General features: G+C 50.1%; 1 long non-coding RNA gene across 1 annotated transcript; it reads right to left on the bottom strand.

Annotated features, from left to right (window-relative positions):
• Positions 1-46,317: 46,317 nt before the first annotated feature.
• Positions 46,318-62,385, bottom strand: LOC144298830 (uncharacterized). Its single transcript, XR_013365704.1, has 4 exons — positions 62,300-62,385; positions 48,442-48,632; positions 48,198-48,311; positions 46,318-47,939 (listed from the first exon to the last, which is right to left on the bottom strand). It is a non-coding gene; the product is annotated as an uncharacterized LOC144298830 (long non-coding RNA).
• Positions 62,386-72,089: the final 9,704 nt, after the last annotated feature.

Here is a 72,089-nt window from a genome sequence, read left to right as displayed (position 1 = left end):
AGCCAACCTAAAAGCAGCTACATACATATGGTGTGATTCCAGCTCCACAACATTCAGATTTTTATTTTTTAATCTTTCATTTCTCTGAATTCCATAATTTTACATAATGATCATATACAACTTGTGCAATTCTAAAAAACTAAAATAAGTCCATTTTGTGCACTTTATTGGGTGATGGGCAAGTAGAAAACTCCATCATCACCTTCACCTACCTCAAGGCTTCCTATATTATCTGAATCAGATCAGAAAATATTGTGCAGATTCTTCTCCACATGCAAGAGTCCACTCTCTTTCCCTTGGCCAATACTCACCACATCACTCTCCAGAAATGTTTCTGAGACTTGGTCACCATTCTTGTACATCCACACCCTTCTTGTACCAAAGGTTCCAAATGTTACTTTTTTACATCAAAAGCAGATCCTGTTTACTGACTGAAGATAAACCTTGCAAACCCGGAGCCTGTTTTGTCATTTGTGAAATAAGGGTAAGTCTTTACCTCATAGACTAAAAGACAAAACAGGTGGAGGGTGTCAGTGTATATTAAGTGGATCAGGCGGGATTAGCTCGGTAACAACCCCAAAATCTCTGAGTCCGAACAACAAAGTTTTAGTTCTTATTGCACAACACATCTATCACAAGTCAGCTGGACCTCTGCTCCCTATGATTGTCAGCCTGAGGGACGTTCCATCTCCAGAACCTCACTTTGCCAAAGCCAATGAAAGAAAACATGGCGCCTGATAGACTAGCTTCTAAGCCTCCCACCCAGGAAGGGCTCCAGCCACTTGGATCTCACTTCATTGGCCAACACAAGTCACATGGCCACACCTGAATTCAAAGAGGATCAGGACATAAAAGCCTACCATCTTTCCAGGAGGCTGAAAACCAGAAATATTGGTGAGTCACAAAAATGACACCTACAGTAGACATTCATAAATGTTTTTTGACTAAGAAGCACTTATTTCAACCTAGCTCTGTGGCAGTGAAGCCTATTATGTCAGGCATTGTGCTAGGTAAAATTTACATGGGCAATCAATTTAGGTAATTTTTACCAAAGCTACACAGCTAGTAAGGGCTAGACCAGGATTTGACTCCATGGATTATACCCTATCCATTATGTCTGTGCCTGTTTATGCCACTCCATGGTTACTTAACTTCTGCAAACCTGTTTCTTCATCTTCAGAAGCAAATACTACTGACTGCTTGGGGTTCTTTCTACAGGAGGGATTAAATGTCCCTGCAATGGTAGATATGAGGGCTCTGCGAGATCTGTCAACAAGTAGTGTTCAACATCGGTCAAAACTGGTGTCTGGAGGAGCCCTGGAGCTTTTCTTGTGCCCACAAGCTAGGAAAGAGGGACAGTGGGAGAGGATATCCAGTGCATTATGCAGGACACACCTGGCCCCTGAGCCATCACCTATTAGAGGATGTATGTCCCCTCACCCAGTTATTGTAGGGTATGTGTCATTATCTAAGAGTAGCAAACAAGTCCTGACACATTGATCTGGCTCTCGTCACCATCATATGTGCGCATGCGCACACACACACACACACACACACAGAGTCACCTCTGGACAGGTCACACCCACTTGCTCTCATAGCACTAATACTGTATGTGCAACATGAACTCACTATGTCTACATATGCACAACCCCCTAACCTGATTCATAGCCATCCACACATACCTGCGTTCTGTTGAACCCCACAAAACTGCCATTCTGTTGGCCACTTCCTTTGGCTCACACGGATGCACACAGGACCACATAAAGTCACAGCTATCTCACCAGGGGCACACAACCACACATGCGCATACACACGGCACATGCCTGACTTGCTCGTGGTCCCCCCATCACTGCCTGACCCAGGCTGCGGACGCTGTGGCAGTGAGCTCAATCACTGTCACCACCAAGGCTGCTATTAGAGCTCTGCTTTAACCATCCGGGAAATCAGTCACAGGGCTTGGCCTCCACGGCCCTGGTTTCACCCCAACAGCTGTCCTCCACACTTGCCCCCCACCCCGCCCCACTCCATGAGCCCAACTCATCCTTAATCCCAAATACCCACCTTCCTACTGCCTGAGTCCTGCTGCTCACTGCTGAGGGGCTGCCTGCAAGCCAGGCATGGAGCCCTACCCTCTACCTTAGATGTTCCTGTCCTTCATAAATCTTTGCACAAAAAAGGGATGGCCGCTGGGGGTTGGGGACCAGCATCAACGACAGAGAAGTCACTGCAGCCTCCTCTGGGGCTCAGAGAAGCCAGAGAGGTCCGTGGAAATCTAAAACTGTGCCAGGCCCCATGCTAGGCACTAAGGAGAAAGCGATGAACAAAAACAGATGCCGTACCTGCTTGTCAGAGTCTCACATCGGGAGCAACAAACACTCTCTTGGAAAAGTACAAATAAACCCCAAATCCAGCTCTGTGAAGTGGTATGAAGCAGAGGTACCTGGGGATGTAACATGTGCCTCAGGCTGCTCATCTGTAAAACAGATAAGAACACCAACCTCACAGGGTTGATGCAAGGAGGGAATGAAATAATATGTATAAAGGACTTTTAACAGGTCTCAGCACAAAGTAAGTGTTGCATGTTGTTCACTCTTTTATTAAAGTTGGTTCTTCCATATAGAAGGAGTTAAGATGATCTGGGAGTAATAAGGGCTTCCACATGAAAGTGGCAGCTGAGGTGATACCTGAAGATGAGGAGGAATAAAGGAGATGAAGGGCAAAGGGCAATGGGAATATCATGCACAAAGGCACTGTGGCAAGAGAAAGCATGGGCCATTCCAGCAAGTGGGAGACACTCAGGTGGTTTCAGTGCAAACAGTTGGGAAGGAGGTGGTTGTTCAGCCTGGGATTGGACGTGCTGACAGGTACCAGACATGCAGAGCCCTGAAAGCCACGGTAAGCTGGCATTTCTAGAATTTAAGCTAAGTGCAATGGAAGGCCAGTACAGAGTTATAAGCAGACAGTAATAGAGTCTTGTTTACATTTTGAAAACCTACCCTCACTGAAAGTAAGAGAACAGATAGAAAGGAGACAATATCCACCTTCAGTAGGACACCTGGAGGAGACAGCCCAACCTGTGTGATGCTGGTGTTGGCCATCGTTAGAAATGCATTGTCATAGTCTAGGGAAAGGACCCAAAATATGAACAAACAGGCTGAGGATAGGATTATCCCATTGGGAGTGGGGTGGCGGAGGGGGGCTTCCCCAGTGCACAGAGAAGCACAGGAGGCCTGTGTCCATAACCATCTGGGGAATGGAGGTCCTGGGTAGGAGCATGAGGACGGAGGGGACTTTAGGTCCATCAGGTAGGCAGCAGAGTCAAAATCCTAAGACTCTGGTTAATTTGGAGTAGGATCCAGGCAGCAGATGGGCAGGAGAGGCCTGGGTTGTGGTTCTCACAGAAAGAAAGAGTTGCTGGAAGGAAGAGAGCTGACAATGCTAAGCAGGTGTCAGGCCTCCAGCCACAGGGTCAGGAAAGGTGCAAACCCAAGTTATCCAACATTCCTTTGAGGATAACAACTGCCTCTTCATCTAATTTCATCTAATTTCATCTGATTTCATCTGATTCGCTGCCTGGAATTTTGTGTTGAGAAGGATTCAGAAGCCAAATTAGGCTGGATAAGAAGGAGTGTTGGATTTATTAACATGCCTATCATGGCCATAGGATATAGGAACAGGTGGCATACGTACCATGAATTTATCACCTGTGGACTATGAGTGTATTCATCTAAACTTTCGTGGTTGTGAGTGACAAAAAACCCAATTCAAAATAGCTTAAGGGAGGAAAAAAAGGAACATATTGGTTCTTACAACTGAGACATCTAACATACAGGATTTGTCTGAAACACAGCAAACTTCAAGGGATGCTGTGGCCAGAACCCTGTCTTTCTCTCTCAGTCTCTTGATTTTGGCCACTTCTTGACTGTGTCCATGGGTGGGTTGCTCCCTCCTAAGGTTGAGCAAAGTGGTCTGTGGCAGCTGTAGCCCTATCCTATCCTTAAGGCTCATATTCTAAAGAAGTCAGTGTTACCTTTCCTGATGGGCTGGTTATCTATCTGATGCATAATAACCCACCTCAAAACCTGGTAGTTTAAAATAACAATGGACTATCCCCATGTTTGTGTCGGTTGACTGGCAGTTCTCACTGGGGGTTTCTCATGGCATTGCAGTTATATGGTGCTGGTGGTGTCATCTGAAGGCTCAACTGGGCTGGACCTTCTTCACTCACATATTTCCCACCTCAACTGGGGTGGCTGGAAGGGATGGGGGCTGTCTGGGCATCTCTCTCGGCATGACCTCCCCAGGTGGATAGCTTGGGCTTCCCTACAGCACGGCAGTCTCTGGGGAAGTGGGCTCCTTACTGAGCAACTGGTTTCCCCCAGTGCAAGTGTTCCAAGAAAAAATAAGTAGAAGGGGGAAGTTATTTTAAAGGCTAGCTAGGCCTGGAACTGGCACAGCATCCCTTCTTCTATATTCTACTGGTTGAAGCAGTCATGAGGCTAGTCATTCCACCTCTCAGTGGGGGAGTAACAAATAATCTGCACACATCATTATCTGCCACTGTCTCCCAGGCAATAGTGCAAACTCTATAAGTGACAAAAAGGAGGGAGAACAATTTTAGAGTTTTAATTATAATTTTCATTATTATTGTCACCACCATCATCATCACTTACTCTGTACTGGGCTTACTCTGCTTGGCCTTTGAAAAAGAGAGGGAGGAAGAGAGAGTGGTTCCCATGGAATTCTCACAACCATATTCTCCTTTTATAGAATATGAAACTGGGGTTCAGAGAGGTTAAATGATTTTCCCAAGATTACACACAGTAGGTAACAGAAATAGGGCTCTAACCCAAGTCTACATGACTGCAGAGCTCACAGCCTTGACCACTGACTTTTCTACTGACCCAGCACCTCTGATCCATCTCAGCAATTCCTCACCCTCATATGGTGCTTGGTCCACACCTCACCCATCACCAGAAGACTCACTTTGCCTACCTGGGTTTCCAACATGAAGCAACTCTGCTCTAGCTCCTCCTTGGATTTTCTTTCCCCTCAAAATCATGCCCTGTTCATCAGCCATGAGTTGGGAATGACCTGGTAGCTCAAAAACTGCAAGTCATATATCTGCAGGGAGCCCAAGAGGGGCTGCCAAAGTACCTCTCAACCCAGCCAGGGTGAGTAGGTAATTAGATTGAATCCACTCTTTGGCTCAGTTTCCTTCCCAACCAGACCGGCTATTGAGCAATCCATTCTCCAGGCACTAATACATCACCTGGGAGCGCCAGGCCATGATGGATGAGCTCGACCGTCAGCAGGGCCCACGATGGATGGGTGTCATTCATCACTGCAGGGAGCCAATGGGGCCATGAGTTACTCAGGCCGTGGCACCTTCCACCCCCATTGGGGCCAGAGCCAGGAGGACAGAGGCTGGGGGAGGGAGGTGCAGAGCTAAAAGGACTTCTCTGGGAGATGTGCCAGCAGCCATGGGCTCACTCTGTCTGAGGCACTTCAAAGCAGGGAGATGTTTAATGGAGTTTACAGCCAGGACAAGGAGAATATAAAGGAAGGAGAATAGAGTAGATAAGATCACAGGTTTTGGAAATCACACTTGCCTGCTATATCTCTTTGCTCTGCCTTTTCTTGTTACATAAACTTCAACGAGAGATTCAGCTCCCTGAAGCTCAGTGTTCTCACCCTATCCTAGGTCATTCTAGAACTGCTTCTTTACAGTTCTCAGGCTCACATAGTTAGGCGCAGGGCCATGGGACAAGTTCCAGTTAATGAAATATAGCAAATAGCTATGTGCAAGTAGCAAGAGTCACATGAGTGAAGCAATGAGAGGCCCCCATGAGCTTCCCAGCCTCTTTCTTCGGCCATGACAACCAAGCAGCCTCATGCTAGGATATTAGAGCTGCAGGATGAGAATAGCCTGATCACCTGGAGGACAGATGCCACAGAGGATGGCACAGACCCACAGCAGACAGTAAGTCAGCAGGAGGCAAACCCTTGTTAAGCTAAGCCATTGAGGTTGCGAGCTGCTTGTCCCTGAGGCAAAACCTAGCCCATCCTAACAAATACTCTATATCAGAGTTAGGCAAAGAGCCAAAGAGTGAATATTCAACGCCTTGTGGGACAGATGGCCTCTTATGTTCTTGTTTTGTTTTGTTTACAACTCTTGAAAAATGTCAAAACCATTGTTAGCTTGTGGGCCTTCACAATAAGCCACAGGCTGGATGTAGTGTATGGGCTGTCATTTGCCAACTCCTTGCCATAAAGCATAAGGTTGCTGTGAGAATTATGTGAGATGTGAATATAAATATGTTTTAAATGTTAAATGATACTATTTTTAATAGTGGAAAGAATTATCTATAAATAGTGGATAGTTATGCCAGGCACTGTACTAGGCATTGGTGATTCGTAATGAAGGGAATGTTATGGAGCTTCCTTCAGGGCAGGTTACGGTTCCTGTTTGTCATTGTTATGGTGGTGACAGTGCTGGTGATGACAGTAACAGTGGGGGAAGGTGTGTAAAAATGTGAATCCAATCCATGGGGCCTAAGTCCTGCCTCCTGTATGATATGGGACACTTGTCAGGGCAGGAACCTGAATGATGCATCCTCTTGTCCAAATCCCATGGTTTCCAGGGACACAATCATCTGGCCCTTCCACATGGCCCTGTACCACTGATCACATGGGAATCACCCCAGTTCTCCCTCTGCCTCGCCCAATGTCAACTCCCTCCCCACCACACACAATCCAAACCAGTGCTCCTAAAAGCCCCTTTAGTTGTGGGAAGCTCAAATCTGCCTCACTCACTCTGGAATGGACAGGTGTAGCTGGATGATGTGCATGCCAGGGTTTGCTGGGGTCAGGATAAAACTCCCCCTCTGGGTTATGGCTCCAGATGTGGCTTCAGGTTTTCTACAGCAATTTGCAACCTACTTTCTTCGAGGGCCTCTTATATCCCAGAAACAACCCCAAGTAATCCTCATGATTCTGCGAGCCAGGGGTTGTGTTATTTCCATTTTTCAGATGAAGAAACAGAGACCCAGAGAGGTGGTAGAAAACTGCCCAAGGCTACAGAGTAAACAAGTAGTGACCAGAGCATGTGCATGCCAGCCAGCATTTGCTGACTCCAGAGTCCCTGTGTTCTTCCTCTATGGAAAAAACATTTGTTGACTTGTGTATCAGGGAAACCTGTCCCAAGGAGGTGCTGATTCTGAGAGCCAGGTCCACTTCATGGGGAGTGTGGATGCTTACCCTGGAGCATTAGGTAGGCAGGCACAGTGATACCATTTCTCCCATCCTGTGCCCGAGGCAGACATTGCAGATGGAGTATGACACTCTCTCCCATAAAGGCCAGACCCAAGCTTCTTCTCCACACAGAGCATTAGCCATTACTAATGAATCAATGTTCGGTCACAAAACTGAGTTAGACTGTGAGCTTCTTGAAAGCAGGGATGTTTGGTTCATTTCTGAAACCACACCACCTATGCAAAGCCCGGGAATGATAGAGGCTCACCCGGCACGGGACCTGCCTGGCAGGCTCCAGGTGCTTAAAGACTGCAAAATAAAGGCACATCTATTTCTTCTGGGGACTCTGGTAATGGGGAGATAACTCCTCACTCACTTCTAAGACCATCATGGGCTAGCATGTTCCTCCTGTAAATGGTACCACAACCCATGCAGATGCTCACACTGGCAACTAGAATCATCTCTGCTTCCTCCCCAATCTCATCACCTCATCCAATCCACTAGCAAGTCCTACTGAAGCAGGTTCCCAAACACACCTGACACCCAGCCACTTCTTTCCAGCTCCTCTGCCCCACCTCCCAGCCCACACCACTGTCCTTTCTTCCAGAACACCTGCAGCAACCTCCCCTCCCATCTGCCTGCTTTCCCTCTTACCCTCAGAAGTCTGTCTTCCACATTGTAGCCATGGAGAGCTTTGCAAAATGAAAATAGCACCATGATTTTCCCCCAAAATGCCTCTCACTGCTCTTAGAAGAAACCCTGATGCCCTCTCATCTGCTACAAGGCCCCATATGGTGGAAGCCCTCCTGCCCCACCCATCTCATGGGGCACCACCCTCCCCCTTTCCCATTCAACACACTGGTATCTCAATTGCTGTAACACACAGAGCCCTTTCCACCACAGGGCTTCTGCTGGAGCCTGGAATGACCTTCCTTATCTTCCATAGTCAGCTTCTTGGAGGTCCTTGGAGAAGCCTTCGCTGACTCGCCCTATCTAAAGAATTTTTTGGGTCACCTCGGTGGCTCAGTCGGTTAAGCATCTGACTCTTGATCTCAGTTCAGGTGTCAGTCTCAGGGTCATGAGTTCAAGCCCTGTATTGGGTGCTACACTGAGTGTGGAGCCTACTTAAAAAAAAAAATAGAAGAGACCTAGCCCTGCACACCTGGCTCAGGTTCTCTCAAAGATAGCATTAAAAATAAGTAAGTAAATAATAAATTAAAAATATCACATAAAGAATTCTTCTCTCCTCACCTAGAATCTCAAGCACCACATTTATTTCCTTCTTAGCATTCATCACAAGCAAACTATGCTTTTAATTTATTTGCTTACTTGTTTGTTTATTATTTCCACTAGGCTGAGCACTCCATAAAGGCAAGATCTGCATTTGTCTGCATCATGATAGCATCCCCAGTGCTCAGCAAAGCATCCACCACATAGTAGGAGCTTGGTAAATGTTTGCTAAGTACGAGATCCATGGCAAGAAAACATCCCCCCCTCCCTGGAGTCTACAAGCCTCCATGCACACATTGACATAGCCTGTCCTGCCACACTCACTGCCCCCCGCTCACAGCCATCACCGTGGGCCACTGTCACATTAGCTGCAGGTCTCTCCCCACACCTTGACTTCTGAGAAAGCTCCAGAAGCAGAGAAAGTATCCTCTGTGCCTTTGTGTCCTCAGAGGTCCAGGATAGTGCAGTGCCCTGCACCGGGCAGGTGCATCACCAACAGGGCGGGGCCGGCCGCGTCTCACTGGCACCATCTCAGGGTCACATGAAGGGCCTCTGAGAAGCCAAGAAGAATGTGAGAGAGGCTGGAAAATGAATACCGTTTTGATTTTCCAAGAAAAGGAAACAGTTGGATTCAAGCCCAAGAAAAATGCGAGGTCTCCTTAACTGGTCAGCTGGCAACTAGTTCCCAAAGAATGAGGTGATTACCAAGATCTAGCGCCCGTCCCCAGAGAACATCAGATGAAGTTGCTTCAATCTCCTTGTTGACAAGCTGCCCACACGTGGGACCCAGAACACCTGTACTTCGGTGCGCATCAGTCTACAAATATTTATTCGGAGAGGCCAATGCAGGCAGGGGCCGTGCTTGTGCCGTGGATGCCAGGGGGATGAGACAGGCGGAGGCCGTGTCCTGGGGGGCCAGGGGGCTGCACGGGGTGAGAGCCAGTGCACAGCTGGGCAACGCGGACGGTGCGGTCAACGGCCATGAGCTCGAGGAGAAAACACCCAAGGCCAGCTAAGGACACAGACTGGCAAGACAGATCGCCAGGTGGGGTGCTTGGAGAAGGAGATGTCAGGGTGAAGACCGAAGGAGGGGGCAGGGAAGCCACACAGACGGCTGGGGAGAGCACCCCAGGCTGAAGATACACGCCGTGTGCTGAGGCCCCAGGTGGCTGTGCCAGGCTGTGGGGGAGCAGCAGCCCCATGAGGCTGAAGCAGAGGCGGTGAGGGGGATGGGGGGGCGATGGGGAGAGGGGATGCACAGAGGGAGGGTTTGGCTCCAGCCGAGGTTACACAAGCCATACAGCCGTGTCCTATCTTCACACAGGAACTGGAAGGCAAGGAAGACAGGAGAACTTGCCCTTTAAATATTTCTTGGAAGCACTAACGGAATAGATAAGGGGATAGGAGAACATGATGAAGAAAAACAGGTTTTCTTTTTTTAAGCAGGCTCCACACCCAGCGTGGGCCCCAACATGGGGCTTGAACTCACGACCCTGAGACCGAGGCCTGAGCTGAAATGCAGGCTGTTGGATTCAGGACAGTAGGAGGCTTCGTTTTGGGTCTGGGTGACAGTCACACAAGAAAGTTCAGTTTGTGAAAATGCATCAAGCCGTTCACGTATGATCTATGGACTTTGTGTGCTCCCTTTCCAAGAGTTACTAATAAAAACAAGTGGTTTAGCATAGACAAAACCAATAAACTAGAGATGCCTGGGCGGCTCAGCGATTGAGTGTCTGCCTTTGGCTCAGTGCGTGATCCTGGGGTCCAGGATTGAGTCCCACGTCAGGCTCCCTGCATGGAGCCTGCTTCTCCCTCTGCCTGTCTCTCTCCTCTCTCTCTCTCTCTCTCTCTCTCTCTCTCTCTCTCTTTCTCTCTTTCTCATGAATAAATAAACAAAATCTTTGGGCAGCCCAGGTGGCTCAGCAGTTTAGCGCGGCCTTCAGCCCAGGGCCTGATCCTGGAGACCCAGGATTGAGTCCCACGTTGGGCTCCCTGCATGGAGCCTGCTTCTCCCTCTGCCTCTCTCTCTGTGTCTCTCATGAATAAATAAATAAAATCTTAAAAAAAAAAAAAAAACTTAAAAAAAAAAAACAATAAACTAGCATGGCTGATTAAAAAAAAAAAAAAAAGCCTGGGTTGATTCACGTTCTAGTACTTATCAACAGAGGAATGGAGGCCCTAAATAAAATCTACTGAGTCCATCACAGGGATATCATGACAGCCAGATAAAAACTGCACATAAAAGTCCTTCAGAAAATAATTTTCCTGGCACTGCTATTAATTAATTGTTACTAACAGAACCTCACCTGGAGAGTGCTTGGGGATGGCAGGGGTGTCTGGAGGGGGGCCACAGGCTCAGGTCTTGGCCATGTTCTCTGTAACTTTATCAATCACTTGGATGAAGACTTAGAAGGTAACAAGTTCCCTTCCAAAGGTTGAAAAGTAACAAAGTTGACAGAAGTAAAATGATCCCAACAGGGGCTCAGTCCCTTTGGCTCAGTCCATTCTGTGTCTGCCTTCAGCTCAGGTCATGATTCCAGGGTCCTGGGATTGAGCCCCGAATCAGGCTCCCTGCTCAGCAGAGAGCCTACTTCTCCCTCTCCCTCTCCCTCTGCCTCTTCCCCAACTTTGTGCCTCTCTCTCCCTCTCCCTCTCTCTCTCTCAAATAAATAAATCTTTAAAAAAAAAAAAGTGATCCCAACAAACTGGAAGGTTAAGAGGAAACCAACAGAATGATTTCCATAAGGCTCATACTAGTGCCACACATTGAGGCTCAAAGTATACCCTTCATGAGCATGGGCTCCAGCTCAGGGAAAAAGCATGCGGAATCCTGTGGACCCTCCTGTAAAATATAGGATTGTTTTGGAACACCTGGGTGGCTCAGGCAGTTAGATGGCTGCCATTGGCTTAGGTCATGATCCCAGGGTCCTATGATCGAGTCCCTCATTGGGTTCCCTGCTATATGGGCAAGCTGCTTCCCTCTCTTCAATGCTTGTGCTCTCCTCCTCTCTTCCTCTCTCTCACTCTCAAATAAATAAATAAAATCTTAAATATATATAGGGAGACATAGATTATATACATAATATTTTATGATTATATATATAATCTTAAATATATATATATATAATCTTAAATATATATATATATATGATTGTGTGGACAGAAATAGGAACGTGGATGGTGAGAAGGGATCCCTCTTCGGTTCCTCCACTCTGTGCAGAGCATCCCTGGAGCCCTGTGTCTGGCTCAGCAGCCTGCCCTTCTCTGTCCCAGCCTGAACCAATGGTGACAAGAACTGTGTTTGACAGAATGTTATAGGAAGGTGCTAGCAAATGAATGTGGATGTGGCTTACATTACCCTCCACCCCAAATCCAGACTCCTGAAGGTGGTGATGAGGGCATCAGGCTTCTTCACCTCCCCTCGGTGTGAAAGCCCAGAAATCCATCACCAATGACTCTGTTTTCCTTCAGCAAGATGGGGCTGCGTGAGCCCCAGGGCAGACTGGGAAGGGGATTGACTTTATTGTTGGCCTCCAGTTCCAGTCCCTAAGAAAAGTTCAGAGACTCAAGGCCAATTGGGGGGTGAGGCGGGAAACACTGGTGGCGGATACCGGGAACAACCAGTCACGAAGCTCCCCTCCTCCCTTGGAGCACATATAGGGGAGCACATTCTCACTCACAGCCACATTGCTAAGGCAAGGTGAGACCCAAGTCTGCCTCTGAGACACATCTGCTGGAGGTTAACCCAGATCCAGGTACCCACACAAGTCATAACTTGGGCGGGTTCAGGCTTGCAGCTCACAGAAAGTCAGCAGGACGCAGATGGGGAAGAAGAGGAAGCTGGCACTGGGCAGGCTGGGGGGCTGCCGACCCTAGCTGTGACCCTAGCCCCCAGGTGGGGAAGTCAGCAGCCCAGACTCCAGTGTCCAAAGAGATAGAGCAAATTTAGCTCCACTCAGCCTAGATCAACATCCAGTGGATCCAATCCAGAATGGGACACAAGACAGTGGCTGATGATGGAGAGACAGGGTCCAGTGGAATGGGGATGTGTTAAGAGAGGGCCTGGAGTCAGAGCCTCAGCCAGACAAATGAGGTTAGAGCTGGACTCCAACACCTGAGACTCTAAGTGGCCAGTTGGTCACTCTGTCACCTGTAAGTTGAGAGAGCTGCCATGTGACCAGAGCCAGAGGAATTGTGCTCAGCGGGTAGCCGAGGAAGGCTAGGACTTGGTGGACATGAGAACACCCCAGCACTGAGGGCAGCGGGCTTAAGGCCAGGGAGTAGAGGCAGGGGCTCTGAACACATGGCGCCAGGGCCTTGACGGGACCTGCTGGGTATGGCCGGGCTCCTGGACAAGGCAGTGACCCAGTTCAGGCCGGAGATCCAGTCCTCCCTGCAAACCCTGTCACTGGCCAGACATGCCACCCTCCACCTGGTTACTGAAACCCTTCTTCCAGGAAGCTGATCATTGCAGAGGAAAGCCAAGTAGAGTGTGTTTCCCAGAGGGAGGAATTCCCACAGTAGGTTCTCGGAGGCCTTTCCACGACCCTGCAGAGAACCCCCTCACCCCCCGGGCTCCCAGCAGCTGACCCCAGTGCTCTGGCGCCTCAGCAAATAGTCACCTTTGCAGATGAGCCCACTGGAAATTCTCACACTGCTTGTTCTCAAAAACCCACTCGTATTTTTCCTATCTCAACTCTAGGGCGTTTCTAAAACTCAGAAAGACTTTTCCACATCGGTTGCCTTTGACCAAGTTTTCCAGTCACTCATTCCAAAGGGAAAGCCCAAGACCAGCGGTTTCCCCTGGACAGGAGGATTTGGGTTCCAGCCTGCTCCCTGTGGCAACGGATGTGGCTGTTGTGTTACTTTTGTGCACGTGAAAATTTAAAAAATCATAACAAAGGTTGGCTTCTGTAGTGGCGCATGCCGAGGCCTCACAATGCTTGCTGTCATAGAGGGGCTGATTACCCAACTCCATTTATCAAAGTGTCACTTCTCTGACAGGCCCTAATAAATATCCTGCCAGAGACCCCGCACCTGGCAGCCGTGCCACTCGGCAACACGCCGCTAACCTAATTTGCTAATTGCTGCTTTCCCCCATTAATTTTAGTCCTGTCTTGTTTGGTGTTGACATGGAGGAAAAAGAAATAGGGTGGAAAAAACAGGCAAGAAAGAAAATATCTCGGGGTCCCCCAGCATGCACCCGCCCTCCCACTCCTTCACACAACCCCTCGCTCACATTCACACCTAAATACCAACGTCCTTCCCTCTCTTTTTCTCCCCATGAGCGAAGGAGATTAAACATTTAAAGGTACAGGCGCCAGATTGCCCCCATCAAAATCTAGGCACGTCCCTGAACCTGGCGTAGAAGGTCTGACCACGGGGCACTGGTATATACACACGGGACCCATGGTTACTGTATCTAAAGTCATTCTGACCAAATAGGGCATCAAGGGGTTAACAAGCCCAGCCCATCAGCCCTCCCCTAGAGCCACATCCCACAGTCCTCTGGGCCAGGCCCACCATTCCAGACCCTCTCGGTGTAACACGGAAATTCTGTATCCCTTTTGGTCTCACTCTCAGTATTGCTGTCCAAGATAATGGCACAGGAGAATGCTGGGGGACAGACCTTCCCAGCCACGACTGTCTCTCCCTATCACCTGGGCTGGCCACACCCCTATTCCAACTCCCCACCAAAAGCCCCAATGATAGAGAGGTTGCCTTGTTTGATTGTTTGATCATTACGGGGGAGCCCAATGGGTTCCAAGGCCCATCAGAGAGGCCAAGGCCAAGAATGGAGATGACTTTAGCCACAAGCAAAGGGGAAGGAAGGCACACTCTTCTCTGAGATGAACCAGATTTCCCATCTACAATAAGAGGTGGCTGTCTTACCCAGGAGACTGCAAATAACCTTTCCCATCCTGGTGCACGTGGGTCTTGGGCAGTCGGCCGACGCCCCACACTGGGCAGAGTGACTATGTCCACAGATACCGTTTATCTCATGTGCTTCGTAGATCTCACTGCAGGCAAACCAGCAACAGCAAACAAGACAGTGCTAGGGCAGAGCAACTCTTTTATTTTTAAGTTGACAGAGATAATGCATGCTTGTTGTAGACAAATTTACACCTTCAGAAACATCCAAAGAAGAAACCAAAGATCCCTCTGTGTCTCAGAGACAACCACCACCAACATTCAGCCGTTTTGTTATTTACCGACCCCCATACAAGTGGGTATTGTTTTACACACGGATCATGCTAGTACACCACCTGCCTCGTTTTCTTATTCCCATATCCAGGAGCTCTTTCTATGCCCCTGAAAGCATATCTCCATCACTCTTTTTAGCCATTTTATCAGAATGTATTTAACTATCCCCATAGAGATAGACATTTTAGTTATTTTCTCTTTTTTTTTTCCTATCCACAGTGCTATGATGCATAGCCTTGTACCTACCTCTTTGTGAATTTGTCCACTTATTACCTTAGGATAAATGTCTAGATGTAGAAGCCAGCTTCAATGGTGGATACATTTAAAATTTAGATAAACTTTCTCACATTGTGTCTCCAGAAAAGGTACATGAATTTACATTGACTTCCCACAGTGCATGAGAGCTTCGCTTCCCTACAATCTTGAAGAAATCAGTTATTTTTAATGTTTAATCATTGCTAATCTTCCAGCTAACAAGTCCTCTGTTTCTTGCATTTCTCGGACTATTTGTGAGTTCAGTGTGTTTTTATGTTTGTAAGACATTCGGATGTATTTTGTGAATGACCTGTTCTTAGTGTTTGCATAATTTTTAATTAGAGCATTTGTCTTTTTCTTATTAGCTTGCAGGAGCTTTTTATTTATTAGGAATATTGGTCCTTTGCCACATTCAAATTTTGATGTCTCCCTTACCATGTTAATTTTATTATTTCCATTTTTTAATGGTGTTTATTAAAGGATGGTGGAAAATAGCCAGAACTTTTGCCCATGATGAAATCTACAATAAGGAAGTACTCTAGGTAGACAGAACCTGTGGATGTAGTCACGCTGTCCAAAGTGGGACACCAACCAACTACCCAAGACTCACACATACCAGGATGGAGAAGGAGGTCATCTTCAGACCTGTGGAGGACTCACTCCTAAAATCTATCATCTCCCTGTCTCCAGTCTCATGTCCATTTGCTTCTTTCCTAAGTGGATGATAAGCTTTCTGGTGGCCTGACTTCCAGGAAGCAGCTGCTAGAGCCAATGGCAGAAATTGTGCTTAGATGCAGGGCTATGTGACAGGTGAACAACCAGCCTCCTGGGTTCTGGCCTTGACAAGAGTAACCTTATGCCTGACTCCAACCTGGACACAGCACTCAATTCTTTGCCCCCAAATCACAGCACAGACCATGTATCCTCACCAAGAAGGGCAGTTAGGCTAGGACAGGGGATGGAGCAGGAGAAAGTAAAAGCTGGGGAAGGAAGGCCTGCCACATTCGTATGTCATCCAGTCCATTATTCCTGGGCTCCAGGGCCAGGTTATTGTTGATAGTAGAGAATAAAGTGCAGGTGGCCACATACACTGGAGGAAGAAGACCAAGGACAAGACCCAACTGTACAGGGTTGTATACGTGAATGTGCATAACACTCCAGCCTCCCAGCATCCACCGGTGTGTGCACAAAGCTGTGCACCAAACACATGTAGGATTGAGTGAGGCTGACATGAGCCAGTTACAGATCACCTTGTCCCCACATGTCTGAGTAATTATCTGTCTACATAAGGACCAGTGTGCCTTGATAGACATTGGAGACATGAGTCTTTGTGTATATGTGCAGGGTTATAATGTTGGACATTACACCTAGGGGAATAACTTTTATGTGTGTTTTCCAGATTCCTACATTGGGTCCCAGAGGAAGTGAGACCACATCAGAACTGAGACCATGTGTTTAGAACACCCCTCCTTCATATGCCTAGAAAACTTCTATTCTTCTTCAAGGCCCAACTCATTTATCCCCCTTTACCTTAAAGTCTCCACAGAAGTGTTTATCATAGGACCAATGTTCTATAACATTTTTCATAGCATGTTCCAATTATCTGTATGCACATATTTCCATCTTACTCATCCACGACTTCCTTCAGGTCTGAGCCTGCAGGCCTACGTCTTGTTTCTATCTGTACCGCAGCACCTGGCTCCTGACACTCAGTGGGTAAAATAAACATTTGCAGAATAAGCTCTTGAATCCTGGTTCTCAGACCCAGGATTGGGTACTGGGGCCCCTGCTCTTGAATCAGATGTCAGTGACAAGGAGAAACAAAGACATTTGGATGCTCCTAATTCCACTAAGTCGGTGGCAGCAAGAAAAGATGTAGACATGTCTGGGCTTGCTTGATCAAAGCAGTCACGAAAGCCCAGGGGCCCTCTGGAGACATGAAGCAGGTAAGCATTAGAAGCCATTTTTTCTTTCACCACAGTCAGTGAAGGGGGGAGTGATAGGACAGGGCTAGCAAACTATTTCCTGAAAGACCAGATAGTAAATAAGATTGGCTTTGAGGGCTCTATAATCTCTGTGGCTCCTACACACTTCTGCTATTTGGAAGCAGTCACAGACAATGCATGAACAGACGGACTGCAGTCCGATAAAGCTCCATAATCAGTCAATCTCTCATCTAGAATTCGGAAGTGAAGGGAAGAGATGCTCAGATCCACCAGTGACAGCAGAGGCCCCTGGTTATCAAGAGGGCCTAGCCCATGAGCGTGCCTTCTGAGAACCACAAGCTACCCCAACATTCAACATCATGCCGAGGCGGAAACCTGCTGGAGGCTGAGGACAGTTGTGTCTTGTTGCCCAGGATGTGCAATGCACAAATCCAGGAAGGTGCTATTCACATAGACTGTGATATGAGTGGTGCCCTCCTTGAGTTGGACATTATGTCATCCCTGCCTGAAGATCACCAAGGAACCCGATATCTGTGAGAAAAAAATCACTGTCTGGTGGAGGGCCACATGGACTATAGGCTGCCCTTTAACTAGTTCAAACACTTGAAAGATAGGGGTGCCTCCTCCAAGATAAGGGTTGTGAGCTACTTACTGATCTTTGGAAACAGTTGGATGAGGACTTGCACACTGCATAGAGAGTGTGAGGATGACGGGGGCTGGGGCCAGAAGGTCCCTGGAAGTAGTAGTTCACTCCCTGTGGAGGACTATGGGGACTAGAGAAGAGCTGCTCCTGTTGAAGGTTAAAGGGCACATGACTTGGGGACAGAAGACTGCCTGGGCCCCTGCTGGGAGCCTCCTGCTCTCTGCCCCCAGTTGCACCAGGACCGTGGGGTCAGCAGGGGCCTCTGGAAGTATGCAGCCCTTCACCCCACCTAAGGAGCGTGGAGTGGCCCTGGGGAGGAGGTGCGATCCGCCCAATCCTCAGCGGCTACAGGGCCCTGCCCTCCCCAGAGCTGGAACAGAAAGCACCCCCGGACTCACAGCACCCCCGCAGGCCCCACCCAGAGCTGGCTGCAGCTGGCCCCAGGTCACTCCCAGGGTAAGCCTGCTATCCAGGTCTCAGCCATTAAACTTCACTGAGCTTCTTTCCAACAGCTACAGATGAACAAAATATTGCCCTGTTCCCAGTTACGTTAAAAGGGCCTAGTAAAGAATAATGGCAAAGATGCTCGCAGCCAAAAGCTGCTCTTGATGGCCCTTTAAGCAAGATTTATAGCAGGCATTTAGCAGTGTCCCTGGAACGTTTGCTGGCACCGATCGGTGGGAAGTACGTGCGTGGCGCCTCCCCGGGCCAGCAGGCACGGCCATCCTTCATCCCGGGCAGCTCAGCCTGCCCCCTGCACAGTACCGGCTCCCCCACGGGCCCTGCCCGAGTCCATTAGGCCCCTGCCTGGGCCGCCTACTAATAATCCCAGCTGTCAGGTGCCTCAGGACCAGGCCAGCTAAAAGCCTGTCCTAACAGAGGGGCTGGGAGGCCATGAGATGTGCAGGGATCTAAGAAACTGAGGCAGAGACAGGGGTGGAGGCATAGAACACAGAGGTGGTGGGGATCTCCAGAAAATAAAGGGCCATGTTAACTTGTTCATTCAACATGCATTTATTGAGTCCGTACTGTATGCTAGGCAAACTGGGTAGGAGCTCCCAGCCCTTATGAAACACATGACTTAGAGAGGAGGAGAAATAATAAACTACCAACAACTTTAGAGAACTACCAATTCTTTTGATAAGGAGAGCCCGACATGGGAGTAAATATGTCCAGGCTCAGAGCCATGCCTGAGAACAGGGGATTTTCCTAAGACATAAACCTATGCTCTTCCATATGGTGGCCACTTGCCACACGTGGCTCTTGAGAGCTTGCAGTGTGGCTCGTGCAAATTGAAATGAGCTGTGAGCATAAAATGTACACCAAATTTCAAAGACAAAAGAAAGTTGCAAAATGTCTCATTAGACATTTTTATACTGATTATATTTCGAAATGATAAGATGAGCGATATACTGGGTTAAGTGAAGCATATTTCCAAAATTAACTTCACCTGCTTCTTTTTACTGTTTTTAATACGACAATAGAATATGGAAAAGTATGTAACTAACTCACATTTGTGGCTAGCATCGTATGATCTAAAGGGTGCACAGGGGTTAGCTCATCAGGGGGATTACATGGAGGTCAGCCCCTGAAGGGTTGGCAGTAGATTCCACCCTACAAAGAGAAAGTCAAAAGTCTGGATCCAAAAGATAAGCTGGGCTCCAGGCAGGGAAACTGAGGCAGAAGCCCCTCTGCCAGCTCGTGCAAGCACATTACCTGTCTGGAGCAGGCTGTAAACTCAGCAGGTAAGTCGGTACCTGAAGCCCACATTGGGGTGGTGGGGTGTCTGGTTACACAGCCCACTCCAGATCCCAGTGACAAGTGCTGACTCAGTTTCCCCAACTCTCAGCTCCAGCATTCTGACCTTCGTCTATGAGCCTGGCACCGTACTTTGTGTCGCACCTGAATCCAGATTTAAACATCACAAAGACCCCATCACATAGGTGCCCGGGGGCTGAGCACATGAGAGAAACACTTCCTTGCCCATTAAGTTATTTGGCTTTCATCAGAAAGGATGAATACTTGCCATTTACAACGACGTGGATGGAACCGCAGAGTATTATGCTGAGCGAAGTAAGTCAAACAGAGAAAGACAGTTATCATATGGTTTCATTCCTATGTCGAATATAAGAAATGACACAGAGGATCCTAGGATCCTAGGGGAAGGGAGGGAAAACTGAATGCAAAGTCATCATAGAGGAAGAAAAACCTCTCTTAACTCTAGGAAACAAACTGAGGGTTGCTGGAGGAGAGGGGAGGTGGGTAGGGGGATGTGGTAACTGGATGATGAGCATTAGGAGGGTACAGGATGATGAGCCCTGGGTGTTATAGGCAAGTGATAAATTATCAAACAATTCATTTGAAACTAAAAACAAAAACAAATGTATTTGGCTTTCTACTTCCATCCCTCATTTCTCAAATAATGAAGAACACCTAGGACAAAAGTGTCGAATTTTACTTCATATACCTCCTCTTCATATACCTCTGGTAGCTACTGCCTCAAGCACTGTGTTGAGAAAGATTCAGAGGTGCAACAGAAGAGTGACCATGAGTGATTAATAACGTCTGCCATGGAAGTGCGCTTTGCTTGGTGTTTGCCATTCTTGATCTGGGCTGAGATCATAATCACCAGTGAGACAACATCCGAAGCAGACCCATATCCTGGAATTAAATTTATAGACTCAGCAGCTCACAGGAGTGTGGAGGGATTTCACTTGACAGCAAGGAGACATCATGACGTATCCCCCCAAATATACCAGGATCTCGGGCTGTATTCAGAGAGATTACAGAGGGAGAGTCCTGCTGCTTCATGCCAATGAGACCACACCTAGAGGTAGACTTTATTTTATTAAAGATTTTATTTATTTATTCATGAGAGACAGAGAGAGAGAGAGAGAGAGAGAGAGAAGCAGAGACATAGGCAGAAGGAGAAGCAGGCTCCATGCAAGGACTCAATCCTGGGATCCCAGGATCATGGGCCGGTGCCAAACCACTGAGGCACCCAGGCGTCCCTAGACGCCATAACTATGGTGAGTGCACTCAGAAGAAACATAACCAGCTTGGAGAGAGGTCGCAGGACTGCCTCATGTGAAGGTCCACAGCATGGCCTGGGAGCTTAACCAGGCAGCAGGACCACTCTCTTCAATGCAGAGTCAGATTCAATCAGTTCAACAATAAGCAATAAGCATCTACTATGTGCCAGGCGCTGTGCCAGGCTCCAGGCATACAACAGTAAAAGTGGGCTGTCTTCTACAGGCCCCTCCGGGCTCTCTTGCTCCCTTCTGCACTCCACCCCACATCCCAACAGGATGACCTTAGTGAAAGGCGTCCCCAGGCTCCCTTCCCCTCTGGCTTCCAGTCAGGTTCAGCCAATCAGAGCCCAGAAGGTAGGAGGATCGTGAGGTCACCCAAGTGCTTGGAGAGATTTTCCTGAAGGCCTCAGGTCCTGCTAGGTGGCCCCCTCCCCACTGCTCCCTCTAGATTCCAGTACCACTCGCTTCTTCTGCCTGTCAGCCACTGGATTAGTAACAGCTTCTTTTTTATTATTGATTTACGTATTCATTCTTTTTAAGTTGACTCTACACCCAATGTGAAGCTCGAACTCATGACCCTGAGATCAATAGTCACCTGCTCTACTGGCTGAGCCAGGCAGGTGCCCCAGTAACAGCTTCTTGATGCTGCTAGCCCTGGGTCCTGCACCACCCTACACTGAGTCCCTCAAACCTGCCCACACTCTTGTAGATAGTCCTTTTATTAAACTCAAGCCACGGGATGCACATGGGACATCAATTTCTTGCCAGGGGAAAAAAAAACGGGTTTGGTTGCTGCCCTCGTGGAACTTATCAACAGGGAAAGAAGAAAACATAATGACCAAGTGTAGTAAGTTCATAGTGATAACAATTCTGCACTCTGAGCAGCTGGGGGAGGTGGTGGCACCAAATGTCACGGGGTGGTCAGGGTGGTGGTTAAGCAGACTGCTAAAGGAAGAGAATTACCTGAGTGCAGAGCTGTGCTATTCTGATGTGAGCAAGGCGGTCGAGATGAATTTGGCTCCCCAAATTTCTCCAATCTGGAAGAAGCAGCCTAAGGAGATGGCAAGCTTCCCCTCAGAGAGATTTATCAGAGAGGCTGCAGGGCTCCTCCAGGGGCAGCGACACCAGAACAAGGTTTCATCTTGTCGGATGAAGGGGTGGGACAGGTGGTGCGCTGGAGCCGGCCAGTTCTGGCAGGTGTCCCCATCTCTCTCGTGCCCAGCCTGCATCTTGGTACAGTACCACAACCTGCCAGCCACGTGGGGTGGAAGGACTGACACACAAGAGTAGTAAATTGTGTGTAAATTGTGTGTGTCAGGAGACGGGTCCAAATACCACCGTTTTACCCCAGTTCCATGGAGGTGCGAGGAAGGAATGCCAAGCCCATGGTGGGGAGGGGGGAGGGTTTTAGGTGCAAGGAAGGAATACCAAGCCCATGGGGGGGAAGGGTTTTAACACACAGTCACTCTGTCCACTGCATATGAGAGGCAGTCAGGTATCTAGAATCTGCCCCAATCCCTAAGGCAGAAGAGGGAAGATAAAGGAGAATTCTGCTTGAAATAAACAGAGGACCGAGCAAGGACTCCCTTCTTCCTCTGAAGCTGGAATCACAGGGATCCATCCAGGAGTTCTCAACCCTGGACACCCATTCAAGTCACCTGAAAGACTTTTCAGAAGTAACAATGCCAGAGACTCACCCTTAAAACTCCTGGCATGATCAATGGGGGATCTAGTGTGTGATCCAGATCGAGAGCCACAGCGACAAAGAGTTGAAGAGGCTAAAGCAAGCAAAGAGAAAGAACATCCCAAGGGACCATTGGAATGGAGTCTCATTTTAGGAACATTCTCTATGTTCCTAGCAAACTTTATTTTTTTTTAAAGATTTTATTTGTTTATTTATGAGAGACACAGAGAGAGAGAGAGAGAGAGAGAGGCAGAGACACAGGCAGAGGGAGAAGCAGGCTCCATGCAGGGAGCCCGACGTGGGACTCGATCCCAGGACTCCAGGATCACGCCCTGGGCTGAAGGTGGCGCTAAACCGTTGAGCCACCCGGGCTGCCCCCTGGCAAAAACTTTAGACTGAATCAGAATCACTTGGGTGCTTGAAAGTCACAGATTCACAATATCTACTCCAAAAGAGCCTAGGAATCTGCACATCTAATAAATTCTCAAATGGATGAAGGAAAATAAATGGAATGAGGGAAACACTGTTTTGGGAAAAGTGCTAGATTCCCAGATTACTACCAGGGATCCCCCCAACACTTGAACTCCCACTTAAGAGTTCGGGGGAAGTCAGTCTCTGGGCAGAGGGAACAGTGGGACAGGCCATCCTGGAATCTTCAGTCTGGGAAAAATAAGACCATGTGAATAGAGGGTCATGCTTACAAGGAGACACTTGAAAACAAGGACTCCTGGTGGGCAGGGAAGGGTGAAGGGGGCATTAGAGGTTCAGGAGGTGGAGTGTGAGGACTTGCCCAGTGAGGAAGTGAGGCCAAGAAGGAGGATGTGAACATTCCCACACCCACTCCCATTGCAGCAGCACATGGCAAGGGAGGGAGAAAAGGTGACATCGGCCCTTGTAATTCACAAGCAACTCTGAGCACTTATGTTTTCTGGGGCAGTTTAAATGCATTTAATTATGTAATCACCGGGACAACGTGCAAGAAAATTAGTGTTATTCCCATATGGCATAAAGGACTGCTGAGAGGCTCAGAGAGAGGAGCTAGTTCCCCCAACTCCAGGGCAGGGAAGTACTCAGAAGATGTGAGCCCAAAGGTGCCTGACTGCAAGACCAGTTCTCACACATCACACTAGACACTCCCCCTCCCCCAAAAACGGAGGGGATTTGTCACCATGTCTATAGGGAAGGAAACAAGGAAACTGAACTTCATAAAAAGAACTCCTCAGGAGAAGAAAAGACCCAGAGAAGGATGGGGCAGGAAAAGTCAAGGCAATTGTAACTAGGAAAAATGAACAGACTTTTCCTTCCACACTCATCTGAGTGCTTAATATACACCAGACTCTCCCCTTAGCTCCGAGGCCACAAAAGGGAACAAGAAAGACATTGTCCTTGACTTCACATAGCTTACATCTAGACCAGGATGGCAAAACAATGACATTTGTGCCATCACTTGCCCTTCCTGCACCCCTGACAGACATCACTAATCAAGCCCTGCATCCTTTCTACTGACTCCCAATTTGGCCCCAATTTCCTTTTCAGATGGCTGCAGGCAGGCAAGTGGGATGAATCTCTGCCATCCCTGATGTGGACATTAGGGTTTAGACAAGGATTTTCTTTTCTTTTCTTTTTTAAAGATTTTATTTATCCATTCATGAGTGACACAGAGAGAGAGGCAGAGACATAGGCAGAGGAAGAAGCAGGTTCCTCGCAGGGAACCTGATGTGGGACTCAATCCCGGGACCCTGGGATCACGCCCTGAGCCAAAGGCAGATGCTCAACCACCTGGGTAGCTCTACCCAGGCGTCCCATAGACAAGGATTTTCTGAGCACCTGCTACTTGTCAAACATATTGGGAATTTGTAGCATGTGATCCCCATGTTAGAGATGAGGAGACTGCCACCTACCTGGCAGGACGTGGTAACCGCCCAGCTGAACTGTATGGGAGCCCCAACATCCGTGCTTGGAGTACAGGAGCAGGGGTGTGGAGGGAGACTGAGGAGGGGCCAGCTTTATTGAGGCATAATTGACAAATAAGATCATAAGGTATTTAAAGTCTAATCGTGGTGATTTGATACACGGATCCACGGTGAGATTCCTGCCATGTAGTTAATTAGCACATCCATCCCCTCAATGTATTTCTTTTTTGATAAGAACACTTAAGTTCTACTTTCCTAGCAAATTTCACTGCTACGCTACAGTGTTAGCAGCTATGGCCACCATGTTTTATTCTAGATCCTCAGCCCTTACTCATCTTCTAGCTGAAAGTTGGTGTTCTTTTGCCAACTGCTCCCTATTTGCCCACAGCCTGCAAAGGAGGAGTCTTCAGAGCATGTCAGAGATCCCTTGGGCGAATCTCCACTGCGGCTCAGCCACGGCCACCTGTGCCAGCCTCTACCTCCTCCCCTCTCCAGCCTCTGTCCTGAGGTCCCGCTTCTCTGGTAGGACACTCTGCTGAGCACAATTAGAAGGCATGGAGGGAGAAGGAAACTGCAGGTCCCATTCCTGCTACGTGCACCCAACATGGAGAAGGCACCTTGATCTGCCTGGGCCTTGGCCATCCCAGCCAGGTTGGTGGCCAAGCTTCAGATGCCTTCTACCAAGCAGTGGTCCTCAATGTGCTCCCACTGCCAGGCCCCATCCCAGACCAGTTACGTCAGAATCTCAGAGGACCCTGCCTCAGTGTTTTCAAAGCTCCTTGAGTGATTCCAGGATGCACACAAGTTTGGAGACGGCTGTCCTAGACTGTCCTGCTCCGGGCACCTCCCCTCCTTGCGCCCTGGGAAGACAGAGATGCCAGCTACTTGCTCGGAGTCGAGTCAGCTCTGCGAGGTGATGTCCAAGGTGGAGACAGGCGGCCGGCCTGCCAGCTGCTCGTCCTCCAAACCCAACCCCTGCTGGGCTCAGCGCCGAGCCATGCCAGGCCTGCTCCCCAAGGCGCCGGGTCCTCCAAATAAAAACAGGCGGCCAGAGTTCAGGGCCCGCTGGCGTTCTCCCGGTAAGCACCTTGTGTTCCAGGCTCAGAGCTGTTAATTAAAGAGCCGTGATTAATGAGGAAGCGCTCCTGGTCCCCATCTAGGATGAGAGGTCCTGGAGATGCTGACTTTGCTAGAGGAATCTGCAGTCAGATTCCAACTGGAGCTATTTATAGTCTGGGCTCTGCTAGGGTTGGGAGGAAGCTGCACCTCCTCCTCCTCGCATCCTCCCCCTCCTCCCCTCACTCCCCACCACCACCCCATGCTGGAACATAGAGGTAGAAATATGTATTGAGGAAGAATTTTTTTTAAAGTAAATCTTAGGGATCCCTGGGTGGCGCAGCGGTTTGGCGCCTGCCTTTGGCCCAGGGCTGATCCTGGAGATCTGGGATCGAATCCCACGTCGGGCTCCCGGCATGGAGCCTGCTTCTCCCTCTGCCTGTGTCTCTGCCTCTCTCTCTCTCTGTGTGTGACTATCATAAATAAAAAAAATAAAAATTTATAAATAAATAAATAAATGAATAAATAAAGTAAATCTTAGCATATCCACATTCATATTAATTCATCCAAGCATTCATCTCCCTGACACAGATTTATTGAATACCTACTAAGTGCTGGGCTCCAGGCCAGTTGGGGTGACCACACTCTGACAACAAGCAGCATGGCCCTGTTCTGGAGTTTTCATCCCATTGGAGGAGTCATTACCAAGGGAGCCTACCAGTACATGGACAATTGTAAATAGTGGCAAGTCTCCAAAGGAGAAGACCATGGCTCCGGTGAGTGTTGAAAGGATTCAGCAGACCCTCACCACAGATCGGGCCAGCAGATCACTGCCTTTCTCACTTTGAGTGAGAAAACAGGCTCCAACATGTTCAAGGAATCGAGGGTCCCTATTCGAAACCAAGTGTGGCTTCCCAAACTCGTGTCCTCTTCCCCAACACACAGCCGGCGTCCCTTGGGGTCACACATAGCCATGCTGCTGGGTCTCAGTCCACAGAATGAGAGGAGTGAGGTACAGTGCTCCCTGGAGGGGCCTCTGCCAAACTCCCCATGTGCTGTCCTCCAGGCTCCAGCTGATGAAATCCAGGGTGACCTTGGAAACCATATGTTGAAGGAGCAGGAGCAGGATCTCCATCAACCTGGATCCCCAAATGGCTTTGTGGAGCAGACCCTCCCTCCACACTTCCCCCAACCAAGTGAACTTCATGCATGCAAGAAGTAAGATTCAGGGCGTCGGGGTGGCTCAGTCGGTTAAGCGTCTGCCTTCCACTCAAATCATGATCTTGGGGTCCTGGGATCGAACCCCGCATCAGGCTCCCTGCTCAATGAGGAGCCTACTTCTCTGCTAATATAGCAGATCTATCTGCCTGCTCCAAACACTACGTCTACTGCCCTTTAGAAAGAGTCATTGACTTCCTAGAATATTTTGTGAATAGGCACCCCAGGGCATGAAGGCAAGGATGCTCAACATCCTTTGCCGACACCGTCTCAGTGGGGCCTTGCTCGGAGTCACTGTGAACCAGCCCTGAGATCCCCTCCCCATCCCACACTCCTACTCCCTCTCCCCTCAGCAACTGGAACCAAGTTGGTCCATCTGGCACTGGCCAGGGACAGAGGGGACAGAAGGAAAGAGGGCAGAAGAAGTGCTTTCCTGGAACCAGCTCAGAACCATGAGTTTTCCCACAGAGGCCACACCTAGCACTGTGGGTGGGCAGCCCATCCACAAAGAGCTCTGGAAATGGAGGAAGAAGACCTGCCCCACATGCTGGGGACATTGTGGGGGAGCTACTCGGGGCCCCAACTCTCTCCCTTATAAATGTGCATGTGATTGATAGGGCCTTGTCCCAATGTCTGATCCATGAATGACCAAAAGCTCCAAACCTACCTATGGACAGCAAGTAGTCCCAAGTGGAAAGGATGTGAGAAGAAGCTGCTCTGGGAGGAGGCGTTGGGCTGCCACATTGCCTAGTCCCAGAACCACTTGGTATCCGGACTTCTCCATACACAAGGACAAATGGGTCCCGTCCTTTAAGTCTATTCTAATTGGGTTGCTCCTTTTAGCAAAAAGCATTCAGACTCATTTCTAAAACAACACACCATATCCGTGATTCTGTTTCCCCAGCTGCAAAATGGGAACATGGCTCTTGTTTGCCCCACTGAAGAAGTCTGCTAATGGGACATTCATAGTCATCATACCCACCTTGTCAGCTTTTTGTGGGGACTACACGAGCCTACGTTGTAAAGCGCTAGTCACGTTCAAGAGCAGTTTCAAAGCTCCTTCTCTCCCAACAAGGCTGCCAGCGTCCAGAGAGTTTATTTTACTTGTCTTCTGTGGACACCAAACTCCTTGATTATGTGAAATGATAGTCACAGCCCCAGTGTGCCACATGGGTGGGACAGGATAACAGTTCTGCTAATTCTAAGCCCAGCACGCTTCTAAGGAGGCTGGCACAAGAGACAGTCTTGTTCAGCTTTGCTCTGCTCAGCGCTGGGGTGGGCTCTGCGAGTCCGGGAGAGCTGAGCTGCTCTCTCTATTCCAAGACTGGCGTAGACAGGAACTGAGCCCAGACAAGTAGAGAAGGGCCTGTGCTCAGTCAAAAGCTGTGCGTGGTGGGGTGACCCTGTCGCTCCCTGGCTGTGACGATGAATTCTATGTGTCAGTGTCACCGGGCTCAGGGATGCCCAGGAAGCTGGTACAACATGATTTCTGGGTGTGTCTAGAAGGGTGTTTCGGGAGGAAATTAGTGTTCACATTTGTAGACTGAGTAAAGATCACCCTCACCAATGCAGGTGGACCCAAATACGACTAAAGGGTGGAGGAAGAAGGGTGATTTGCTCTCTGCTTGAGCTGGGATGTCTAGCTTCTCCTGTCCTCAGACACCAGAGCTCCTGGTTCCCAAGCCTTCAGACTCAGACTGGAACTAACCCATTGGCTGCCCTACCCCAGTTCTCGGGTCTTCCGGCTTGAACTGGAACCCCACCACCGGCTTTCCTGGGCCTCCAGCTCGCAGACAGCAGATCGTGGCACTTTTCAGCCTCCGCAATCCTGCAAGCCAGTCCCCCAGAATGAATCTCTTTCTATATACCTATGTCTAGACCCTTGGCACTACTTCTCTGGTGAACCCTAACACACTAGCACCCCCAAAACTTCAGTAAAATGAACCCACCTCCTCAATTCTTGGTATGAGTGACAAAGAAGGGGATGACCGTCCGACACCCACAGCAAGGCCATGTTTAAGAGCAGAGACAGAACTCAAAGGGGCCAGGGTCTCAGAGGCAGGGAAGGCCCAAAGAGGAAGTATAATTTCCCTAAGGTCACACAGCACTTAGGGGAAGGCCTGGGACTCGAATGCAGGTGTGCTTGTTCCCAATGCAACGCCTTTCAGGCAGCACACCTGCCGTGTCCTCAGTCACCCCAACATTCCCGCCACTCGTTCAGTTTCCCTCCCTGCCTCCAAGGCTTGTCCCCAGAGAGGCATCTTATCCTCATGTTTGGGAACTGAGAGTCCATAGAGCCATGAGACAGGGTGAGGCCGACCCCTGTTTGGTGCTAGGAAAGTGTGTGCGGTGTATACACGGTACCTATGCATGCACACACATGCTTGCACACGTGTGTGCGTGCACACACACACATACACACACACCCTCCTCCTTGGCTGCTCTTCCCTGACCCCCTTGAAACTGCTCAGCTACTGGCCGTGGCCTGGGAACTTCAGTTAAAGCAAAAGGCTCGAAGCTCCACCGTGCTGCTCCAGGTACAGAGATTTTCAGTGACCACTCCCTTTTTTCTTAGGGCCATTCCTCTTATTTTCTGGCAGGTCAGGCTGGGACATGGGCTTGAGAGAGACAGTCTTAGAACCCTTATTTTCAGCCAGGGCCTCCCAGAAGCAGACCCCAAGACTAGGATCTGAGAACGAGTGGTTTATCTGGGAAGTGGTCCCAGGAAAGGCACCAGATGTGGGAGAGGAAGACAGCCAGTATGGGGTCCACTCCTGAGCCAGTGACCCCTGGGGGCAATTGGGCTTCAATACACTGGGAACCTCAAGGATATGGGGTGGGACAAGGGTCCAAGTCGTCCCAGCAGAAGGCCAAGGTTGCTGGGGAGCTGGGGTATTTATCCACCAACTCGCATCCTCACTGGCTGAAGGCTGCCGCCCACTCCCCAGGGCATGAACCTCCAGGTCTTCCGGCCCACCCTGCACACCATCTGAGAGAAAGACAGACAGACTGAGAGTCAGACCCCATGCGCAGAAACAAGATATGGAAGACAGACAGGGCACCAACGACCTCTCTGCCGAGCTCCCCTTCTCCCACACCTGCCGTCCTGGGCCTCCCTGAGACCATCCATCCCATCCTCTTAAGCCACCTGAGTCTCTGCTTTAACTTGGTGGCTCCTTCCAGGGCAAACAAGAAGTTACTTCATGGGGTGCCTGGGTGGCTCAGTCGGTTAAGCTCTTGGTTTCAGCTCAGGCGTGATCTCGAGTTCCTGCAATCAAGCCCCATGTCAGGCTCTGGACATGGGCAGGCTCTGTCAAGCAGGGAGTCTGCTTAAGATTTTCTCTCTCTCCATCTCCCTCCAGCTCATACACTTTCTCTCTCAAATAAATAAATAAATACATAAATACATAAATAAATAAGATCTTAAAAAAGAAAGAAAGAAATGACTTTGGTCAAGGACCCTCTGGTCCTCTACATGGCTGGAATCAGAGCAGATCCACCTGCTTCTGAGCCCTCAAGAAGCAGAGGGGACAGGTGTCTGGAAGAGCTTGGGTCTGTGAGCTGTGTGACATCCACAACTCCCCACACACCAGTTGGATAGTCAAAGAAAAAGGTTATTTAATGAGCTGCCAAGGAAATGTTTTACCCAGGACTTCAGGGGACATATCTATTCTTTGCTGACCCTGTGTCCTTGGTCCCTAGCAGGGGCTGGAGGGCGTCCTCCAGACTCCCTGGGACACGATCTGTTGAGTGGAAGAGAGAGAAAGGAGGACACAAGATTGAATGGATCAACACTTCCACTGTGCCAACTTCTTCCCAACTCCAGTCTGCCATGCAGAAGCTCCGTCTATACCCAGGCACCCCATAGGAGAACCCAGCCCAGCCCCAGCACTCAGTCCCTCACCACCCTTGGTCACAAATGGCTCAGTTCCTTTCCCATACCCTTGGGGCTCCTCTCCACCCCTCCAATCTCTTTATGTCCACCTGAGCCTCCCCAAACTCCTGTGCTCCTCATTCCAAGGTTCAAACAGACCACACTACCTCTGCAAACATCACAAATTTCCTTTTGGCCAGTCTGAGGCCCCAAGCTCTTCTGGAATCTGAAACTTATAAACGTTGTTTTGCAGTTGAGAGAGAGCTTTTCAGTTTCCTTGCCCCAACCCCCAAAAGTCTTCATAAAATCACCTCCCTGAAATCCTATCGTGGGAGCTTCCCTGGTGCTATGCATCCCTCCCCATCCAGCACCCAGCCCCAGTTCTGCATCACCCAGGGAATCAGAGTGGAAAGTGGGAAGCACAGTGCTCACCCTGGGGGGACCCATGCTGTCCCCTTGGGAGCCACACACACTCCCCTGTCCTAAGTCAAATCTTCCTTCCTAGCAGGCTGACTAGAATAGCCTCCCTCCTCAGCTCAGCACAACTAAATAAGGCATCCGAGCAGGGCTGAGCCCCCCACAAGCCAGCTGCCCCACAGACCCGCCCCCCTGCACCCACACTGTGAGCTCTCCACATTTCCCCTCCCTTGAGCAGAGCCGCCGAGAGCCCGGTTAAGTACAGATGCTGGAGCCTGTTTCTATATACACGTTCACACACCCTGCACACACACACAGTTGCACGGTGACCAGAAACACACATACAACTCCCAAGACAATCACCAACATTCTAGTAATCAGTGAAGGAAAAGAATCATACAAATTTGCACACGTACACCCCACTGACACACCCATGTGTATCCACCCCCTCACCCATGTACATATACAGGACCGCGACAATACACACACACACACGTTCCCAGAAATCCACCCCCACAAAAGAGACGCACAAAGAAAAAAATGCAAGACACTTGTGGTAACACCCATACCCTGGCACACGCACACCCACGGCAGCACACCCAGACGCTCAGTGCACACACAGCAAGCACACTCGGGCACACATCGTGGGCACACCATACCCACCCACCCTCGAGCGCTGCTCTGAAATCCCAGATTAAGAGAGCTCTGCTGCAGACCGGCCGGGAGGCTGGGGGGTTCCAGTGGAGAGCCACAGTAATGAGCTCTTTAATTAAAGTCCTCTTGCCACTCGCTGGCCACGAGGACCTGCACGCCAACACCTGGCTTGGATCCTGGGCATCTCAGAGGCTGCAGATGGGACAGGCCGCCGCCACCGCCACCCAGAGACTCGGGCTGGGTGGTAATTAGGGACGGGGACCCAGCTGAAGGACTCACAGCCAACCAGCCGGTCCAGGTTTCTCTTCCAGCAGAGAAGGTCCCGCCAGCTCCGCGGCTCTTCCTCTCCATGTCCTAATTATGCCTCTGGCTCTGGCCCCGCTCCGTGCCCTGCCACACCCCACGTCCCCCACACATGCACACGCACACGGACAAGCGCGCGTCCGTGGAAGGCTGGGGGTGAGGGCCCCAGGCTGGCACAGGCCGGCAGCTTCCAGCCCCGCTTGCACACAGCCAGGGTGGGAGCCAGCCTCAGTGCTTGGGCCCCACCCTCAGCCTCTCCCCCCAAGACCCAGCCCCAGTCCACTCCCCAGACTGAGCCCCTGCACCACCCTGCCCTCTGTGAAGTCCCTGGGCCGGTCTGTCCCTTTGCCTCTGCCTGTTTGTACGGGTTTCCTAGGACTGACATAACGAAGTCTCACACACTGAGTGACTTAAGCAGCAGGAAGTTGTTGGCTCACAGTCCTGGAGGCTAAAAGCCCAAGATCAAGGGCTGGTTCCTTCTGAGGGCTGTGGGGGGAGAGCTCGTCCCAGGCCTCCCCCCTCGCTGCTGGTGGCTTCCAGCACTGGGTGATGCTCCTGGGCTTCCATGTAGATGAATCACCCCGATCTTTACCTGGATCTCTACATGCCGTCCATTCTTCTGCATGCATGCTTTCTCCAAATTTCCCCCTTTTTGTGAGGATGCCACCAGTCAGAGTGGATTAGGACCCAGCCTAATGACTTGGTTTTAATTTGATGGCTTCTGTAAAGACCCTGTATTTCCAAATAAGGTTACTTGCTGAACTACTGGCAGCTGGGCCTTCAACGTATGGGGGTACTGGGGGACACAGTTCAGCTCATAATACTGTACTATTGGCAGCCATACGTGTTCATGCCTTGTGACCCCATTGCACACTCTTGCTCTGATCCCTGTGCAAGAGGCTCTGGCCGGTGATGGGTTGACGCATTATACACTCGTTCACTCCCTCACTCATTCAGTCAGTGGGTTTTTATTGAATATTTTCTATGTGCCAGGGACGATCCTGGTGGCCAAGATAAGCAAGGACAATGAACAAGTGAACACATAGGGAGAGAAATCTAGCATAGGTCAAACACCATGAAGGACATGAACAGGATGGAGGATAGAGAAAAATGAGGGTGAGGAGGGTGATTTAGGGCCAGGTCATGAGAGAAGGTTTTTCCATGGAGGAGGTGTTTCACCCTGAAGGCTGGAAGGGAGATCACTGTGCAAACATGTTCAAGGAGGAATACTTCAGCCAACAGGGTAGCAAGCTGGAAGACGAGGATTCCAGAGACAGCTCATCGTGTCCAGGGAAGAGAAAGGAGGCCGCATGGCTGCCCTGTCCTGAGCACCCAAAGGAGCCCCATTCTGATGCAGGAAAGGTGTGAGAAAGCTTGGAGGTTCTCAGAGCCCATGGATGTGATAAGGTGGGGGGCCTGGCAAGGACTAGATCACAGAGGGCCGCTCAGGTCATCGTGAGGAGTTTGAATCTTACCCTGAGGTCAGACTGGGGCAAAAGATCCCATGTGTCCTGGCTGTCCCATGAGACTGCATTGGAAGGAGCCAGGGCGAAAGTGGGAAGACATAATCATTGGGAAGGGCCCCAGCTGTTTGATCCAATTGAGCCCTCCTGAGCAGGGGTGTATGCCATGGCGAGGCCACACTCCACGTTGCCCGGGGCATTTTAACCAGAATCTGCCATGGACAACATTCCAATTCCATGGATTCTGGTGCTCCTATGACAATATTCCAATTCCATTACTTTGAATGCTGATCAACTTTCAGCTCTGCACTTGTAAGAAATGGACTGAACGTGGCATTGAGGCAAATTTCCAGACCTAAGCTTGGACCCTCGTGGGCCCTGAGACTCTGGGTTCCACAGGAATTTCTGGGAGTTCCATGGTGCAGAGGTGGAGCATGACAATCAGTCAGCAAAGTCCAGCCCCCAGGAAAGCCCCCCTTTCCTGCATCAGACAGGAGCTCCCTCTGGTTCCTGAAACACACAAGCTTTTTCCCACCTTGGCACCTCCACACTTGCTGTTGTTCCCAAAGCCAGGAACACTCTTCTGTTGCCTCTCCCACAGCTGGTTCTTCCTCCTCCTCTAGGCTTTCCCTTGAATGTCAGCCACTCCGAGAGGCTTTCCCTGATCACCCATCTGAAGGTGGTCCCTTCTGTTTTTCTCTACCAGCGCAGCCTGTAAAGCATGGATCATAACTATTTCAGAGCTTCACGTCTATGTCTGAGTTCCCCCATTCAACACAAATTCCCTGAGGAATTGTATCCATCTTATTTAGGAGGGAGGGAAGGAGGAAGGGAGTAGGGAAAGGAGGAGCAGAGGGAGGGAGTGGGGAGGGAAGGGAAGAATGGGAAGGAGAATGGATATATTTGCAGCTCCAGATTCAGAGGGTCTAAGCACGTTTGCTCGGCCTCAGCACTATTGCCATTCCAATTAAATGAATGCCTTGCTGCAGGGGCTGCTGGCACACCAGAAAATGTTTAGCAGCATCCCTGGTCTCTACCCACCAGAAACCACTCCCCCTGAGGTTGTGACAACCAAAACTGCCTCCAGATATTGCCAAAATGTCCCTTAGAGGGTAAAATCAGCTCTGGATGAAAACCAAGGTCTAGAGGTTTTCGATGTGTTTTCAACAACTGAACTCATTTCAAACCTAATTTGAGGGCCATCTGGGTGGCTGGATCTGTTAAGTGTCCGACTATTGATTTCAGCTCAGGTCATGATCTCGGGATCGTGATATCGAGCCCCACATTGGGCTCCGTGCTCAGCATGGAGTCTACTCAAGTTTCTCTCCCTCTGTCCCTCCCCCCACTCATGCACACTCTCTCTCAAATAAATCTTTAAAAAAAAAACTAATTTGATTTAGAAGCCCAATAGATGAAACACATCACAGGGGAATTGCTCTGGGGCTCTGTATCTGTCAGCAAGTGCCACACTAATGCCATTCAACAATTGCCCCCAAAATTCAAAGGCTTCCAGCAACAAGCATGTGTTGCCATGTCTGCAGATAGCCTGAGTTCAGCTAATCTTGGCGGGGTGCAGTGGGACAGGTCACTTCAAGCTGGAAGTTGGCTACACTTGGCTTCAGGCTGCAGACTGGGTTCAGGTCTGTTCTAGGCATGTGTATTGCAGGGTGGCATGGACATGCTCTTCACAACAGCAGCTCACCAGCAATGCAGAAGGGCACGAGCCAGATCACACAGGCCCATCTATGTGTCTCTTCTTGTGTCAAGCCTGCGAATGTTTCACTGTCACCCGAGCAACTTTGACAGCATTGGCTGCAAAACAACTCCATCCCCCAAGGGAGGTTAGTGAATATTTGCTTATCCACAATCCACCCACCCTGAACCTAAGAACACACTGTTCTGGGTAGTTGGGACTCGTGGACAGCACCAAGCCATGGGCCTGCACTGGCTTCTCCCTGATACCAATTCCTCACTGAGCCTTTACTCGGGATCCCAAGAGCATCACAGGGTCCTGAACTCAGGCTCAGTCCACCAGCCCACAATCACCAGCCTGTGGAGTCAGCCACACTCCTTGCTCGGGTTTCCCTGAGCACCTGGAGGTGTGGCTTTCATTCAGCGAGTATTATCCTAGGGCCTCCTTCGTCCAGGGCACTGGGAATCCAGTGGTGATCCTGGAGCACATAGCCGAAAGGGGTGAATGACACTGCTCCCCATGGGGGTGACCCCAACCTCCACAGAGAGGGTGCCACTGGCAGCCACCACCTCTCCTCTCTTTGATGAATACCCCTGGTATTCATCTCTGCAGAATCCACCTTTGGGGCCGCAGAAGGACTCTTATCCTGCCAATAGCTCCAGCCCCTCAAACAGGGATCTTTTTGATACAGGGATTTGTCTTGTCAAGATATCATCATGTCTAAACCGAGGCTCTGTCAGCAGCCCCATGAAAATGAATAATGGCCGCAATTATGACCCATATAACAGCCCAATAAAACCTAATTAAAATGATCCACATCCCATCTGCCAAGTGCAGGGCAAAGCAGCCAGGGAGGGATGGAGGCCCAGTCAGTTCAAGGAGAGCAAGTAATGTGAATAATAATAACACTAATAATCATCATATTATAATAAATATATAGTATTCACATATTATAATACAATATAATTGTGACAATAATACCACTGTTGCAGCTAACATTATATGAGCACCATGTGCCAGCACCTGTGCTAGAAGAGAGACTGAGGAATTTGCTCAGAATTATGCTAGCAGGAGATCGTGGAACCGAATGTCGGGCTCCAGCGGTGCCTGGAATGTAACAGGTGCTCAGTGCATGTGTGCTGAATGCATGAATGAATTTGGTCAAGACTCCATGTCAGGCAACACAAGACACCATTCAAACAACCAACGTTTATTAAGCTAGAAATCCAGGTCTTCTACGAATAACAAAGCAGGGAGAAAGATAAGCCAACCACTGAAATCTGATATGATTATTGCTCTAACAGAGGTATGTACAAGCACAGTGAGTATGTGGGCATGGAGAAGGACTTTACTCAACCCAGGAAATCAAGGAAGACTTCCCATAGGAGGCAAAAGTGGAGCTGGGTCCAAAGATGAGTAGGGATTTGCCGGACAGATAAAAAGAGGAAGGCATTCCAGGCAGAGAGAATAGCATGTACAGAGTTGTAAAAGGGCCAGAATGCCCTATATTCTGGGAGCCACAAAGTTAGCATGAAAGATATAGTGGCAGAGCCTCGCTGGAGGATGACATAGGAGCAAGAGGTGAACCAGGAAGGCTGGCAGGGTCAGCAGGTCAAGATCATCAAGCACCTTTTAGCCTGGGCTGAAGAATTTAAGTTACCCCCTATTGCCGTGGGGAGCCACGGAAGACCTCAAAGCAGAAGAGCTATAGGGTCAGATTTGCTTGCAAGAACAGTCCCTCTGAGAGCTGAGCAGGGAATGTCCTAGAAGAGACAGGAAAGCACAACCTTTGGGTTGTTTGGACACAGCACACTCCACGAAGAAGCACAGTTACCAAACCTTTTTAGTAGAGATGAACCTTAAAACAGGCCCAGCATGGCCAGATGGACAGCCCCAGTGCCTCGCCCTACCTGGCATGACAGCCAGAACTGGATCGAAACCGAAATAGGGAGTGGGCCGTTCAGACTATCTCTAAGCGGCTCTCCATGAGCATCCCCTGCCCGCACTCGCAGGAAAATGATTCTCTTAACCTGGATACCAATGCCAGGTCTCAGTCTGCCCAATGACTGGCAGGAGGTGGTACACGTTGTCTCCTGCCTCCGAGCCTGAAGTTCAGCACAGGGCGGACGCCTCCAAATGGACGGGTCTTTAAAAAACCAAGAAGTCAAAGGTCACAGGCACATAAGACAGATTAGTTAAAAAAGTGATTTCTGTCATTGCCTTTGTCATTTCCAATCATGCTGCCCTTTGACCCAGGAAGAGTTTCCAAATGCATAAATAGAGCAATAATCTCCAGCATCAGTGTTTTTGCTAAAATGAAAGTGGAGGGGGGGATACATATTATAAACACCACCTCCGGGAAGCGCAGTCAGAAAAAGTTATTAAACATTCTGTCACAAGCTTGGAAGACAGCACTGTCCACCCCGCCCGGCACCGAGTTCCTAATAAAGGCGGCGTCTTGGAATTTGTCACTCTTGAATGCATAATTCACTAGTCAAAAAGCAGCGGTAATACATTGCATTTTCATAAGGGGCTCTGAAGCTGTCTAATTTCCCTGAGCCGCAGGACGACAGGAGGCTGTGGCCACTCGCAGAGGCCCCTTTATGCATTATGGATAGAGACTTTGCAATTCAAAGTGACAGCTCAGCCTCCCTATCGCCTGCCCCCCAAACCCCAGATCATATTGGAAGGCCCACAGCTAAAGGACAAGTCTGCCCCCACAACTACCCATAGACATTTGGTGCTTAGAGGTGAGTGTGTGTGTGTGTGTGTGTGTGTGTGTGTGTGTGTGTATGTGAAGGTAGGGAAGGAAGCAAAAATCATTCCCTGAGTCTCACCAAACATGATCAAAAGCCCAGCCCGACCTGTCACTTGATCACATACTTGCAGGAGGGGGCAAGGAAGTGGGCATTGAGCAGATATGAGTACCCAGCCCTGTGCTCACGCACACCAGCAATGTCCTGGTTGGCCCAGAAGTCACATAAACCTGGGCTTCTCTAACAGCTTGATTGCAGAGTATGTAGATGCATGACACCACCAGGCCGTGGGCAACTGGGTCTGAACGGTCTTAATGTGTCTTTCACCTAGCTACCCCACAGGGGAGGCAGAAGCAGAGACAGAAAATCCCACAAAGACATAGATAACCTTGGGTAGAGGGTAGTTTTTTGTGGTGAGAAAATCCTAGGCCAGGACTCAGAAAGCCTTGACCCTAATCCCACCTCCCATAGTAAAATCACAGGCTCTAAGGCAAGTGACTCAGCCTTCCCTGGGATGGCCTAAGAAAAAGTGAAGCAGGGTAATGTACTAGAAGGGACATGGGACAAGGGGGGAAAACTGCACTCAAGCGTGAGTCTACCACTGACTCACCTGTTGCATGGCCCCTAAACACCTGGGCCATCCTCTGCTCACTCACATTTGACCCCAACAGTCAGCATGGCAACCATCCTTTCTCCTCGGCCAAGGGTCCAGCCCTTCTTGTTACAACCCGTCCTACCTTTGACATAGAGGCTACAGAGCTGAAATAGCTGCCTTTGAGTCCTAGCTCTGCCTTAATATCTCTAGGCCTCCATTTCTCTGTCACTAAAATGGGAATAAAAATACTACCCACCTCAAAGGGATGATGCTGACCGATCCAGGAGGAGGTGCTAGAAAGGAAGATGAGGAGGAAAAGTGTGCCACAGAGATGGAAATGGCAGGCAAAGGAATGGAGGGAGGAGGTAGTGGTCAAGTATGGGCTGGGTCGGGCCGGGGCCAAGCAGCTCCAGGGAGCACCTCTGCTGGCAGGTGCTTTCCTAACCCTCAGTGCCAAGGGGTGCTGTGCCGAGCTTTTTGCTCCCAACCACACTGGCACCTTGGCTCCCTGATCTCCTTCCTTGAAAGCCAGCTGTCAGCGGACAAGGCTACAAAGGCCAGAGAGGCATTGAGATGCAGAGATGGCTGGGCCTACACGATGACCAGTGTGGTCAATTCGGTCAAAATAAGGAGAGAAGTGAAAATACAATATCTCATAAGAAACAGATGGAGGAAAACATCTCGTTTCATCCTTTATAACCACCCTTACAAGAACGAAGCTGGTTCTTTCCATTCTTCCAGTCCTCCAAGGGTGCCCCAGTGCCTTGTTGGTGATAGACAAGCATCTAAGAGTGACAGAGGTTAGTACCTATCACCGGCTAGCCCCTTTGGGAGCAGGGGGCAGACTGTCCTGTGCAAAGGCCTCAGCGAGCCACCTGAGATGGACAGTGAGACCCAAAAACATGCCTGGGTGACAACCGAGGAAAATAATTGAACCTCTCTATGCAGGACAAGCTCAATAATGTTCCTTACTCCTGGAAGGATGGGGCAGGAGACGGTCAAAGGGAAAATAGTCCAGAAGGAAAGGGACGGAAAGCTGGAAATATGGCACCCTGGGACATCTGTTGGAGCCCCGAGGTTGAAGTGACTTGAAGTCATTTAAAAAGAGGATGGTTTCCTGTCACTAGCCTCTCATTCCCCAAATACAGCATCACTTATATTCTGCTACACTTGGCACACTCACAGACGCTTAGAAGAAGTGTTTTTGTTTGCAGGAGGGTCTGAGTTTTCCAGTTGGGTGTGCAAGTGTTAATCAGAAATTTCAACCCTAGAGGCAGTGGAGGCAGGGCCGATGTATTCCTGAGAATGGAAGGGCCAGAGGCCAAGGTAGAGAACTCGGGAGGGTTTGGGATAAACTTTAAACATAAAATAGGGGCTCCAACCAATCTTCACTGGAACTCAAAGGACCAGGAGGTGCCAGTTGGCATCCAGGGCCAACAGATCATCTCCATCCAGAGTGTAGTCCTACAATCTGTACAAGGTCCAATCGGACCACCAACGAAGGAGCAGATGGCTGTCCACATGGGCCTTGGCAGACGGATGAAGTTTTCAATCCGTAAGGCCACTCATTCCAAGGGGAGGAAACGGAGTGTTCAAAAGCACAGTCATGAACAGGTAGCATGTTTGAGAATGCCAGGACCTGGGAACCAGGGAGAATGTGTAGGAGGGTAGATCATTGAACATGGGATGGTGAAGGGTGGGCCAGGACACATCAGCACAGACCTCACAGAGGAGTCAGGACTCTGTCCAAAAGAAAGTGAAGGATCCTTTTTTTATTTAATTTCATTTATTTACTCATGAGAGACAGAGAGAGAGAGGCAGAGACATAGGCAGAGGGAGAAGCACGCTCCCCTCAGTAAGCCTGATGTGGGACTTGATCCCAGAACCCCAGGACCACGACCGAGCCAAAGGGAGACACTCAACCACTGAGCCACCCAGGTGTCCCAAAAGTGGGGGATCCTTAAAAGGATTTCTATGAATTATGTGTCCTGGCCAGATCTATAGGAAGCTCAGAAGAGAGGGGACTGGAGGTGCAGAGAAACAGGTCCAGGGAAGAGAAATGAGGCCTGATCCAGTGTCTCAGCCTCCTAGAAATGAGTAACAACAAAAACAAAATTAGGCGAAGGACCTGAACAGTCAATGCACAAAGCAGAGAGTACAAGTGGCTAAAAAGCATCTGAAAGCATTCTCGATGTCATCAGCCATCACAGAACTGTGAACGTAACTGCACATATCTAGTGAAAGGATAAAAACCGTATTGGAGGGACAAGCCCAAGGCCACGCTAGCATTTGCTCTGGGAAAAACGGGAAGGGAAGCATAGCAGGGAGCAAGCATCAGGGGGCTTTAAATGTGTCCACAGTGTTTCTTTACTAAAAGAAATCTGAACCCAAACTGGAAAATGTTAAGATCTGATACAGTTGGCCAAGTGCTAGGTTCACAAGCAGTCCCTTTATTAATCTCCATACCTAACTGTAATGCTTCATAATAAAATATTTCTGAAACAAGTAAGTATTCATTTTTCTGTCCATGCCAAAGGTTAACATAAAATAATTCCTAGTGATGTGGGAGATGGGCTGGGGGGGGTGGGGGTGGATGACAACTTTCATGTGCTGCTGGTGAAATAGAAATTAGTGTATTTCCCAAAGACAATTTAGCAACACCTAGCACAATCGTTGAATGTTTCTGAGCTTTTTGATGTATCAGTTCCATCCCTGGAAAATTCTCCCAAGGAAGCTATCGTGAATGTGCCCCAGCATTGAGCTTTATAAGAAAAATTAGAAATAATATAAATGTATATCAATACTCTGTAGCCATGGAAGGTGTTGTAGAGAGATCCTGAATAATAAGGAGAGACATACACTTCATTTTAACAAATAAAAGCTTGACACATCTGTATGAACATATAATTTCCTCTTTGGAAAAACAAGTTAAGTGTGTGCATGTAGATAAGACACTGAGTGAAATGTCAAGAGTGGCCCCTTCTGGGTAGGGCAATAACAAATGATATTTATTTTCTTACTCCTATTTGTTTTTTCTTGTATATTCTTTCTATAATTTAAATGAATAGTAAGTATGTAACTTAAAATAGCATATTTCTTTATCAAATTTTTTAAAAATTGCATCTCCGTACTAAAATAAACTCAAATTAAAGAACATCCTACAAAACTTTTCTGGATGTTTCCAAAAAAATGTCAAAATTCAGGAAAGAGACAAAAGTATAAGGAAATCACGCTAACAGAGAGAAAAGACGCTTGACAAAGAAATGAAACAGGACCCCGGATCAGATCTTGGATCTGAAAAAAGTACTATAAAAGACATCACTAAGGCAATAGGTGAAATTCAAATACAAATTAGATACTAGTGTATCAGTGTGGTTACAGATGTGTACAGGAGATGTGGGGTCCAGGAGGAAAAGATGAGGTAAATACTTAGGAACAAGTCATGCACCTGCAACTTACATTCCAAAGGGTCAACAGTAATAAAAAACAACAATAAATAATATATATGTTCAGAAAGAAAAATAAAGTAACAATGGCAAAATACTGATATCTGGTGGATGGAGATAAAGGGTATATACATACAGTGGTCTATTTGAGTATTTTTGGAATTTTTCTGCAAGTTTGAAATTTAAATAAAATGTAATAAAGAACATGAGTGACTCGTAGCCCTGGGAAACCAACTAGGGGGGGTGGAAGGGGAGGTGGGTGGGGGGTGGGGATGACTGGCACTGAGGGGGGCACCTGATGGAATGAGCACTGGGTGTTATTCTATATGTTGGCAAATTGAACACCAATAAAAAATAAATTTATATTAAAAATAATTAAAATTTTTAAAAAAGAAAAAAAAAGAATCCTTTCCAATAAATAAAATAAAAATCCAATTTAACAACTACAATGAAATAAAGGATGGAGGTAGTGACATGCCCGAGCCAGCTCATACTGGCTTACAAGAGTTCATTGTTAAAGTTTTGAGAATTTTTCAAACCAGTGAACAAGTTGGTCGCTTGAAACTAGCCACCCTGAGAGTATTTACACCACAGAAATTGGCAAATGTTACAGAGCAAGGCTCCCCCCACCCCATCCGGAAGCCCATTGTAAAGCATTTCCCAAAATACCATTGGATGGACCCATTCACCCCAGGAGCTGTGGAGTCAAGGTTATTCTGCCCAGGTCCCCACACCTCATGGGGTGGGCAGGTCTATGCCCATCCACCTCGTGGTACTTCTTTCTTCTAAGTAGCTATCAGCCTTCACATCCTTTGCAAGCTGCTTGGCGTAATGAGGGCCTCTGCTTCCCCAGCGTCTGGAGGAGGTCAAATCCCCACATCAAAGAGATGATGGTGGCTTTGGGAGAAACTCTGCTCTTTACATCCCACCAAGATTTCTGTTCCGCTGTGAATCATCAAGGTAAATACAGATTCGATGCCCTCCCTCCGCTGAATGAAGTCTGCATGGAGAGGGAGCAGTGCGGCTGTGCTGGTGGGAGGCTCCACAGTCCCTGCAGGGTGGTTGCTGACTCCACCACTTCATTCACGGCTCCAAGCACCTCGTCCCCGGGGCTCCATACATCGAGATTCTTGGAGTTTGTAGCATAATCGACAAGTTATTGCCTTTGCTTGTGGATGGCTGGCCATAGGTGGGTTTCTTAGGTTGGATCCCCCAGAAGCAAACCTTGAGAGGAGGATTCAGGGCCAACTAGTTTATTTAGGAAGGGTTCCCGGGAGCCGCGGGTCAGAGGAATACAGAGGTGAGGCAGGGAGGGGATGAGAGGAAGAAACCCAGCAGAGTGTGCTGCTGAGCCCTGTGTTGCTATGGACAACGGGGGTGCAACCCCTCTGCTCCTTGCGGGAACAATAGGAGAAAGCAGGCAATGGATCTGGGCACCCAAAGGGGCAGGAAGCTGGTTGTTTATCCTCCCTCCAGCCCTCATGTAACAGGGGAAATAACAGCTCCCAAAGGGATCAGACCCCAATCCCTGGAACCTGCAAAGGTTACCTTATATGGCAAAGAAAATTTAAAAAAAAAATTTTTTTAAGCATTTTGCTGATATGACTAAGGTAAGGCTTTTGAGATAAGGAGATGATCCTGGATTATCCAGGGAGGCCTTAAATACAACCAAAATGGGAAGAAAGGGAGATTTTACACAAACAGAAGAGAAGGCAATGGAACCATGGAACAGAGATGTGAGTGGCCTAGCACCAGCGCCAGCACCAGAGTCAGGGATGCCAGCAGCAGCGAGAGCTGGAGGAGGCAAGGCATGGACTGCCCCCTGAGAGCCTCCAGAGGGACCATGGTCCTCTGACACCTTGATTCCAGCCCAGTGATAGTGATTTTGGGCTTCTGTCCTCCAGAACTGTGAGAGAATACTTCTATGGTTTGAAGCCACCAAGTTTGTGGATATTTGTTACAGCCACCCCAGGAAACTACTATGCCCATCAGGCGCGCGCAGAGGGCACCTCCCAGGAGGCATTAATGGTCTGGCCTCCTGGCCTCCGTGCAAGCAGCAGAGACAAATCCCCTGGCAGAGTCACAGAGGTTTGCCGTGGGCTGCCAGTTAGCAGCTCCTGGAATGAGGAATGCCAAGGGGATACAAGCAGGTCACAGATGACATTGGTCTCAGGTTCGTGAGCTGAGCTGGGCTATATCAGTGCAATAACCCTGGAGTTGAGCCGGGCAGGGTTCTCCAGGTGGGTGCAAGGTTCAGTCCCAACTTTCTCTGCAAAGAGACAGCCTAAAATACCCGGCATGGGAAGCTAAGCCCAGAGAGAATCATGGGGTCAGAAAGTTCAGGAGACAAAAACAGGATAGAAATGCCTACCATTTCTACTGTAGGGATAGGGATGAGCCTGCACCCACAAAACCCAGCCTCCCCGGGGGCCAGACTGGCCCCAGGTTGAGGCTTTGGAAGAGGAGAGTGTCGGCTGTTCCCAGCCTCTGACACCTCAGTTGGTAGTAAGTGCTATACTGAGGAACATTCCACGGCCAAACAAGTTTGGGTAAAGCTGAACCAGGCAAGGTTAACCTGAATTTACTCCTCAAGAGGCAAATGTTATGCAATTTCTGCTCCCCACCCCCCTTGCAAAAAAAAAAAAAAAATCTTTTTTTTACTGTAGACTTTTTTTTTTGCAAAGCATCTCATGGGATTTGTTTCCTGAAACACAACTAGGGAGATGCTCCCCAGCTAACCAATCAGAGAGGGCACAGAAGGGGCCCGGGCCAAGGGGGCAGCGTGGGAAGGGTAGAAGGAGGAGGGCGTGCAGAGGCCAACGGAATGGTTGCTGGCCAGGTTAAGGGAAACAGCGGCCTGGGCACATTGCAGTGTTTTCTTCTCTGCCTTCCCCGCCCTAGGAGGCAGGTGTCTCACAGATGAGCAAACTGAGGCTCAGAGAAACAAGTAGTCGGACGGGGCGGGGGTCCCGGGACAGAGTGGGATGGGCAGCAGCTGGCTACGCCCTGGCTGGATGAGGGTCAGCTGACAACGATCCAGGGAGTAAGAAGGTGAGCTCACTGGGGTGATTCATAGCCCAAAACTCAAGGCTTTCACAAGCTGACTCGCAGCTGGGGATCAAGAACAGGGATGCACCTGATGTCCCACCTGAGCATTGAGACAAGACAAGACAGAGGGCCAGCCCTCTGTCACCTCCTTGAGGGCCAGTCTGCCCACCTGAGTGTTACCTGGCTCCTTTGGACCAGGTCTGCTTAAGCCGGAGGGGCCGTGAGTTCAAGAGAATGTCCAGCATTGAGGGCTTCCTGTCCCCGCCAGCGGTAATGTTCTCTTCTCTGCTCTGTCATCAGATGGTGACATGAGCTGATCAACAGCAGGAACAGCAGGTTGGGGTGGATGGCTGCTGCACCCCCATCCTGGCCCCTCCAACTCCGGGCCGCGCTGACGAGCAGCTCGCCGTCCCTCCGACGTCCGCAGCCTGGGACCCCCAGCCTCTGGTCAGCTCAGCCGGGGCAGGTGGACGCCTTCGCTGCCCGCGAACCTGCCTGCCCCCCGGCCAGTGCCCCGGCCGCAGCATCTCCCTGTGTCAAACAACTCATCTTGTTTAAGACGCAGTGACCCGGTGAGACGCAGCAGGCCTTTCAAACGCAGCCCATGAAGGCCCGAAATCTCCACGCGTGCTCTAGACAGGACGCCCTTGCCGGGGTGGGCTGACGTTGCCCGGCAATAACCAAGCCGTAGAGTTAGCCGAGGTTGAAGAACCAGGTAAAGGCCAAGCCCCAAGGATGGTAGTAGGAAGGGGATGACTGTCCTCCGATGACAGCCACAGAGGAGAGGACACGATGCCACTGTGTCTCGCTCCTCCCACTGTGGTCCCTGGACCCAGAGCACTGAGCATCCCCTGGGGATTGGTTGAGAGATGATGAATCTCAGCCCCAGCTTCGACCTACAGGATCAGACTCTGCATTGTAACAAGATGTCCGGGTAATTTGTGTACACGTTCAAGTTTGGGAAGCAGTTTCCTTGAACATCTGAGCTTCTTCCCCTTTCACGGGAATTGGGAGCCAGAAGGAGGCAGGAGGGAGAAGGTGATCTCCCCCTCATTGTGAGCATAGACTCTCTCTGAGCTGACTGATGAGGCCTCACATGCCTCCTCCTGGCTGGTAAGTGAGCACCACGGCTGGGACCCCCGTGGGGTCGCTTTGCCACCCTCCTTGCCATCACTTGGCTCAGCGGTCTCTGGCCTGAGATGATCTGGGTGAGAAACCGGCTCCTAATCACCACCAGCCCGAGCTCTGCGCCAGCTCAGCTTGGCTTGTGGGCTTCTCGGGCCCCCAGCCTCCGTCTACCAGGAGCGTGGGGGCAATCCCTCCACCCCAAACTTTTGTGTCTTTGTAAAATGTTTAGCGAAAAACTGCCGACTATGTAAATCAGAGATCATTAGAGGTTGGGTTTTTCCTTAAAGAATGGATTCAGCAAAAGGCTGTTTTCTCCCCGGCTCTGGGTCTCTATTTAGGGGATTGGAGCTCTGTTTATTTATTTATTTATTTATTTATTCATTAGCTGGGCCCACAGTCAAGGAGAAGGGAGCAGGGCTATTAATCTTTCCTGTCATCCATTCACAGATGTGGAGTTCACACCACAGCAAATGTGAAGTCAGCAGTACACAACCACAAGGTGGAAATTTCAAGAGAAACAAGCTTGGAGGAATAAAAAAAAATAAAATAAAAATAAAAAGGGAATGGGGGCAGGGTGGAGAGCGCGATGCGGAGACGGAGCACATTTAAAATACAGCGTCTGTGCCTCCCTGGGTGCTTGTGTGCGCCTGAGAGTAATCTTGTTCCCAGCATGGAGGTGCCATTGATATGTTAATAATAATTTTCTCGTCTCTTCATCCTAAAGAAATGAAGTTTGCAAACTGATTCCGATGAAGTCGATCTGCTTCTGTGAGTGTGGCTGTGTGTGTGTGTGTGTGTGTGTGTGTGTGTGTCTGCGGTGTAAGTAGAGACTAAGACACACACACGCACATAGACACTCACACTCATTCCCTTCTCTGCCTATTTACAGCACCTACTTAGTGGATTCTGGAAATCTCCACAGAAAGGCAGGTAGTCAAATGCCAGGACAAGGTCTGAGAGGTAACCGGGCGCCCCTTCTGCGAATGATGTGACTGCCAGCCCTTGGGGGCGGGAAGACAGCCGCTGCGTGGAAATGGCCATTGTGTCTTGATGAAGAGAAAACGTGACAAGTCACAAGAGGCTCTCATGGGCGTTCTAACTTAGGGAGGCCCCGGCCATCCAGCGTCCCTGAACCAGGTTTGGGCAGTGTAGGGCTAGACCAGAGGAATCAGCCCCCGAGCTTCTTAAAACTGGCGTCTTTCTATAAAGCCTGGCAAACCTGCTGGGGTCCTGACACATTTGTCAACCCTTGCACAGAGTTGGACTGGCTATTCCTCTGCCTTGGTTTCTTTCTTGCTGTGCTCCTAGTTGGGGGGCTTAGGCCCTGATACTTTAGTTCTTTGCTTGTCAGCTCTTTCCTCCCCATGCCTTCACCAGATGGTGACCAGCGCCCCAGAGTACACTTCCTTATTGGAACATTCCAGAGACCCCAGTGCTGTACCCATTGCTCAGGCCAGATGCACTGTTCATTAATCCCAGCCTGACTCACACCTGACTTCATCTTTTACCTTGAGCTGCTGCCATTCCTTGGGGTCCAGCCCCCACTGGTGCAAGATGCTGAGTTCCCAGCCACACAATGGCATGCAGGGATGGCCCCATCTCTGCTGGGAAAGGCTGAGGGCAGTTGTGCATGGAGCGTGCCCAGTTCCACCCCGAACCTCCGCAGAGCAAGGCTGCCGCTTCAGAGGGAGCTGAAGTCAGTAACTTCTCTCATCAGAATGTGAGCTCCTTAGGGCACAGAGACCATGTTTATTCATCCCTGCTCCCTGACACTTAGTGGATTCTCGGTGAACATTTGTTGAATTGTGTTAAATTCTGGGTCAGAAGCAGAGTTGACGGAAAGGCTGGCTTCCTACGGGAAGTGAGTAGGTTTGTGCTGAAAGCACTGCGCGAGCCAACCCTTCTCCAGATTCAGGAAGGGTTGGGAAGTATATCAGCTGATGGATGGAGGGTGAATTGAGCAGGATTCTGAAGCTGTGTGTCTGGACTTGGTGGGAAACCTGAAGATCCTCCTGGGCACAAACCAGTAAGTCATGATGCTTGTGGTTCCCACTCAAGCCCTGGAGAGTGGCTGCTCTGAGTCACAGGGTTTTTTTCCCCCAGTGTGGATTTGCAGATCTCATTGGCCTGAGGGCAAAGGACACAATTTTGATGGGAGGGAAGAGGAAGGAGGGCCAGACCTGCAGGTGAGCCCAGAGTTCGGGGACCCCTGTGCCAGGCAGCCCCCCTGGGAAGGCTGAGTGTGGGCACAGAACACTCTGGAGCTGGGTTAAGTCTTGCCAGGCTACCACAGGGATCACCAGCTAATATTGGTCTCTTGGGAGCCTAGAGGCAAGGCCAGGGTGCAACCCCAGCTTCTAACCAGAACCCACTCCCAGCACTCACAAGATGTGGCAAATACACTCAAATCATCCTTCCATCCACCGGCCTCCGTGAATGTCAGTTCCTTTACTGTCACATCCATTCCCATCTGTAAATTGGAAACAACAAAATCCAGGCCTAAAAGGAATAGAGAGTCAAATGCACTCATATCATCAGCACAGGTCAGAGCACACCCCCCTGTTGATAAGCACCAACCTCACCCTAGCTCCCAGTTACACCGAGACCCAAATCCCACCTTCACTCTTACCTCTGGACTTTGTTCATGCTTTTCTCAGCCTGTGATCTCTCCACTGTAGTTCTTGGATTAGACATTGCCTCTTCCAAGAAGCCTTCCCTGATCCCAAAGCCTTGTGCTTACTGTTGTCACAGGATTACCATGCTGTATTGTCATTGCCTGTTTTTTTGTTTTTTACTAGACAACAAATTGGCAAATTTTTTCTGAAAAGAATCCAGAGTTAACAGAGTATTCATCCCAGGTCATAGTCTCTGTCTTAACCCCTCAACTCTGCCTTTATATGCTAAAGCAGCTATAGAAAACATGTAAACAAATGCGTATGGCTGTGTTCCAATAAAACTTTATTTACAACACAGAGTTGGTGGGCCAGATTCAGCCCATAGGCTGTAGTTTGCCCTATACTAGATAATGAGCTTCTCAAAACAGGAATTTTTCCCCTTTTTTAAAATAGACTTTATTTTTTAGAGCAGGTTTAGGTTCACAACAAAATTTAGCAGACGGTACAGAGATTTCTCACCTACCCCCTGCTCCCATGCATCACCTTCCCCATTATCAACAACACCTGAAACTAAGGAAATGTTTCTTTATTCAATGTTCCTACCATAGGGCCTGGCACAGAGAATGTGCTGGATACTTAATGAACAAAGGAATAGTGTTGAAAACATTGTTTGCAATCCTTGTAATCTCCTGATAGAATTGAATTAACCATCATATTCCTAAAGTCCAGGGAGGACAGCCTAGGCATTAGGCCTTAGCCTGAGTATGGCTGGAACCATGGTACATGCTGGACAGTGTGCCAGTAAGGCCCAGTCATGCACTGTCTCCAAGACTAGACCCCAGAAGGGCATGCTCACCTGTCCCCCATCTTATCTCTCCCCACCCATTTGGAATCTGTCACTCTAAACAAGAGGTCACCCATGCCAAGTTCCGTGGGTGCCACTGCTTCTCTGGGACTCTGTGTCTGCTGCTACAGGGCACTTCCGTGTCCTGCCCGATACCAAGCATAACCATTGCCCATGCTAGAATTTCAAAGCCCCACAGTAAGGGTCTGTGGTTTGGAAGAGAAAGCCCCTCTCCCCTTCCATAGTCAGCTCACAGAAGGAGACACACAATAGCACTGCTTAGGCCTGACTTCTCCCAGTCTTACTGAAACAATGCCCTCTCCCCAGAAACCAGTTTTGAGTCAACAGTGAGGCAGGGGCCAGGTGGGAGAAGGAATTGGAAATTTGAAATTTGGAAGGAACTTTGAAATTCCTTCAAAGATGGAGATTTCTGTTACTTGGGGAAGCTCCTTGGCTCAGTTCTGTACTAACCCAAAGGAGCTCATTTTCATAAGAATCCTCCATTCCTCCTGTAAATAGCCTCCCGCTGATCCAGGCCAACCATTGATGAGATATTCTCTAATAAGCATATAAAAAACTTCACTTGCACAGAACTTAGGTTTAACCCCAATACCTTAACCTCCAAACCACTCTGGGTAAATATGGGAGTCCTAATTTTTACTCCCTCGTATTAAGATTATTCATCTCATCCCGGGCCATGTAACTCACTGGACCCTCCTAATGAAAGAAGAGTTGAGGTCTCTCTACCTTGTTGATGTTTGGCTTGGCCACATGACTCACTTTGACCCACAGAACAATAGTAGGCATGATCAAGAAGAAGCCTCAAATGTTTAAGATCATTTACTTGTCCTCTGTTTCTCCCTCTCTCTGTTAGAAGACTTTGCCTTGGTAAGCTGCTGGTGCAAGAATGAAGCTCTGTTGCTGCAGACCTGAACCCAACCCACTTCCTGGAGTCCAGGCTGGCCCAGCCAAGATCAGCTGAACCCTAGCCAACCCACAGACCCATAAATGCTTAGTGTTGTTTGCCACTGAGTTGGGAATGTTTTGTCATGCAGCATGAGTGTAGCAGTAACTGAAATAATGAAGCAGGAAACTCTGCCCAGATCTTTCAGATTAGCCTCCAGGGACTGAGCATTGAACAGAATGCCTGGGGGTACCTGCTCCCCCACGCTTGCCACCAACAGCTCTGACCATTTGAGCCTAGCTCTGTATTTATCTAGTTTCAGGGGGAGGCTCTGAGTTTTAGAAACCATTAGTCTTCATTTAGTTTTGACTTTCTGAGCTTTTACACAGGCCATGGAGCCCTGTGAAGGCTCCCCTGGTTGCTATAGGCTTTGAGGAGAAGGTGGGACTTGTCATCTTCTAAAGATGATGAAAAAGCCAATTGCATAACGGCTGCCACTAACAGTACAAGGCTACATGGGCCAAGCCAACCTAGAGTCAACTGCTCTTGGCCAACAGATGAATTAGTAGCCTGGATTCCATGCTTCCCAGCATAGTCTAATCTTGGAGGTGAACCAGAGCCCCTGAAACTTATAAATTGGGCGAGCCTCAGAGTGAATCTTAAATGGACATCTTTGCGGTCTGATACAAAAACTTATTGAAAAGTTATGATAGATTTTTGGGAAATGGTGGTAATTATTCACTTTCCCATATCTGCATCCTTTGGCAATTTGACTTTGGAAGTCCTTCCAAGAGGTAGAGTAAATTCTCACCCTGCCTTGAATATGGACTGGCCTGGTGTGATTTGTTTTGACCAGTGGAATTCAGAGAAGGTCACTGAATACCACTTTTAAGCTTAGGCCGCAGGAAACATTGCGCATTTCAGTTTATTCTTATAGAGTTCTGTCCAGAGTTCCTGTGACCATGCCAGGCTAGCCCCTGTAGGAGAGATGACACAAAGCACCAATGAGTTGTCCCAGCTGAAATAATCCTAGATCAGTCAACCCTGAAATTAGCCCTAAACACGTGAGTGAGAGTCCTGCCAAGACCAGAAGAACCACATAGCTAAGCTCAGCCCATTTTGCAAACTCAGAGAATCAGGGTGGTTGTTTTTGTTTTTAATATTTACTTTAGAGAGAGAGAGCATGAGCAGGAGGTGGGGCAGAGGGAGAGACCCTCAAGCAGACTCCCCACTAAGCAGGGAGCCCAACATGACATGGGGCTAGATCCCACGGCTCTGAGCCAAAATCAAGAGTCAGATGATCAACCAGAGCCACCCAGGCACCTGTCATGGTGGTTGTTTTAAGCCACTAATTTTAGGGATCCCTGGGTGGCGCAGCGGTTTGGCGCCTGCCTTTGGCCCAGGGCGCGATCCTGGAGACCCGGGATCGAATCCCATGTCGGGCTCCCGGTGCATGGAGCCTGCTTCTCCTTCTGCCTATGTCTCTGCCTCTCTCTCTCTCTCTCTCTCTGTGACTATCATAAATAAATAAAAATTAAAAAAAAAAGCCACTAATTTTAGAATGGTATTTATGCAGCACAACTGATACAGTTATCATTATTAAAAATTCACTACCACCACTTCACACTCATCAGGATGGCTAATAGGTGAAAAAAAAAAGTAGAAAATAACAAACGTTGGCAAGGATGTGGAGAAATTGGAACATTTGTGCACTGTTGATTGGAGTGCAAACTGGTGCAACCACTGTGGAAAATAGTATGGCAGTCCCTCAAAAAACTAAAAATAGAATTATCATATGATTCATTAATTTCACTTCTGGATATATAGCCAAAAGAATTAAAAGCAGGGGGGGGATCCCTGGGTGGCTCAGTGGTTCGGCGCCTGCCTTTGGCCCAGCGCACGATCCTGGAGTCCCGGGATCGAGTCCCGCATCGGGCTCCCAGCATGGAGTCTGCTTCTCCCTCTGCCTGTGTCTCTGCCTCTCTCTCTCTCTCCGTGTCTGTCATAAATAAATAAATCTTTAAAAAAAAAGAATTAAAAGCATGATCTAGAGAGATATTTGTACATTCATGTTCATAGCAGCATTAGTCATGATTAGCCAAAAGGTAGAAGAACTCTGTGTCCCTCATTAGATGAATGGATGAGCAAAATGTGATGTACGCATACAGTGAAATACTACTCAGCCTTAAAAAGGAAGGAAATACTACCATAGGCTACAATGTGAATGAGTCTTGAGGATATTTACCACGTAAAATAAGCCAGCCACAAAAAGACAAATACTATGTGATTCCACACACATCGGATCCCTAGAGTAGTCACATTGGTAGACACAGAGGACAACGGTGATTGCCAGGGGCTGGGGAAAGTGGGGAGGGGGGGAGGTTAGTGTTTAATTAATACAAAGTTTTGATCAGGGAAGATAAACAAGTTCCGGAGATGGGTGATGGTGATGGTCACACAACAATGTGAATGTGCTTAATGCCACTGAACTGGACCCTTAAAAATTAAGATGGTAAATTTTATGTTATGCCTATCTACTACAATTAAAATTTTAAATAAATACGCTTGGGTGGGGCTGGGGACTTCCTGGGAGTAACTAGTATTCAGAGAACCCTTGGCCACTCTGGGAGAAAGCATGGTCTGCAGAGAGGAGCAGGGAGAGAGTGGTGATTCAGAGGCAGTTCAGAGGGGGCTCAGGATGGAGGGACCAGCATGTTGACATGGGATGCTCAATTAGACAGGATTCTTTTGGTCGCAAGTGTCAGAAAACTAACTCACACAAGGCTAAAGCAAAAAATGAAATGTTGTGACATAGCTGAGAATGACAGGTGCTCTGGCAATTCAGAATTGGGGAAGGGCCTGGCCAGTAAGACTCGGTCACCAGGCCTTGCTCCTTCTCCCTCCCCTCCTAACTTGCCTGGGGAAGGCATGCGATTGGTCTGATATGGATCCAGTGTCCACCCTGGGCCAAAGGGTATGGGGCGTTCTGACAGGCCCAGGCTGGAGCATGCGACCTTTGTGGCCACGTGTGGGTGGGATTTGTTTCAGAGAAGGCAGATGGGGTCACTTACTGGGCAGACGTACACCGTTACTACTATCCATATTGGGCACTATTATATTGGAGCAAGGGTCATTTGAGGACATCATCCTCACTACTGAGAAAAGTCTGTATGCCCAGGTTCTCAATACAACATAAAGGTCAAGATGCCAAAGCTTTGGGGAACATTAGACATGAGTGTGAGGCTCACGTCCACCACCAACTAGCAGTATGAACTTGCACAAGACCTTAACTTCCAAAGTCTCAGCTCTCCGTTTACAAAATGAACTTAATATCACAAGGTTTGGTATGAGGGTAAAATACCAGAAGGTTTATAAATTGCTTCTCACTGGATCTTGTACCTCGTAAGCACCAAACCTTACATTTAGAATAACAACAGTAATTAAGATTATTATGACGATGGCCACCAGCCGGATGTCTGTGCTGTGTGCCCCGTGGAGAAGCAGAGGTGGCTTCCCACTGCAGGCTGGCTAGGCTCCAATCACTCAAGCCCTCTCTGAGCACCTCTGCATGCAGGTGACCCACAGGGAGACACGGACACAGAGTCAGCCCCTGAGAGGGAGCACTGCCGTGCCGTGCCCTTCCCCCAGCGCTGCGCACTGCGTTAGAATCACTGGGGGATCTTGTTAACAGTTATGTTCCTTTTTTTTTTTAAGATTTATTTATTTATTTATTTATTTATTTATTTATTTATTTATTTATGGTAGACATAGAGAGAGAGAGAGAGAGAGGCAGAGACACAGGAGGAGGGAGAAGCAGGCCCCATGCTGGGAGCCTGACTCGGAACTCGATCCCGGGACTCCAGGATTGAGCCCTGGGCCAAAGGCAGGCGCTAAACCACCGAGCCACCCAGGGATCCCCTTAACAGTATGTTCTTGGGCTAAACCAGCCCTCCAGAATCAGAATATCCACAGGTAGCCTGGGACTTCGAGAAGGTCTCATCCCAGTCATCCTTCTGTTCCTGGCCCACAGCTGGACTGGAGACAGGCTTTGAGACTTGGGTTGTCCCGTTTATCTTGATGCGGAGGTTTGCAGAGAATGAGGATTTGGGCAGAGACACTTGGGGGTGCCATGGGGTGGAGGGCCAAGGGGGCGACTGAGATGGACCCCGCCCTCACCTCAACTATGTTTAAGTGTTTATATATCAGACTTTGGCATAGGATGTCATTTGATGAAAGAGTTTCATTGCTTTAAAAAAACAAAAAAAAAGAGAAGTTTGAGAGGTGCCTGGGGGGCCCAGTTGGTGAAGTGGTTGACTCTTGATTTTGGCTCAGGTCATGATCTCAGGGTCCTGGGACGGAGCCCCGTGTCAGGCTCTGTGCTCAGCAGGGAGTCTGCTTGAGGATTCTCTCTCTCCCTCTCCCTCCCTCCCTCTCTCTCTCTCTCTCTCTCTCTCTCTCTCAAATAAATAAATCTTGGTGTGCCTGGATGGCTCAGTTAGTTAAGTGTCTGCCTTCAGCTCAGGTCATGATCCCAAGGTCCTGGGATCAAGTCTCACATCAGGTTCCCTGCTCAGTGGGAGCCTGCCTCTCCCTCTCTCTTGCTTGTACTTTCTCTCTCACTCCCTCTCTCTCTCAAATAAATAAATAAAATCTTTTTTTAAAAAAATAAAATAAAATACATCTTTAGAAAAAAATTTGAGATGTCTGGGTGGCTCAGCGGCTGAGCATCTGCCTTTGACTCAGAACCTGATTCTGGAATCCTGGGATTGAGTCCCATATTAGGCTCCTTGCAGGGGGTCTGCTCCTCCCCCTGCCTATGTCTCTGCCTCTCTCTCTCTCTCTCTCTCTCTCTCTCATGAATAAATAAATAAAATCTTAAAAAAAAATATCTGAAAACACCTGAGCTAGAAGTGGAGAAGCCCTTCAACAAGCAGACTGGCCTTTGCAGGCAGGTCACTCACTCCCCACCACTGTCCCTCACCCTCCAGCTTTTCTTCCTCTCCTTTATCCCAGAATAAACCCTACCTTACAGGTACAGGGCTGGCCTTCCTAGCTGAGCCTCACAGCTCCACGTGGCTGGAGCACATCCCGGCTGCCCCAGTGCCCCCCACCTGCATGCCGCCCGGTAGAACTGACCCAGGACAGCTTGAACACAGCCTCCCCAGGGCTGGCCTCAGTCAGTGGCCTTCCTGTGCTGGGTTGGCGGTCAGGGTGGGGAGAAGTTTTCATCAGCCTCACCATCCCAGAAGATCTGAATCCCCCCCACCCCACACATTCCCGTGGGAAGTCCTATTTCAGCTAACCTAGAGATTGCAGTAGAAGGAAGGCAGACTCTGGGGACTAGGGAGGTCCCATTCTAAGCCCAAGGGGGCCCAACCCAGTCAGGATACCTCCTTCAGGTCCCTTCTCTGACTCAAAAAAGCAAGAAGGTTTATATATGAGAGCACCTGGGTGACTCAGTGGTTGAGAATCTGCCTTTAACCCAGGTTGTGATACCAGGGTCCTGGGATCGAGTCCCACATCAGGCTCCTTGCATGGAGCCTGCTTCTCCCTCTGCCTATGTCTCTGCCTCTCTCTGTCTCTCATGAATGGATAAATAAAATATTTTTTTAAAAAGGTCTATCTGTGATCTAATTTTCTAAAAAGTATTTTTCTCATACATTTAGAGATTTCCCCAAATTTTCTTTATTCTTAAAAAGCTGTTGAGGTATGTCATCTCCGTGCTTCTGAATTAAGTGATTGGGAAAACTATGTATAGTCTTTCAGTGTATCATACCCGATTTCAATGCTGCTGATTTCAATACCGATTTTAGAGAACTTAGTCTCATTTGGGCAGCTCAACTGTGCAACCCTGGAGATCAGTATCTAAGGATTTGATGGTGGGGGGTTATTGCATTGTGTTGCACTGTGTTTTAAGAAATTAGTCCCCCCAAAAGCCAAGAATCACAATGGAGAGAAGGCACATCCATGAATCACCAATGTTGAACGCAGGCCACCGTCACACAGTCCGAGGCTGCAACCCAGCCCTGGAAGTGCACAGAAGCCACCCTATCGCGTCAACCAGTCACAGCCTCTAACACTTGGATTGAACTGTATTCTAACATTAAAACAGAAATGGATGATATGTCCAAAAGAGATGCAAAAACGACTTGACGCTCTGTGTATAATCTAATTCAAATCATGGGCCTCTAATCAACATTTAATTGATGCAATAATGTTTGTTCATGATGGTAAATAAACAAAATATATAAACAGAAATGTCTTTGATGTGTAATGACTGCTTTGCAGCTATTTGGGTCAGAGCAACTGAGCCCTAATGAACAAATGCTTAATAATCGAAATGCATTTCTCTGGTTATTGCCTTATTAAATCAGGATCCAACTCCAGCTGCGGACCGTTCCTTCCCCTGAAAAGCAAATGGGTAGGAAGGGAAGAGGCTGCCGTGGCAGGTCTCAGTATACACTGTGAGTTAAAAGGAGGCTTTTCTCTCTCCACCCCTATGACTTGAAGGAGCTCATCTCCATCCTGCACGTACCCTGGACTTCATGGCACTAAAACAAGATCTGTCTCCTTCCCAGGCCTGATGCTCATTAGAAATCCTCTCCCATTACCTATTTTAGGGGGTAATCAATGCAAATAAAATAATCCACGCAAAGTGCTTCGAGCAGTGCCTGGCATGCCGTAAGTACACCACAAATGGTTATATTATTATAATCCAAACTTGTCCCTGCTTCCTGAGCATGTGTGAAATTCACTCGAGGCCCCCTCACCTGAGGTGGGTTTTTCTTTTTTCATAGAAATAAGCCTCAGGGGCAGCCCCAGTGGCCCAGCGGTTTAGCACTGCCTTCAGCCCAGGGCGTGACCCTGGAGACCCAGGATCAAGTCCCACATCGGGCTCCCTGCATGGAGCCTGCTTCTCCCTCTGCCTGTGTCTCTGCCTCTCTCTCTCTCTCTCTCTGTCTCTGTCTTCCATGAATAAAATCTTAAAAAGAAAGAAAGAAAAGAAAGAAGAAAGAAAGAAAGAAAGAAAGAAAGAAAGAAAGAAAGAAAGAAAGAAAGAAAGAAGGCTCAGTTTTTGCAGCTGGTAGTTCCATCAGCTTCAGCAGGGCCCGAGAAAGGGCACCGCTGGCCTGGGCCGCGTGTGCCGTGGGAGCTACGTCCAGCTGCAGCTGTGAACTCTCACTCCTCCGCAGGCCCCTGGCAGCTGATGGCATCCTTCTCTGTGTCAGCCCTGGCCCTCAGACTTCCAGGAGGAGAGATTTGTATTCGGGGCCCCAAGCCAGGCAGCCGGATGTCCCCTGGGATGGACATTAAAGGTCTGTTCCCCTGTCCTAAAGATTTCCCTGAGCCCAGTTCCAGGTGGCTGGGTCCACAGAGGGCTGAGGAAGGGGCGGGTGGAGAGGAGGATGACAATGATGAGATAAAGCACAGACCATTTGGTGCCACTGAAACACTTAAGGGAGAGACCAGCCCAGGGGTGACAGTGGACCAGGGGCCATTGGAGGGATGGCAGGTGCTTGATGGTCCCAGGGCGCCATCGTGTGGCCAGTCCTTGTCATGACTGGGGACCTAGTCTAGGGACAGCGTAGTCTGGGCTCCTTCTAAGGGACGTGATGCCCGGGAATAAAGCTATGACGGAGCGCATCCTTGGACCTGAGGAGCCCCACTGTCCACCCTCCGGGAGGGATGGGAATAGAGAGAGCTCAGGGAGGCAGAGGCCAAAGCACAGGTTCAGAAGGTGCGCCCAGGGAATATAAGAGGCCCCCTAGACAGGATCTGAAAAGACCAAAACTCCTGGAAAACAGGGTATCCAGAGCAAGAAGGTCCCATGGGAACAGAAAAGGCACCGCTGGGAGGATGGAAACCCACCTGGCCTCTGCTGGAGCACGGGGCTCCCCAGACACCTTGGTGCTGGGCGTCTGGAGAGAGGGAGGGACCCAGATGGGAGGGGGCAGGTCCCTCTAAGGACTCTTCCTCTTGTACTTGCCACCCTCCTCCCCGCATCCCTGTCCCCCCCCCAACTGCCATCCCCCTCTTCCCATCCACCCCATAGTCCAGGAGAGTACAATCGATGGGATGCTAAGAAGCCACAGAAGAGACGAGCGTCCCCATGGCCCTTCACAGCTCATCACCCCTGCATTGATCCCCTGTGCTCCTGCCAGATCTGGGCAACCCCATTTTACTGACGTATTTGTCTTGTTCCAAGTCCATATGCTGACTTCTGGGAGGTCATTATTAAACATTCAGGCTTTAGGAGTCAGACTGCCTGAGTTTCCATCTATAGACCTTTACCAGCTGTGTGACCTTGGACAGGTTGCCCAACCTCTCTGAGCCACCATTTCCAGATGGGTAAAATGGAGATTATAGTACCTTCCTTCCAGGGTCATCATGGAGGTAAAATGAGATGACATATGTGGTGCCAGAGCCTTCCACATATGAGCTAATTCAGATCCCAAAGCATCGTGGGCCATCATGGGAACTATCATCCCTCACTTTACAGACAAGAAAACCGAGACTCAGGAAGGGTGAACTGATTGGCACACAGACAGGGGCAGAGACGGGACTCAAGGCCGAGGCTGAAGGAGTGTTCATTGACTATCTCCCCCAGGGGATGGCAGACAGTTCACCAGGACCTTCTGTGTCCTCCCCCGAAAGGAGCTCTGGGCCGGACGTGGCAGGAGCACCATGCATAAATATGTACTGATTACCCACGTCAGCCCGGAGTCTCCGTCCACACGGTGCTTGCTCAGGTCTCCCTGAGCCTCCCGGCCTCCCCACACACCACCCTGAACCCCGTCCCGTCTCCCAGCCGTGGTACAGGTTGTTCCCTCTGTTGAGAACACCCTTCCCCCTGAAAAACTGAGACCTGGGCCAAATTTCCCCTGCCTTCCAAGAGCCTTCTCTGTCCATCCAGGCACAGTGATGCTTCCTGGAGAACCACCCAGAACTTCAGTAGCTTCAGTAGCATGGGGATTGCACCCAAGCCCCTGGATCCCCAGCAGGCTCCAGGGCGCAGAGGCTCACCCCCTGCAGCTGGACCCCGTCAGGAGCCTGGAGCACTGAGCCGGGCTGCCATAGGTCCTTAGCCCAGCACGGGAGGGAGGCCGGGGAGAGAGGGAGGGGAATGGGGGCATGGATGAAGGAGGAGGGAGGAAGGGAGAAGGGAGGGCAGGAGGAAGGAAGGGAGAAAGGGATGGAGGGAGGGGAGCAAGATAGGGGGAGGGAGCCAGCCAGCTGCTCTACTCCTGGCAGTCACTTTATGGGGGCCTCTTTCCTCAGCCCGGAGGAGGCCCCCCGGCCAGCTGGGCAGGCTGGGCAGCCTGCACCCCTCGACGCCAGCCACCGCCCCCCACCCCCGCGCTTCCTCCCCTCTCCTGCACCCGAGGGGAGAGCCGCCTGACTCCGGATTCTCTCCGAGTCTGCATTTTTCTTCCCGAGCTGGGGCGCAGTCTCGGGGAGCGAGCACACCTGCCACGCCTGTGCTGACACACGGCTTTTCAGAAAATAAGAAGAGAAAACGAGCCTGGATAATGCGGTGGGCTCGGAGCGGGTCCCGGCGTTGCACAAACCGTGGACCCCCAAAGAGGACTCGGGGGCTCTCCCCACCCACCCACCCACCCCCCGCTGGCCCCCCATCCACTCCCACGTCTCCCCCTGCTCCTCCTGCACGTGGGGGGTGGAGGTGAAGATGTCGCGGGCTGGGTGCTGGCAGGGACAGGGCGACAGAGATACAGAGCGAGGGGTGCGGGACAGATGTCAGGGCCGCAGCTTTCCTCAAACCTTGCAAACAAACCCTCGAGAAATCTGCACTCACACACACACAAAAAAAACGGCAAGCAAAGATCAGCTGCACTAGAGCAATTTGACAAAATAAAATGCCCTTTTAAGAACATTCTATTAGCCTGCTGGTCCCTCTGTGGATGATTTATTTGGGTTTTGTCTCTGCTAAAACAAAGTTGGTGTCATATCTTCCTTGAAGAGATGAGAGAAAGCTTAGTCCCAGCAGCTCTGGGTGGAAAAAAAAAAAAGGAGAATGTCCAAGTCTCCAGCCCACACGCCACGGCCGACCTGCAAACCTCAACCCCAGCCACCAAGGATGCGTTAACAAGGAGCCACGGCGGCCTTTGCTCGCGGAGCAGTTAGAGCCTGCCGGACACGTGGGCCGTGGGCCGGACACTTGGGTCGTTGGTCTTCCCACAATCCCAGCAGGAGGCTGCTAGTCTCACTGAACAGAGGGCAGCCCCGAGAAGTGAAGCAACTTGCCCAAGGTCACACAGCGGGGAAGAGAGGACTCGGGATATAAGCTCAGCCCACGCCCTGATACTCACTGTTCTTGCCTTTTTCTCTTTCCCTCTGGAAACAGTCCACGGGTGGGAATCGTCAAAGAAAAGCCCAGGGATTAGGACGGAACAGTAATTAGGAAGGCCAAGGAGGAACCAGGTGGGAAAGAAACCCACCGGAGGGCAATGGAGGTGATCACTGCCCCTTGCCCCCCTTGCCATGTGTGATCCCAGCTCCCCCTGGGCCGGGCCAACCCGGCAGCCCCGTGATTCCCTGCAGCCCGGGGCCTGGTTGGGAACAGGAGAGGGCATGAAGCTGGCAAATGCTGCCTGTGGGACAGAACCCAGGAGGTCAGGACCCACCGTGAAGTCAGAGTGAAGCAGGGGGCGGGGGGGGGGGGCAGCACAGGCCTCCCCAGCTGGAGACAGGGTCAGGAGAAGGGTGTGACAGCCACCGGGACAGTGCTCTCAGGTTTCCTTAGGTGGGCCACCCAAGAGTTGAAGGCAGAGCTTCTTGAAGGCAGGGACCATTCATTTCTTTTTATGTTCCCCAAACCTGGAATATACTAAGTATTCCATGAAGATGTGTTAAGTTATTTGTAGTTGAGAAGCTCAGAGCCTTGCTCATTTCCTCATTTCCAGAGGGGTGGGCGGCCCAGCCACCCTGACCTGGGGAGTCCGGAGCACTGCCCTGCACTGTCCTCATCTGGAAGACGACATCTCCTGGCTGCACCAGGGCCACCAGCAAACTGGCCTGCCTCTAGGCCTCGGCAAGGTCAGCAGCCATAGCCCCCAGGTGGGTCACCTGCCCCCAGGGGCATGAAACCCTGGCTCCTGGGGGTTAAGACAATGACAATTTCATCGAAATTGCACACACGTTGCCTTGGAAGGGGGTGTCATGTTAACCCCGGAAAAGAAATAAGTTTGGTTTCCTGTGTCATCTGTGATCTGTTGGTCACGAATGCCTGGAGCAGGGACCTGCCCTGGGCAACGCAACATCAATCAGTGATGCCCGCGGGGGACGAGCAGAGAGCCAGGCGTTGGCCAGCCCTGCATCAGGGTGTCAGAGGGAAGGAAGGGGAAGGCCGCTCTGAAGAGAGGGAGCAGAGGGTGCCCGTGGCCAGCCAGATCCAGCCAGTGGCTGAAGGGTGACCCCTGGGTCCCTCCCTGTGTCACGCGTACCCAATATTGCCTTTGCAGAATCCTTTGCTATTTAAATTCTTCAGAATTCCTTTTTTCCTTGCCTGAACCCAGATAACAACTCTACCACACACTTCCCTCCGCCTCCTTCACACCCTCAAGACCCCACCGGTACAAGAACACAGGCTGCTGTACACAGGGGTCAAGGTCCATGGGTGAGAGGACCTCTACGGAAGGAAACAACTTCGAATCTGCCGGATGCCGTGGCTGCTGGGCGTACACTGTCTCCCTCTGGCCCGTGCCCCGTTCACATGTGCCCTCCACTCCGTGGCGTGGAACATCTCCCTCGTCTTCCCCAGGTGGCTTCCTGGGAAGCTCAGAGTTCCACCCAAGCTGAGCATGTCACCCGCTTCTCCCTGCCCTCCCCTACCCGGACCTGCCCAGGTGAGGTCCTCACCTGTCTCAACCACCAGGAGCCACTCAAGTCACTGCCCACCTGTGAGGTGCAAGCAGCCTCTTCCCTAGAACGCAGAAGTGCAACCGTGTTATTTCTAAATAGCTTATTCCTGCCTGCCTGCCTGCCTGCCTGCCTGCCACACTAGCCTGTCACCTCGTAGTAACTCATAATTATTATTATTCCTGAGCATGGGGAAGGTGGCCCAGCTGTGGCCCCTGTCCCAGAATCTACTCTCTGCACAGAGTACCTGGTTGTACACCGCAATCTCCTGCGGTGCTTTCCGTAATGCAGATGCTGGGGCCCCATTCCCAGAGATCCTGAGTTAAGTGGTTGGGATAGGGACCCGGCAGCTGCCCGGGTGCTGCTACTGTGAAGTCACAGCAGAGAGCCTCGGCCCACACTGTCATGACCACTCAAAGCAAGAGACCTGTGGTGGAGAGGGCTATGTGTCCACCAGAACCCACTGCCTCTACCTGGAGGCCATCCAAGCAGGTGACCTCTCCCAGTCACCCTTGCAATTGGGCATGGCCAAGTAACGGAATTCTGGCCAATGGAACATGAGTGGAAAAGACATACACGTCTACCCCTGGTCCATCACAATCTCCTGTGCAGTGCTCTACACCCCCTTTTCACCGTTTGCCAAGATCCCCAGAGATGGTGGAGATACTGGGTGGGAGGCCTGGGTCCCTGCATCACCCAGGGAAAGCTACCTGTCAACACCCTGTGGGGCTTCATGTGGGAATTGAGCATCTGTGCTGTTAAGTGATTGACATTTAGAAGGTTCTCGGTTATAGGATCTAGAATTACTTTAACTCCTGTCTGGGGTCTGCCCTAGGAGATTGGGCCCAGAATTTCATTGGCTCAATGGGAGGCATTTGGTAATTCCTTGGATGTGTTCAAAGATGACACCTCCAGACCCTCGTCCTGATTCATGGCTCTATTAGTAAGAGTTCAGCCACGGAGCATGAGGGCTGGTCTGGACACCTACATTCACCTGACTGGAGCACCTTTCAGATGTTTTCTGAAGATTCAGAGCCCTTCCTACCCATGACCATCCAACCACAATGACACTCCCCTGACTCTCTAGACTCAAGTAGTTTCATGCCCTAGGGCCTTTGCACTCATTGTACCTTCTACGTAAGACACTCTTACCTATGCTCATCTCATAGCTGCCCCCTCATCCCTCAGGTCTCAGCTCAATGTCACTTCCTCAAGGAGGCCTCTTCTCTTACCTCATCTCAGCTGGTACCCTAGCCCCTTATCTCTAGGTCAGCATTCTATTTTCTTTAGGCCACTGATCTCAACTTCTAATTACACATTTATTTGTTTTCTTCCTCACTATCTCTATCTCTCCTAATAAACTAAATGGTCCTCAGGAGGGAGAGGAAAGGGAGAGATCTTTTCCTCTTGTGACAAGCACAGGGCTGAGCACAGAGTAGGGTGGACCATAACTACTTATTAAATGAGGAAATGAATGTCCCAAAGACAGCCTAGAGATTCAGGTTTCGCAATGCCTGTTCCCAGTTCTGGAGCTCCTGATGGAGTTACAAGGTCAAGACCACAGCCAACTCCTCACTGGAGAAGGCACCCAAAGCCTTCAATCGGGGTTGATAAAGGAGAGGCAGACCCTAAACAGTGCAGTGCACATCTCTGGGGAGTTCATATCACTGACCAAGTGAAGGGTGCCCCAGGGGCTCTGCAGGATACAGTCTATGTAGCTAAACAGGCCCCAGCTCCACTTGGGGCCAGGCAGGGCAAGTCGATAATCCCAGACAGATCAGTGTCATGCAGTGCTCTGGAAACCTTTGTTCAACACTTTCCTCACTTTTCATGTAAAATCTTACATGAAAACCCACAAATAAACGTGGAACTGCTTCTACTGAAGTAGAATAATCTGCAAAGCTGGCCCTAGTGGACTTCAGAGATGTTGAGGGTGAGGAGAAGAGGGAAGATAGGCACCATGGACAGGGCACCCTGCCGGTGGTGCTGACATCTTCTCTCACTGCAAGCTGAATTGGGTTTCTGAAGACCCTAAGAGGAGACCACCCCTACCCTGAGCACAAGGCAGGAACTGTGAATTCCTTTTCAGACCACTCCCAGACCTGATGTACTCAGCCCTCTCCTCCTCTCAACCTAAGCCAGCATCTCCAACCAGAAGGCAAATGCCTGGATGGCCTCAAGCATGTCTTAGCCCACTTTGCTCCTGACCACAGGCTACCTTCAGGTCTGCTCCATGTGGCTCACGTTCTGGGACCCATGCCTATCTGGAGCATCCTCTTCTCGTGCAAATAGAAGATGCACACGAGGGTTGGACAGTCTGGAAGCTCAGCTCTACCTGCAGTGCCTTCAGCCTCCTTTTCCAAAACCTAGTGCTCTGTCTGCTTCAGTGCCTTCTCCGCCGCCACCCAGTTCCTCCTAATATGCTCAGTGCTCCATAAAGATGGCCCACGCCCTCCACCCAGATGACCCTCTCTTGCTCCTCCCATGAACCCTGTCTCCTTTTTAAATTAAAATCCCACCCCGGGAAAAAAGAAATCCCATCCCGAGGGCAACCTCAGCAGAAACCACTGCCCAAGAGGCTGGCTCTGCTAAACAAAATCCCAGGTCCAGCTGATAGAAACAAGAAAACACAGTTTTCTGCATTGCACAGCACCCAGGGGCGTGTCCAGCGTCCCGACCCCACCCATCCTGACCCTGGTGCCCAAAGCCCCAAGAGACAGTCCTCCCCAGAATGAGGGCTCCAGGACAGGGGAGAGCTGAGTAGCCACTCAAGAAAATATCAGGTGAGGACATTCCTTCTCGATCTGGGCACAATGGGAGGAGGGGACCGCAGAGGGAGGGACCCACGGGCGTCCCGGGTTCTTAATTTGAAGCTCCAAAAGAAAGAAATAATAGCAACGATAACCATCCCGGGCTGCAGCCACAGCACTTCCCGCCCGAGCGGCCGAGAAAGTGCTGACGGGGGCGGCTGACGAGCGTGTGCATTGTAATTCACACCACTACGGCATCTCCCGGCCTCATGGATTTCTCATTGAAAAATTATGTGATGTCTTTTTGGAAACCCAATACTGAGTTATTGATATCGTGAAGGCGGCCGGCTCACCACTGCCAGCTTATTAGCTTTATACTTTCTGAAGGACTTTTTTTCCCCCCTCTAATTTTCAACTCCTTTTTTCCCTTTTCAGTTTAAATTGGATCACTGTGCTTGAGTGAGTGCCTGTGAGTGTGTGTGCCTGGGGGGTGGGCGCTCTGCGTCCCTGGGGGCGGGTGCCCTTATAAGCATGTCAAAATGTGTGTGTATATTTGTGTTTTTCTCTGCGGACAAAAGTGAGTGTCGAGCAGGGAGTGCACACACCTCTGTATGCTTAGCTGTGTTGCGGGGGCCTCCGACTCCGCATACGGGCGGGCAAGCCCATGTGCCAATGTGTGCTTTGTGCGTGCGCCTGCATGTGTGCTAGCCATGTGCATGTTGGGGTGTCTGCAAGTGTAGCTGCAGGTGTGTGTACAGGTATGTGTGTAGGGGCACATGTAAGGGCGGAGGTGGTGTGTGGATAGGTATACGTGCGGGCGAGCGGAGAGACCTCCTTCTACCCGAGTGGCCACATGGATAGTGGCCGGAGGTGTGTGTGCAGGTGCGTGTCTGGGGATACATATAGGTGAGGGCGTATGTGGGTGTATGTGTAGGTGTAGCTTTACATCTGCGTAGCCATGTAACGGTGGACGAGTCTGTGTGTCTGTCTCCACATCTACATGGATCTGTTTTCATATGCACGTTCGCATATGTATACCTATGTGTCCTCGTGTCTGCACATGTCCTTGGATCTGTACGTGTGTCTGTGAGAGGCAGAGCTGCTGTGTTGTTGAGAACCCGGGTTCCAGGGTCACAAAGCCTGGGACCAATGCTAGTTTTGCCTCTTGCTTTGTGTGACCATGGCCAGTTTTCCTAACCTCCCTGGGCCTCAGTTCCTCACCTGCGCAGTGAGGTTAATGTAGCCTATGGAACAGCGCTGTCGTGAGGATTGAGTGAGCCGATGTGCACAAAGCGTGCAGCACGGAGCCCCGTGAGCTCTCAGGCCACGTGAGTCACTGCACGGTGACTCTCGGTATGTGTCAGAGGTGGCGGCCCCACACCGAGAAATGGAAAGCCCTATTCCCAGCTCTTACCTGCTCGAGCTCAGGTTCGTGCCTGGGACCTCCACGCAGAGCCTTTGCAAAGACATCTCTGGGCAGCTGACAGCCTCAATTCACCCTGAGCCACACTGCTGAGAGTTGGACACGCGCCTGGCTGGTGGAGGGGTGCAGAGCTGAATCAGGCAGCGTGCAGCCGCTCAGGACCTGAAGCCAAGAAGAGCATGGTAGGCAAAACATCTAGAATGAGATATACAAGGTACCAAAGGTGCTCAGTGGTTCCACAGGAGAAGCCTTAACCGCACATTAGGATGGAGCACCTTTGTAGAAGCACTGGCTCTCCGGGTGGGCCTTGGGGAGTGAAAAGATTTCCACAGAAACCCTAGGTGCTCAGGGAGAAGGAGGGGCTGTGTCCCCCTCCATGCCCTCTCTGCTCCCTGAAGGTGAGCAGACTCCAGGTGCTCAAGGGCGAGTGGTCCGAATCCCAGCTCTGGGAGTTTGGCGAGGGTTATGTCTGACTTTCAAGGTCTACGTGGTCCAGAAAGTAAGAAGGGTCACCCTACATAAGTGATGACAGGCCCCCCGTCAGTCCAGTGAGGAGCCCCCCCCAATTAAACCCAGGAAAATAAAGAAGTGTAGCATCCTGCTGCTGCACTCAGGGCCACAAAGTCTGTAAAACTTGGCACCAACTGTATACTGACAGCACACCTCAATTCCCATTTCGAGTTCTAAACAGCCAACACGTGGCCAATGGCCACCATATTGTCAGTGCAATTCCAGACTTCCAGAAACACAGAGGTCTATTTACTATGTTCACCTGGCAAATTCTCTAGGCAGCCCCAAAATGCCAAATTCCAATGTTGGGAGTTGGTGCAGCACAGGGTTGGGCACAGACCGAGCTGCCCTCCTGGAAAGTGAGAACACACCTTTCCTTCCTTCCTGCCAAGGCTGCAAGACCCAAGTTCAGGCCTCAGCGCTGGGGTAGCCGGTGGAGTAGCAGAACGTCAAGACCAGGGGCTGCTGCCAGATGCAGGCCTAGGAGGGAAGGCCAGGGGAGGCCAGGGGAGGCCAGGAGGGAAGAGCTGGTAGCCTGGACGAGAGAGATCCACAGCGTCTAATGCTTGAGATGGCATTGGCGGGGCTGGAGGAAGGAGAAGGAGGGAGAGGTGTTGCGAAGGGAGACACAAAGGAAGGTGTAAAACACCTACTCCTGGCTTCATACAGTTTACCCCACCTACTCCTCCAGCATCTCCATGAATCTGCTATTTGCAACCGAAGGCAGGTGTTGGAGGCCATTGGGGATCTCACCATGACTGGAAGACACCCCGGCCTGGGAGGGTGGGGACACATATCCTGCCAGGCCAAGGAATCAAACAGATCATCCAGCTCATGCTGCCAACAGTGCCTGTGCCCTGTTGAGAAACACTTTGAGGGGTTAGCTTCAGTCTACAGAACCAATTCCCAAGGCTCAACGAGATCAGGTGAATTCTAGGCACAGGTAGATGTTCAATAAATAATTGTGGAACTGATGAATAAAAATGACCTGGACATTTGCTTGACCCCTGGGATAACTCTGTACCCCATCCCTGGTCATCTTCCCGGGAACCCCAGCATCCGGAGAACACCTGGGCCTCCTCTACACTCATGACCTTCATCCCCACCCACAAAGCCCCTATTTCTATCTATGGTCTCCTCCCTCCTGCTAAGGGTAAAGGGAGTAGAGGAAGGAAGTTCTCAACTGGGAATCAGAAAATCTGAGCCCGGGATCCCTGGGTGGCTCAGCGGTTTAGCGCCTGCCTTTGGCCCAGGCCATGATCCTGGAGTCTTGGGATCGAGTCCTGCATCAGGCTCCCTGCATGGAGCCTGCTTCTCCCTCTGCCTTGTGTCTCTGTCTCTGTCTCTGTCTCTGTGTGTGTGTGTGTGTGTGTGTGTGTGTGTGTGTGCCTCATAAATGAATAAATAAATAAAATCTTTAAAAGAAAAAAAAAAGAAAATCTGAGCCCAAATCCCAGCTCCTTAGTTGGATAGCCTTGAGAAAAACCATCCATCCTTCCATTCATGCCTTCATGCTTTCATTCATTCATTTACTGCATACATGGTATGCAGCACCATGGTGGTGAAGAGCAAGTACTCTGGAGTGAGACAATCCCAGTTTGGTCCCTGCTATGCCTCTTAGTAGCTGGGTGAACACAAGAAAGTTCTCTAACCTCTCTGGGTCAACATAACCTCTTTCCTATAAAACAGGGAGCCCTACCTCCTCTGTGCATGGGAGCAAGGGTTAATTGTGATACTCCACATCATGCCTTTAGCCCAGGGCCCATCCGTCGGTCAGCCAGTCAAAGGTTCTCAGGTGCGTGCCTACGGTATACTGTGGGCTGGGGATACAGCATGAGCGAGACAGGAAAGAACCCACCTCAAGGATCTGTCATTCTCGTGGGTGGAGGAACAACAGAACAGCCACCACAGTGCCAGACTCACGATAGGAAAGTTGATGCCCGCCCACCCCTCCCTCCTCCCTCTCCTCCCTGATTGTCTCCCAGCAAACCTGTGCAGCACCGGACGGTCCTCCATTGCCTTAAGCCCAAATGAGACCAATGGCAAGTGGCAATCAGGCTCTTTGACATGAACTAGAGAGAGACGTGTTGGAGCCAGGAAGCCAACAGGACCCAAATTCACAAGTGTGGTCAACCCTGCGGGACGGATGCCCAGACCATAGTCTGTCCACCCCCGCTTGGAATCCAGGAGGAATGGAGCCCCACAGAGCACCAGGGCCTCGTTCCCCATCCCCCACCCCTGGCCAGGGTCTTAGAATCAGGGCTTACTTAGCAGGCAGGGGCATCCAACACCCTCAGAGCTTCCAGAACCAGCGGCTGCTCCCACACCACGGTAACATAACACAAATACCAATAGGGCAAAAGAAGAATGTCCTTTTTCCTGGATTCCTGCTGATGCCCCAGATGTGAGCACGCATGTGCACACACACACACACACACATGCACACACACAATTTTTCTTTTTTTGTCTTTCAGAGAGAGAAAGGCCTCAAGCATTCCGTTCCAAACCCTTCCCACAAGAAAGGTGTTCTGTGCTGTGCCCCAGTAGGTCTGTGTGACTGAGTTAAAATGCATTCTTTTTTTTTTTTTATTAGATGAATTGCATCATTAAATTACATTATAAAAGCTAAAAATGCACCATTAATTTTCAAAAACAATAGTAAATACATCTCATTTCTAATACATGATTCTGCATTTAATTTTTGCCTGGGGCCTTGCCTTTTTTTTCTTCCCAGTCTCACTGTCTCCCTTTATGCAGACTATATAAATGGAACTAAATTGCCAAAGAAATTTTTGCCAAATGTCCGTAATGTGAAAATAAATGAATTTCTAATTGGCTGTTGCAAAAAAGAAAAATTACTTTTTGATCTCAGCTCAGCCAAGCAAAAATCTACCTAGCCTGAGTAATAAGATGCAAGCATATTGCAGGCAAGAGCAGAGAGACAAAAGGCCAGCAAAGTGGCTCTCAGAATGCAATTTCTTCCCTCTCCTCCTGCCTCCTCCTCTCAGTGCCCCCAGGAGCTCTCGACCTGCACAGGGACCCCGGGACCTGGCCCGAGCGCCACCCAACAGCATCAGCATCATGCGAGGCTCACCTGCTCCTTCGCTGGCTCTGCAATCCAGAGCAAGTTACTTGACCTCCCTCAACCTCCAGCTCCCCGTTTGTAAAACGATCCTCATGTCTATCTTCTGTGGGCTTGTCTGGAGGCGTCATGGTTGAACTGTGCCCCCCCTACCTAAGTCCCGTGTTAAAGTCCTAGCCCCCAACCCCCAGTATCTCAGAACATGATGTTGTTTGGTGATAGGCTCTCCAAAGAGGTGGTCAAGTGTCCATGAGGCCCCCAGGGTGGGTCCTAGGCCAACAGGACAGTGTCCTCATAGGAAGAAGAAACCGGACCCAGCTGGACCCAGGGGGAAGACACAGGTGACCACCAACACGCTAAGCAAAGACCCTTCCCTCACAGCCTCCGGGGAAACCAACCCTGCCAACATCGTGATTTGGGACTCCAGACTGTGAGAAAATAAGTTTCTGTGATTGAAGCCACCCCCTCCATGGTCTTTTATGACCGCAACCCCAGGGGACCCTTACCGGAGGTTCCAGACATTAGCAGACATTGCAGACACAGCAGCAGCAAGTGCAGCCTCTGGTCATCCCAGGGCTCTCCCAGCCTGGCCCCAAAAGGAGGAGGCTTAGCGTCAAGAGCTTTCTCCCAGGCACCTGGCTTTGCCTTCATTCCCAGGACCACAGTGTCTTGGGAGCCCCACTACCCCACTACCCCTTGGCCACACAGCGGCCCCTCTCAGGACTCCGATGGCACAGCTGAGCCCTGCGCCTCTCCACACCGGTCCCCTCCCTGGGTCACATCCTCACTGGTAACAAGTCTGACGGTTAAGCCCTTTTGGGGTCAGGCTGTGGTGACCGTGCCCAGCGCCCTCCTCCACCCGCCCTCCCGCATCATGCTCCGGCGGGACCAGCGCCTGAGAAAGTAATTTTTGTACATGATCCCTCTTTTCTCTCTTCCTTCCTTCTTTCTTTCCTTCCTCTTTTCTTTCTGAACATTTCTATACAGAGCCTGTGGTATGTCCTTGACCCGGGATTTAGTAGTTCCTGCCCTTTGTCGCCCTGATCTTCACAACTAGCTCAGAGCCATGGGAGGGGTGACCCTAACCTGAGCGGGAAGATGGGGGCTGCTCCCAGGCTGCAGGGAGGGGGACTCATCACGGCCACCACCCTCCAGAGACAACTGAAGAGACAGCTGTGTCGTTGACTGAGCAGGACCCCAGGCCCAGTGATGCCCAACTCGGACAAACAGATGGGAATCCCCAGTGGGAGAAAGTCACGGGGCTCCAGGGCCCTCTGTGAACCCAGATCGGGAGGATGTAAGCTGAGGAGGCCACACGGGAGAGCAGGGCTGAGGACTGGCCCCCTGGATTTTGGCAGGGCCCCAGGAGGAGCCGAGCCTAGATTCTGACTGAGATTAAATTTCCTGCCAGTTTAGAGGGTTCTGGGCAGGGATTAGAATCGGATTTCATGGATTCAAAGAAAAGATTTACCTGGATATTTTCCCCTCATCTGAGTCTCTGTCGTGAGCTTCAAAACAACACCCCCTCCAGGGCCACACCCGACCTGCTCGTCATTCCCTGCACACACAGTTCGTGCTTTCCTCCTTCTCTGCACGGGCGCTCTCTCTACCGGGGATCTAGGTCTTTTCTCCTTGGTTCCACTTGAAGAACTCCTATTCACCCCATGAAGCCTCATCTCCAGTGTCCGATAAATGCATCTCTAGCTGCTCAGCTGGGCCAGTCACTCTCGAGACATCCCAAGGAGCTTCTAGAAGATAGGCTTGAGTTCCAGGTACCCAGTTATTCTGCTTTTCCAGTAAAAATTCGGGAATCAGCAACACTCTCCACTTCGATCTTTCCCTTCTCTGCCTTCCTTAGGCATGGTCATAAAAATCCAACCTATTTACACTTTGGGGAAAAAAAAAAAGACAGGCAAGCTAGCCACTGCTGTCATAGTCACTTCACAGAGGAGGAAACTAAGGGTCGGGTAAGTGAAGGGACTTGGCCAGGATGGCACTGCTGGGAGATGGTGAGCTCGGATTCAGACCCAGGCCATCTGGCCCCAAAGCCCACACTTGCTACACCTTCACTGCCTCTCTGGAAAATGCCAGCATCACAGATCACTCCAAACATTATCCCTAGGACGTCCAGGGAGCCCCCAGGGACCTGACCTGTGAGGCAGGAGGAGAGCTGGGGCCCAGACGGCACCTGAACAGGCAGAGACAATCAGAACAGCTGCTGTGCCCAGCCAGAAGTCCGGGATCCAACCTCCCTCCAAGGAACCCCCACCTG

The sequence above is a fragment of the Canis aureus genome, chromosome 26 (genome assembly GCF_053574225.1).
Source record: "Canis aureus isolate CA01 chromosome 26, VMU_Caureus_v.1.0, whole genome shotgun sequence".
Taxonomy (NCBI): domain Eukaryota; kingdom Metazoa; phylum Chordata; class Mammalia; order Carnivora; family Canidae; genus Canis; species Canis aureus.
The sequence above is the reverse complement of the archived record's forward strand: the minus strand, read 5'-3'. Positions and strand labels throughout refer to the sequence as shown.